The sequence below is a fragment of the Leucoraja erinacea genome, unplaced genomic scaffold (assembly GCF_028641065.1).
Source record: "Leucoraja erinacea ecotype New England unplaced genomic scaffold, Leri_hhj_1 Leri_69S, whole genome shotgun sequence".
NCBI lineage: Eukaryota > Metazoa > Chordata > Chondrichthyes > Rajiformes > Rajidae > Leucoraja > Leucoraja erinaceus.
This window is the reverse complement of record NW_026576619.1, coordinates 457257-529345: the sequence shown is the minus strand read 5'-3', so window position 1 is coordinate 529345 and position 72089 is coordinate 457257. Positions and strand designations below refer to the sequence as shown.

The window sequence follows — 72089 nt, the reverse complement described above, 5'->3', positions numbered from 1 at the left end:
TAGGAGAGAGATGGGTGGAAGGGATAGAGGGAATATGGAATTCCTGTTTGAAAGATGAGCATACAAGGACTAGTTAGTTATTACTTAGTTATTCCTATTTGGTGGTATTTAGTTATGGTTAGTTAGTTAGTTAGTTATTTAGTTATGGTTAGTTAGTTAGTTAGTTAGTTAGTTAGTTAGTTAGTTAATGAGGGGAAGTATGCTCATCTCTCAAATTCTTGTCCATATTTCCCTTTTACCTTCCAACCCCACCTCACCCTAGTTTTACATTTTAGTTCTTGTCCTTATCCAACATGTTTGATCACTTTCACCTTCAGCCTTTGGCACTTACTCCATCCATTTGCCCATCACCCACTCACCTGTAATCCACCCATCACTTGTCAGGCAGTGCCCAACCCCCACCTCATTTCCAGCTCTCCCCCGTATTTCAGACTGAGAGCTCCTGACCCGATTAGTCATCTGTCCAACCCTTCAGGGGTTGTCAAACCCACCAAGTTCCTCCAGCACTGTATATATACACACTCACGATTCAAACATGGGGTGGCTCGTGTAAAAAAAAAAAGTATGTTTGCACACGAGGAATTTCATTTACCAGACACTCATACCAATAAAAAGCAACAGAACACAAAGTTCAAACTCTTCCCTTCTTTGGCCTCCTGCGGTCTGGGGCCTCGGGCCTTCCGTTGACGGTACGATCTTGACTCCCGTAGCCGGCGGTCGGGCCGTCCGTGTCGGGGGTCCTGCATCGGGGGGTTGAATCCCAGCTCACTCGGGGTCTAGTCGAACCTTTTGCGTTCTTTGGAGCTTCCCGACATCGGTCTCTACCAGAGACTGCGAGCTCCTCGATGTTGAAGAAACAAATTTGGAAAAGCCATCAATAATTGAACGCATTTATCCCATTAAACTGAAGAGGGTTAGAAATACGTACCTTATCTCCGATGACATCCATAAAGACCAAATCCATGAAGACTTGATGCTGAAAAATCAAATTAACATAACATTTTAATGTTTGAAATGTTCCAACGTCCTTCTCTACAATTAGACAAAGTGCTGGAGTAACTCAGTGGGTCGGACAGTCCCGGGTGAGAAGATTCTAATCCTGAAGGTAAAAACACTTGGACATGTCGACAATGCCTGGAGATGCATCTCCAACCAGAACCATTGTGTCTCTGCAGTCAGGACTCCTGCAGGTTGGACCAATATTAAGGTAGTCCAATATATTTAGACTACTTTAAGAGTTTAAGGTCTGAAGAGTCCCAACCCAGAATTACCAATCCATGTTCTCCAGCGATGTTGCTGCACCCATTGAGTTACTCCAGCACTGACACAATCTACAAGCACAGCAACACCCCAGTTACATCAAATACCCATTATATTTCACAAGTGTTCTCCCAACCTTGTTGCCCGATGCCTCCTCTCCACGTGGACATTTAAACATTAGATATAAACAAACATTCAGTGGTGTCCAGATGGTTTAAAAAAAAACCTGGAATAACCCAACCCCCCCCCCAGAGCTTCAGTCAAAAATATTAAACTCTACTTTCCCTGTAACAGGAGCCAACTACAACCGGGGAACATGGCTCTGTTCAAAGACAAAGTGCTGGAGGCATTCAGCAGTTCAGGTACAATCTGCCTGACTGCAAGTGGAATGGACAGATGACACCTCAGGTCAGCAACCTTCCTCAGACTGATGAAAGAGAGTGAAAAGAGGCAGAGGCATGCAGGACAAAGCAAGCAAGGAAATAGGTGGTACATGTGAGGCATGATGACCATATGGATGGAGTGAGTGCCAAAGGCTCAAGGTGAAAGGGACAAAATGCCAAATAAGGAGAGAACGGAAATATGAAACTAGGAGAGAGATGGGTGGAAGGGATAGAGGGAATATGGAACTCCTGTTTGAAAGATGAGCATACAAGGACTAGTTAGTTATTACTTAGTTATTCCTATTTAGTGGTATTTAGTTATTCCTATTTGGTGGTATTTAGTTATTATTTAGTTATTGTTATTTAGTTTAGTTAGTTATTGTTATTTAGTTATTAGTTAGTTAGTTAATGAGGGGAAGTATGCTCATCTCTCAAATCCTTGTCCATATTTCCCTTTTACCTTCCAACCCCACCTCACCCTAGTTTTACATTTTAGTTCTTGTCCTTATCCAACATGTTTGATCACTTTCACCTTCAGCCTTTGGCACTTACTCCATCCATTTGCCCATCACCCACTCACCTGTAATCCACCCATCACTTGTCAGGCAGTGCCCAACCCCCACCTCATTTCCAGCTCTCCCCCGTATTTCAGACTGAGAGCTCCTGACCCGATTAGTCATCTGTCCAATCCTTCAGGGGTTGTCAAACCCACCAAGTTCCTCCAGCACTGTATATATACACTCACGATTCAAACATGGGGTGGCTCGTGTAAAAAAAGTATGTTTGCACACGAGGAATTTCATTTACCAGACACTCATACCAATAAAAAGCAACAGAACACAAAGTTCAAACTCTTCCCTTCTTTGGCCTCCTGCGGTCTGGGGCCTCGGGCCTTCCGTTGACGGGACGATCTTGACTCCCGTAGCCGGCGGTCGGGCCGTCCGTGTCGGGGGTCCTGCATCGGGGGGTTGAATCCCAGCTCACTCGGGGTCTAGTCGAACCTTTTGCGGTCTTTGGAGCTTCCCGACATCGGTCTCTACCAGAGACTGCGAGCTCCTCGATGTTGAAGAAACAAATTTGGAAAAGCCATCAATAATTGAACACATTTATCCCATTAAACTGAAGAGGGTTAGAAATACGTACCTTATCTCCGATGACATCCATAAAGACCAAATCCATGAAGACTTGATGCTGAAAAATCAAATTAACATAACATTTTAATGTTTGAAATGTTCCAACGTCCTTCTCTACAATTAGACAAAGTGCTGGAGTAACTCAGTGGGTCGGACAGTCCCGGGTGAGAAGATTCTAATCCTGAAGGTAAAAACACTTGGACATGTCGACAATGCCTGGAGATGCATCTCCAACCAGAACCATTGTGTCTCTGCAGTCAGGACTCCTGCAGGTTGGACCAATATTAAGGTAGTCCAATATATTTAGACTACTTTAAGAGTTTAAGGTCTGAAGAGTCCCAACCCAGAATTACCAATCCATGTTCTCCAGCGATGTTGCTGCACCCATTGAGTTACTCCAGCACTGACACAATCTACAAGCACAGCAACACCCCAGTTACATCAAATACCCATTATATTTCACAAGAGTTCTCCCAACCTTGTTGCCCGATGCCTCACTCTCCACGTGGACATTTAAACATTAGATATAAACAAACATTCAGTGGTGTCCAGATGGTTTAAAAAAATACCTGGAATAACCCAACCCCCCAGAGCTTCAGTCAAAAATATTAAACTCTACTTTCCCTGTAACAGGAGCCAACTACAACCGGGGAACATGGCTCTGTTCAAAGACAAAGTGCTGGAGGCATTCAGCAGTTCAGGTACAATCTGCCTGACTGCAAGTGGAATGGACAGATGACACCTCAGGTCAGCAACCTTCCTCAGACTGATGAAAGAGAGTGAAAAGAGGCAGAGGCATGCAGGACAAAGCAAGCAAGGAAATAGGTGGTACATGTGAGCAGGGATGAACATATGGATGGAGTGAGTGCCAAAGGCTCAAGGTGAAAGGGACAAAATGCCAAATAAGGAGAGAACGGAAAGATGAAACTAGGAGAGAGATGGGTGGAAGGGATAGAGGGAATATGGAATTCCTGTTTGAAAGATGAGCATACAAGGACTAGTTAGTTATTACTTAGTTATTCCTATTTAGAGGTAGTTATTACGTTAGTTAGTTAGTTAGTTATTACGTTAGTTAGTTAGTTAGTTATTACGTTAGTTAGTTAGTTATTACGTTAGTTAGTTAGTTATTACGTTAGTTAGTTAGTTATTACGTTAGTTAGTTAGTTAGTTATTACGGTTAGTTAGTTAATGAGGGGAAGTATGCTCATCTCTCAAATCCTTGTCCATATTTCCCTTTTACCTTCCAACCCCACCTCACCCTAGTTTTACATTTTAGTTCTTGTCCTTATCCAACATGTTTGATCACTTTCACCTTCAGCCTTTGGCACTTACTCCATCCATTTGCCCATCACCCACTCACCTGTAATCCACCCATCACTTGTCAGGCAGTGCCCAACCCCCACCTCATTTCCAGCTCTCCCCCGTATTTCAGACTGAGAGCTCCTGACCCGATTAGTCATCTGTCCAATCCTTCAGGGGTTGTCAAACCCACCAAGTTCCTCCAGCACTGTATATATACACTCACGATTCAAACATGGGGTGGCTCGTGTAAAAAAAAGTATGTTTGCAACACGAGGAATTTCATTTACCAGACACTCATACCAATAAAAAGCAACAGAACACAAAGTTCAAACTCTTCCCTTCTTTGGCCTCCTGCGGTCTGGGGCCTTCCGTTGACGGTACGATCTTGACTCCCGTAGCCGGCGGTCGGGCCGTCCGTGTCGGGGGTCCTGCATCGGGGGGTTGAATCCCAGCTCACTCGGGGTCTAGTCGAACCTTTTGCGGTCTTTGGAGCTTCCCGACATCGGTCTCTACCAGAGACTGCGAGCTCCTCGATGTTGAAGAACCAAATTTGGAAAAGCCATCAATAATTGAACGCATTTATCCCATTAAACTGAAGAGGGTTAGATATACGTACCTTATCTCCGATGACATCCATAAAGACCAAATCCATGAAGACTTGATGCTGAAAAATCAAATTAACATAACATTTTAATGTTTGAAATGTTCCAACGTCCTTCTCTACAATTAGACAAAGTGCTGGAGTAACTCAGTGGGTCGGACAGTCCCGGGTGAGAAGATTCTAATCCTGAAGGTAAAAACACTTGGACATGTCGACAATGCCTGGAGATGTATCTCCAACCAGAACCATTGTGTCTCTGCAGTCAGGACTCCTGCAGGTTGGACCAATATTAAGGTAGTCCAATATATTTAGACTACTTTAAGAGTTTAAGGTCTGAAGAGTCCCAACCCAGAATTACCAATCCATGTTCTCCAGCGATGTTGCTGCACCCATTGAGTTACTCCAGCACTGACACAATCTACAAGCACAGCAACACCCCAGTTACATCAAATACCCATTATATTTCACAAGAGTTCTCCCAACCTTGTTGCCCGATGCCTCACTCTCCACGTGGACATTTAAACATTAGATATAAACAAACATTCAGTGGTGTCCAGATGGTTTAAAAAAATACCTGGAATAACCCAACCCCCCAGAGCTTCAGTCAAAAATATTAAACTCTACTTTCCCTGTAACAGGAGCCAACTACAACCGGGGAACATGGCTCTGTTCAAAGACAAAGTGCTGGAGGCATTCAGCAGTTCAGGTACAATCTGCCTGACTGCAAGTGGAATGGACAGATGACACCTCAGGTCAGCAACCTTCCTCAGACTGATGAAAGAGAGTGAAAAGAGGCAGAGGCATGCAGGACAAAGCAAGCAAGGAAATAGGTGGTACATGTGAGGCATGATGACCATATGGATGGAGTGAGTGCCAAAGGCTCAAGGTGAAAGGGACAAAATGCCAAATAAGGAGAGAACGGAAATATGAAACTAGGAGAGAAATGGGTGGAAGGGATAGAGGGAATATGGAATTCCTGTTTGAAAGATGAGCATACAAGGACTAGTTAGTTATTACTTAGTTATTCCTATTTGGTGGTATTTCGTTATTCCTATTTAGTTATTCCTATTTAGTTATTCCTATTTGGTGGTATTTCGTTATTCCTATTTGGTTATTCCTATTTGGTGGTATTTAGTTATGGTTAGTTAGTTATGGTTAGTTAGTTATGGTTGGTTAGTTAGTTAGGGTTAGTTAGTTATGGTTAGTTAGTTAATGAGGGGAAGTATGCTCATCTCTCAAATCCTTGTCCATATTTCCCTTTTACCTTCCAACCCCACCTCACCCTAGTTTTACATTTTAGTTCTTGTCCTTATCCAACATGTTTGATCACTTTCACCTTCAGCCTTTGGCACTTACTCCATCCATTTGCCCATCACCCACTCACCTGTAATCCACCCATCACTTGTCAGGCAGTGCCCAACCCCCACCTCATTTCCAGCTCTCCCCCGTATTTCAGACTGAGAGCTCCTGACCCGATTAGTCATCTGTCCAATCCTTCAGGGGGTTGTCAAACCCACCAAGTTCCTCCAGCACTGTATATATACACTCACGATTCAAACATGGGGTGGCTCGTGTAAAAAAAGTATGTTTGCACACGAGGAATTTCATTTACCAGACACTCATACCAATAAAAAGCAACAGAACACAAAGTTCAAACTCTTCCCTTCTTTGGCCTCCTGCGGTCTGGGGCCTCGGGCCTTCCGTTGACGGTACGATCTTGACTCCCGTAGCCGGCGGTCGGGCCGTCCGTGTCGGGGGTCCTGCATCGGGGGGTTGAATCCCAGCTCACTCGGGGTCTAGTCGAACCTTTTGCGTTCTTTGGAGCTTCCCGACATCGGTCTCTACCAGAGACTGCGAGCTCCTCGATGTTGAAGAAACAAATTTGGAAAAGCCATCAATAATTGAACACATTTATCCCATTAAACTGAAGAGGGTTAGAAATACGTACCTTATCTCCGATGACATCCATAAAGACCAAATCCATGAAGACTTGATGCTGAAAAATCAAATTAACATAACATTTTAATGTTTGAAATGTTCCAACGTCCTTCTCTACAATTAGACAAAGTGCTGGAGTAACTCAGTGGGTCGGACAGTCCCGGGTGAGAAGATTCTAGTCCTGAAGGTAAAAACACTTGGACATGTCGACAATGCCTGGAGATGCATCTCCAACCAGAACCATTGTGTCTCTGCAGTCAGGACTCCTGCAGGTTGGACCAATATTAAGGTAGTCCAATATATTTAGACTACTTTAAGAGTTTAAGGTCTGAAGAGTCCCAACCCAGAATTACCAATCCATGTTCTCCAGCGATGTTGCTGCACCCATTGAGTTACTCCAGCACTGACACAATCTACAAGCACAGCAACACCCCCAGTTACATCAAATACCCATTATATTTCACAAGAGTTCTCCCAACCTTGTTGCCCGATGCCTCACTCTCCACGTGGACATTTAAACATTAGATATAAACAAACATTCAGTGGTGTCCAGATGGTTTAAAAAATACCTGGAATAACCCAACCCCCCAGAGCTTCAGTCAAAAATATTAAACTCTACTTTCCCTGTAACAGGAGCCAACTACAACCGGGGAACATGGCTCTGTTCAAAGACAAAGTGCTGGAGGCATTCAGCAGTTCAGGTACAATCTGCCTGACTGCAAGTGGAATGGACAGATGACACCTCAGGTCAGCAACCTTCCTCAGACTGATGAAAGAGAGTGAAAAGAGGCAGAGGCATGCAGGACAAAGCAAGCAAGGAAATAGGTGGTACATGTGAGGCATGATGACCATATGGATGGAGTGAGTGCCAAAGGCTCAAGGTGAAAGGGACAAAATGCCAAATAAGGAGAGAACGGAAATATGAAACTAGGAGAGAGATGGGTGGAAGGGATAGAGGGAATATGGAATTCCTGTTTGAAAGATGAGCATACAAGGACTAGTTAGTTATTACTTAGTTATTCCTATTTAGTGGTATTTAGTTATTCCTATTTGGTGGTATTTAGTTATTCCTATTTGGTGGTATTTAGTTATGGTTATTTAGTTATGGTTAGTTATGGTTAGTTAGTTAGTTATGGTTAGTTAGTTAATGAGGGGAAGTATGCTCATCTCTCAAATCCTTGTCCATATTTCCCTTTTACCTTCCAACCCCACCTCACCCTAGTTTTACATTTTAGTTCTTGTCCTTATCCAACATGTTTGATCACTTTCACCTTCAGCCTTTGGCACTTACTCCATCCATTTGCCCATCACCCACTCACCTGTAATCCACCCATCACTTGTCAGGCAGTGCCCAACCCCCACCTCATTTCCAGCTCTCCCCCGTATTTCAGACTGAGAGCTCCTGACCCGATTAGTCATCTGTCCAATCCTTCAGGGGTTGTCAAACCCACCAAGTTCCTCCAGCACTGTATATATACACTCACGATTCAAACATGGGGTGGCTCGTGTAAAAAAAGTATGTTTGCACACGAGGAATTTCATTTACCAGACACTCATACCAATAAAAAGCAACAGAACACAAAGTTCAAACTCTTCCCTTCTTTGGCCTCCTGTGGTCTGGGGCCTTCTGTTGACGGCACGATCTTGACTCCCGTAGCCGGCGGTCGGGCCGTCCGTGTCGGGGGTCCTGCATCGGGGGGTTGAATCCCAGCTCACTCGGGGTCTAGTCGAACCTTTTGCGGTCTTTGGAGCTTCCCGACATCGCTCTCTACCAGAGACTGCGAGCTCCTCGATGTTGAAGAAACAAATTTGGAAAAGCAATCAATAATTGAACACATTTATCCCATTAAACGGAAGAGGGTTAGAAATACCTACCTTATCTCCGATCACATCCATAGGTCAGCAACCTTCCTCAGACTGATGAAAGAGAGTGAAAAGAGGCAGAGGCACGCAGGACAAAGCCAACAAGTAAATAGGTGGTACACATGAGGAGTGATGAGCATATGGATGGAGTGAGTGCCAAAGGCTCAAGGTGAAAGGGACAAAATATGGCCTCAAAGAATGGCCTCAAAGAAGCAAACACAATTCATAGAAACATAGACAATAGGTGCAGGAGTAGAGGCCATTCGGTCCTTCGAGCCTGCACCCCCATTCAACGTGATCATGGCTGATCATCCAACTCAGTATCCCGTACCTGCCTTCTCTCCATACCTTCTGATCCTTCTAGTCACAAGGGCCACATCGAACTCCCTCTTAAATATAGCCAATGAACTGGCCTCAACTACCTTCTGTGACAGAATTCCAGAGATTCACCACTCTCTGTATGAAAAAATGTTTTCCTCATCTCAGTCCTAAAATATTTCACCCTTATCCTTAAATACAATACAATACAGTTTATTTGTCACATTGCACATAAGTGCAAGTGAAATGAATATGTCAGCAGCGGTACAATTATAAAGAACACACACAAAAACACAATAAAAATGTAACATAAACATCCACCACAGCATTCATCACTGTGTTGGAAGGCACACAGTTTGGCCAGTCCTCCTCCATTTTCCCCCGTCCAGATGGTAAAAGGACAAGGTACCCCTTGTTCTGGACTTCCCCAACATCAGGAACAATCTTCCTGCATCTAGCCTGTCCAACCTCTTAAGAATTTTGTAAGTTTCTATAAGATCCCCACTCAATCTTCAATTCAGTAGAGAGCAATAGTGCTCTCACCAACCTCATGCCCTGGAGATGTTGATCCACAACAGACACAAGGGGAGACTCCCTGTCTCTACCCTGAGCACAAAGACAGACTCCCTGTCTCTACCCTGAGCACAAAGACAGACTCCCTGTCTCTACCCTGAGCACAAAGACAGACTCCCTGTCTCTACACTGACCACTGCTCCCGACGACAGCCCAGGACAACTGCACTCAGACACTCCCATAACTCAGCCTTTTATACACAGCAGTTGACAATTTTCTAACCAGCTTCAATCAAGCCAATGACCACATTAACCCTTCGCCCACCAGTGGCCAATCAATGTTTGTTGCACACATCATGACATCCACCTGGGGCAGTAGATGTCTGCGGGACAATAATTGCCCTCCGACTTGTTGCTCTTTGCATAAAGTGGCTGCTTGAATTTCCCTGTCAGAGACTTAAATATATCTTAATTCCTTAAGCCGGAGCGCCCAGAGAAAGCCCACGCAGGTCATGGGGAGAACGTGCAAACTCTGTACTGACAGCACCCGTAATCAGGATGGAACCCGGGTCTCTGGCGCTGTGAGGCAGCAACTCTACCGCTGCACCACTGTGCCAACCCATTTTTCTATCCATGATTCCATTTTTTATTCCACACCAGCTTCGCTGGTTCACAAATTGTTCTCATTGAGAATGTCAACCTGAGGGGAAACTTTTCCACACGGAGGGTGGTGGGTGTATAGAACGAGTTGCCAGAGGGGGAAGTTGAGGCTGGGACTCTCACATTTGGACAGGTACATGGAAAGGACAGGTTTGGAGGGACGTGGGCCAAACACGGGCAGGTGGGACTAATGTAAATAGGGCATGTTGGCCGGTGTGGGCAAGATGGGCTGAAGGGCCTGTTTCCGTGAATCTGGGACTAGTGTAGATGGGGCATGTTGGTAGGTGTGGGCAAGGTGGGCTGAAGGAAGGGCCTGTTTCCATGACTCTGGGACTAGTGTAGATGGGGCATGTTGGCCGGTGTGGGCAAGTTGGGCAGGAGGAAGGACCTGTTTGCATGACTCAGTGACTGGTGTAGATGGGGCATGTTGGCCGGTGTGGGCAAGTTGGGCTGAAGGGTCTGTTTCCGTGACTAGTGTAGATGGGGCATGTTGGCCATGAGGGTAAGTTCGGCTGAATGAAGGGCCTGTTTCTGCGCTGGGTGACTAGTGTAGATGGGGCACATTGGCCGTTGTGGGAAAGTTGGGCTGAAGGGTCTGTTTCCGTGACTAGTGTAGATGGGGCATGTTGGCCATGAGGGTAAGTTCGGCTGAAGGAATGGCCTGTTTCCGCGCTGGGTGACAAGTGTAGATAGAGCATGTCGGTCGGTGTAGGCAAGTTGAGCTGGAGCCAGTTTCCATGACTCTGGGAATAGTGTAGATGGGGCATGTTGGTCGGTGTGGGCAAGTTGGGCTGAAGGGCCTGTTTCCGTGACTCTGGGACTGGTGGAAATGGGGCATGTTATAGACGGATACAGCTGCTGGAGTAACTCAGCGGGTCAGGCAGCATCTCTGGAGAACATGGATAGGTGACGTTTCACAGAGTGCTGGAGTAACTCAGCGGGTCAGGCAGCATCTGTGGAGAACATGGATAGGTGACGTTTCACAGAGTGCTGGAGTAACTCAGCGGGACGGGCAGCATCTGTGGAGAGAACGAATGGGTGACGTTTCAGGTTGAGACCCCTCTTCAGACTGAGCGAGTCTGTGAGAAGTCAGAACTTTACATTCGATTGCTCTGTAAATACATCTTATTCCCCTCTCGTGTTTAAATTAACAAATTCTCCAAATCCACTCTATCCAGGCCATTCATTATTATGTCCCCCCTCATTCTTCTAAACTCCAGTGATACAGGCCCAGAGTCTTTGTACGCTCCTCATACATTAATTTGCTGGCTCTGGAGAGGGTCCAGAGGAGGTTTACAAGAAAGATCCCAGGAATGATTAGGTTAACCTATGATGAGCGTTTGTCAGCACTGGACCTGTACTCGCTGGAGGTTAGAAGAACGAGGGGGGGACCTCTTTGAAACGTACAGAATAATTGAAGGCCTGGATAGAGTAGATATGGAGAGGATGTTTCCACTAGTGGGAGTCTTGAATCAGAGGTCACAGCCTCAGAATTAAAGGACATTCTTTTAGGAAGGAGACAAGAAGACATTTATTTAGTCAGAGAGTGGTGAATTTGTGGGATTAATTGCCACAGAAGGCTGTGGAGGCCACGTCGGTTGATATTTTTAAGGCAGAGATAGATAGAATCTTGATTAGTACGGGTGTCAGAGGTTATGGGGAGAAGGCAGGAAAATGGGGTTAGGAGGGAGATATAGATCAGCTGTGATTAAATGGCGGAGTAGATAGGCCAAATGGCCTAATTCTGCTCCTATTCCTTTTGACCTTATGAACCCAATCATCTCCAGAATCATTCTTGTAAACCTCCTCTTGACCCTCTCCAGAGCCAGCACATCCCTCCTCAGATATGGGGCCCAAAACTCCTCACAATACTCCTTGTGGCCTCACCAGCACCAGTAAAGCCTCAGCATTACTCCGCATCTCTAAACTTCTTCTGAGTCATGGAGTCACCCTGCACGGAAACAGGCCCTTCAGCCCACATCAACCAACATGCCCCATCTATACTAGTCCTAGAGTCACAGAAACAGGCCCTTCAGCCCAACTTGCCCACACTGGCCAACATGCCCCATTTGTACTAGTCCCAGAGTCACAGAAACAGGCCCTTCAGCCCAACTTGCCCACACTGGCCAACATGCCCCATCTATACCTGGGGCAGTAGTTGTCTGCAGGACAACAATTGCCCTCTGTTGACTCATTGCTCTTTGTACAAAGTGGCTGCTTAAAGCTATTTCCTTAAGTGAGAGACGACCATAACACACAGAATCGGGCCATTCAGCCCATCGGGTCTATTCCACCATTCAATCATCTCTCCATCCTAACCCCATTCTCCTGCCTTCTTCCCATAACTCTGATACCCAGACTAATCAAGCATCTGTCTATTTCTGCCTTTTGAAATCCGACCATTCAGTAGTACTGCTTCTTCCTGCATGTTTAATGTTTTATGTATCATTCTTAACTGTCATTGTATATCATGTTGTCACTTGTGAGCGGAGCACCAAGGCAAATTCCTTGTATGTGAATACTTGGCCAATAAACTTATTCATTCATTCATACAGGCAGTGACTGTTTGCCTAATATTTGCACTTGATTGCATGCAATTTCCCCTCTGGCTCTGGACCTAATGTGATGAGCAAGATACCCATCCAGTCAATGGAAGTTGTAACTCCAATTATGCCATGTTTCCTATAAACAAGAGCAGCATCACCATAGAAACCTGCATTACACATCAGTCACATGAAAATGGATATCTCTATCCTGCTACCTGGTGGTGCATGTTACTTTAATTCTGCATAAAAATAACTGACTTTAATTTGAGCCACAGGGTGGCAATATAATTACACAAGGTTTTTGCTGCTTCAATGGAAAATCTGTACCTCAGCAGCACCAACTACAAATACAAAATGAGAGCACTGACTGGAACCCTCATGCCACAAATGGAACAGCGGGAATGTTCTTATAATGAGTTGTGAAACGAAACGGGATAAAATTATGTGGTTTATATGGATAACATCTTTAATAATCGACTCGAGCATCTCCCCCACTACCGATGTCAGGCTAACTGGTCTATAATTCCCGATTTTTTCTCTCTCTTATTTCGTAAAAAGTGGAGTTACATTTGCTATCCTCCTGTCCACTGATCCAGAGTCAAGAACATTCCAAAATGATCACCAATGCATCCACGGTTTCTATGGCCACCTCCTTGAGTACTCTGGGATACAGACCATCTGGTTCTGGAGATTTATCTGCCTTCAGTCCCAACTGTTTTTTTTTACATTAAACTTTATTTCAGACTCAAGGTCCAGAGAAGAGACGACCTTACATAAAATACATATAAAAGTCTGTGGCCCCGTCCCAGTCACGTGCGACCCCGTCCCAGTCACGTGTGGCCCTGTCGATGTCACGTGTGGCCCTGACCCCGGTCACGTGTGGCCCTGACCCTGGTCACATGTGGCCCTGTCGATGTCACGTGTGGCCCTGACCCTGGTCACGTGTGGCCCTGTCCATGTCACGTGTGGCCCTACTCCATGTCACGTGTGGCCCTGACCCCGGTCACATGTGGCCCTGTCCATGTCACGTGTGGCCCCCCTGACCCACGTGGGCCCTGACCTGTCACATGTGGCCCTGTCGATGTCACGTGTGGCCCTGACCCTGTCACGTGTGGCCCTGTCCATGTCACGTGTGGCCCTGCTCCATGTCACGTGTGGCCCTGACCCCGGTCACGTGTGGCCCTGTCCATGTCACGTGTGGCCCTGTCCATGTCACGTGTGGCCCTGCTCCATGTCATCGTGTGGCCCTGACCCTGGTCACATGTGGCCCTGTCGATGTCACGTGTGGCCCTGACCCTGGTCACGTGTGGCCCTGTCCATGTCACGTGTGGCCCTGACTCCATGCCATCGTGTGGCCCTGACCCTGGTCACGTGTGGCCCTGTCCATGTCACGTGTGGCCCTGTCCATGTCACGTGTGGCCCTGCTCCATGCCATCGTGTGGCCCGGACCCTGGTCACGTGTGGCCCTGTCCATGTCCATGTTACGTGTGGCCCTGCTCCATGTCATCGTGTGGCCCTGACCCTGGTCACATGTGGCCCTGTCGATGTCACGTGTGGCCCTGTCCATGTCACATGTGGCCCTGTCCATGTCACGTGTGGCCCTGCTCCATGCCATCGTGTGGCCCCTGACCCCGGTCACATGTGGCCCTGTCCCTGGTCACATGTGGCCCTGTCCATGTCACGTGTGGCCGTGTCCATGTCACGTGTGGCCCTGCTCCATGTCATCGTGTGGCCCTGACCCTGGTCACGTGTGGTCCCTGTCCATGTCACATGTGGCCCTGACCTCGGTCATGTGTGGTCCCTGTCCATGTCACATGTGGTCCTGTCCATGTCACGTGTGGTCCTGTCCATGTCACGTGTGGTCCTGTCCATGTCACGTGTGGTCCTGTCCATGTCACGTGTGGTCCTGTCCATGTCACGTGTGGTCCTGTCCATGTCACGTGTGGCCCTGTCCATGTCACGTGTGGTCCTGTCCATGTCACGTGTGGTCCTGTCCATGTCACGTGTGGTCCTGTCCATGTCACATGTGGCCCTGTCCATGTCACATGTGGCCCTGTCCATGTCATGTGTGGCCCTGTCCATGTCCTGTCCATGTCACGTGTGGCCCTGTCCATGTCACGTCACGTGTGGCCCTGACCCCGGTCACGTGGGCATTGTCCGCTGTTCCACGTGACCTGGTTCGTTACGCATGCGTACTCCTGGCCCGCCGCGCCGGCGCAGTGGGCGCTCAACTGGAGCATGCGCGCTGGCGCGATGGCGGCGTCGGGGAGACACGGCTGAAGAAAAGGCGGTTCCTGTGCTCCTCGCTCCCTCGCTCCGGCCCCGCGGTTCCATTACACCCTCGCCCCGCTCCTCGCTCCCTCCCTCCGGCCCCGCGGCTCCACTACCCTCACCCCGCTCCTCGCTCCCTCGCTCCGGCCCCGCGGCTCCACTACCTCCTCGCCCCCGCTCCTCGCTCCGGCCCCGCGGCTCCACTACACTCTCGCCCCCGCTCCTCGCTCCCTCCCTCCGGCCCCGCTCCTCCCTCCGGCCCCGCTCCTCCCTCCGGCCCCGCGGCTCCACCACTCGCTCCTCGCTCCCTCCCTCCGGCCCCGCGGCTCCACTACCCTCGCCCCCGCTCCTCGCTCCCTCCGGCCCCACTACACCCCATCCGTGCGGCCCCACTGCACCCACCCCCCGCCCCCGGTACCTCCTGCTCCTCCTGCTGGCGGGTGGGCGCCGTCAATGTAGAGCGTCCAGTCTGAGGCCGAGGCTGCAGCTGGGCCTGGCGCAAGATGGCGGCGGAGGGGAGCGGCGCATCGACCGGTCAGTGGGACGGGGAGTGGGTGGGGGGAGAAAAGGGGTAGAGAAGAGGGGGTGGTGGAGAGAGGAGGGAGGGAGGAGAAGGAGGTACCGGGGGAGAGGGAGGGTGATGGGGGAGAGATGTGAGGGGGAGAGATGGGGGAGGGGGAGAGGGTGGGGGGGAGAGGAGAGGGTGGGGGGGGAGAGAGAAGGGGGGGGGGGGGGAGAGAGAGAGAGGAGGGGGGGGGGGGGGGGGGGGGGGGGGAGAGAAAGAGGAGGAGGGGGGTGGGGGAGAAAGGAGGGGTGGGGGAGGAGAGGGGGTGGGGGGGGGGGACAGGAGTGGGGAAATGTGGGTGAGGGGGTGCAAGTGTCGGAATGGGAGAGGGCAAGAGAAGGGATTTTCATCAGCCTTTTGGAGTACATCACAATTTGGTTTGGCAATTGTGCTGCCTAAGATAATGAGAAATTGTAAAGTTATGGATGCAGCCGAGCCATCACACAAACCATTTTGCCTGCCCATCGACTCCATCTGCACTTCCACATCAGCATTTCATGATGCTTCAGGAAAGCAGTCAATAGATCTCACAATTTATCTTCAATTTATCTTAATCTGTAATGCTGTAGTATATTCTATGCTTGTTGTTTTTCTCTTTGCACTACCTGTTGGCTTTGTGTATGCTTAGATTGTCCTCGAATGGGTCTGTTTCTGGATTATCAGGGTCGTACTGTAAACTAAGGAGTTGTGTACTTCCTGCAGCTGACTGCTCCATTTTTGCATTTTGCATTTTTGTTAGAACAGTGGTAGGGTTTCTAAGGAAATTTGATGATGAAGTCCTCCACAGAGGGCATGCAGACCTGGCAGCAACCATTGGGGTCGACGCTGGTGGCAAGGTGGCGTAGCAGTAGAGTTGCTGCGTCACAGCGCCAGAGACCCGGGTTTAATTCTGGTTATGGGTGCTGTGTGTATGGAGTTTATACACTCTCCCCTTGACATGTAGGTTTTCTCTGGTTTCTCCGCTCACTCCAAAGATGTACAGGTTTGTTGGCTAATTGGCTTGGTTACAATTTCCTTAATGGGATAATGTTGATCAGTGTGGATTGCTGGTCAGGGCAGACTAGGTGGACTGAAGGGCCTGTTTCCACGCTGTATCTCCAAATTAAGACACTGGAGTGGGAAAATATACCAATTGTTAATAAGAAAATCTAATTATTAGATGCAGGTTTATGTGGCACCCTGTTGAGTTGGTCTGCCATGTCACTCTGCTGTGAAAATAAAACCCATCACATTGAGAGAAGAGAATGGCTACACTTCCCAATATTTATCCCATAATCATGTGACATGTCAGAATGTTTTTCTATGTTCCATTTTGCAATGAATTACTTTCAGTGCTTGCATCAGAAAGTTTCTTCCTTGGCTTTGTGATGGTTTATTTCCTGCTAATTACTATAAGCTAACCAATCCCTGGACGTGCTATAGCTAGCTGGTTGGGTGTGTGCTCGCAAGTGAACCATAAGACTACTTGATTGTATTGTGACCTATCTATCTGTTCCAGGTACATCTATCCTTGACAATATGGATAGAAGTGACCAGTGCTCAGTCCTTGTGGAAACAAAATCCCATTTTTACATGCGGCGCTACATTATCCCAAATGGAAAATTATTCAGAACAGATCTGGCAGCTGAAGAGCGGGTATCAGTGATTGTAGTAAATCAGCAGCAGCAGTAGGAATGTATACCCCTGCGATCAAACAACATGGTGTGGCATTACAATCAACCCACAGATCATGTCTGGTTCAATGAGGACTGCAAAAGGTTATGCAAGGGACAGCACTTTCACATTGTGTGGGCTATAGATGAGGTGGGATGCTTAAAGTGGACATGAGAGGCAACTGTTTCCACAGTAGGTGGTGGGTATATGGAAGGAGCTAGCAGTGGAAGGAGAGCCAGGCTCAATTACAACGGCCATGCCCCAAAGTGTGTAATGGAGTTGGGATGCCTGCAGTCCAGTAGACCATGAGCTTTGTACCGGGTTTGAGATCTTGATCACACATACTAGCTGACCTTATAAAATTATTTTCTGGGGGTTGTTTCAGAATTTCAGTATGTGCAGTATTTTGCTTACAATACTTCAGATCATCACAGAAGTGCTGTTTGCATGAACAACATTGTTCTCAAGAGGGCACTGAAGAAAATTGAAAGGATGTTGCCGGATTGTCAAATGAGAAAAGATTAAATAATCTGTGATTTTCTCTGGAGCAAGGCCTAAATAGAATATATAAACAGGGTATGTTTCCCCTTACAGAAGGGTCAAAGTTCAGGCAATATAATTTAAAACAACTCGTCAAAGGGTTAAAGAGATGCTGAGGAAAGTGGAACTCAATGCTGAATAGATGGAGAAATAAAAGCATTATCACGTTTAGAAAGAAATGCTGTTGTGTACTTCAGAATGATGAACCTTGGCCAAGTGATTCGTTTGGGTGCCTCTTTCCTGAGGCCATGAGCTGGATTAATTTGTGTCTTCAATTTTCTTTGATGTCTGACAGGACCTTGGTTTAAAAGGTACCTTTGGAATAACTCTGTGAGTCAGGCAGCTACTTTGGAGAACATGAATTGGCAATGTTACGGGTTTGCCTTTCGTGTTCTCCAGAGAAGTTGCCTGACCCACTGAGTTACTGCAGGACATTGGGTTTTTATGGGGAACCATCTAAAGTTCCTTGTATCTGCAGGACCTTTATTTAACATTAATTCTGAAAGACCATGCAACACTTTGTATGTTAAAAAAGATAGCCATTCTTCAGAACCTTGGTGATAAAGTACAAGATGTTGATTGTTCAGAACATTCCAGAAGAGTTGTTTGCAACTGTTGAGTTGGAAAGTGCTCTAATCTGGTGGAGAGGAGAGCAAAAAGGTGAGAATTTTCGGATGTCTTGTGCGGTCTTTAACCTTTCTTATTACAGCTGTCTCCTGTTTAATGTGCGGCCTTTCATTGGGTCTTTCTTTTCTGGCGTAGAGCTGCGCCTTTGGTATTGGCAGCTTCTGGAACGAGTACGAGGTAATGTTTGAGATGCTACTGCTGTGGTGTGGTAGTGCATAGAGCATGTTGCAGCCAGTATGTGATGCAGAACCCATTGCTTTCCGAGACTGCTTTGTTCATGACTGTGGTGTGGGTTAGTGGCTCTGAGTGCTTTTGATCTGTAGAGTAGTTGCTTGCCAAATAGACCAGTATTTGTGAAATGTGACATAGTGGATGTATATTATTATTTAGTGACATTGCAGTAACTCGTATAAGATTTCTGTTACTGAAACACCTCGATCATCCCAAGTAATCTGTTTCTTCTGCAAAAAAAGTGCCCTATTTTGTCATCTCACCTTGCCATTGGTGTTCTTCCTTTCACCTCCGTGCAGTTGCCCATCTCATCCAAGTTGTATCTGTTCCTCCACTCCAAATCTTTCCCAATGGGAGCAAGCTTGAAATCGACAACACCCATATTCATGCCATAGCAACGACAACAACTTTTTTCAGCGTATTCCACCTTTCTGGCCATTCCCTCTTCTATCTTCTTGATAATTAAAAGAATATAAAAGATAACAATAAAAATCCATTGAAGAAAGACTTTCAGGCATGTCCAACCAGTGTATAAGATCATGGGGGTCGTATCCTTAAATTCCACTTTGTTTACTGTTTCTCATAAGTGATAGGAGTAGAATTAGGCCATTCGGCCCATTGAGTCCACTGCCATTCAATCAGGGCTGATTTATCTCTCCTTCCTAACCCCATAAGGAGCGATATCCATCAGTATCCAGATATTGATCTTGGTTTTCTATATGTTTAGCAGTTGCCCATTTGTTGCTCTCTGATGTAGACAAATCGAAAGATTTACAACCATCGGCGTGGAGATGTTTTCTTCATCTTGGACAAATCCCCCATCCTACTTTATGATGCATGGTATAGGCTTCTCCATTTGGGGGGATCTTAATCTCAATTCTGGTGTTTATGTGGTAACTATTATGCAAACTGGAACTGCATAACGGGCACTTGATACTTAAAACATAACTTTTTCAGGCCAGATTCAGAAGAAAATATTATTTTGCAGAAAATAAATGCGATTGCAATCTGATGCTTCCTGCATCATCCTCTCTTGTTGCTCTGGATATTTGTGTCGGAGCCCGTTGTGACACCGAGTGTTTTTTCAACTATTAAAGTTTGTATCTATAGGGAAAAATGTCAATCCCACAAGAATGTTTGTCCCTTGAAACTGTTTTTCAGTGTTTAGTTTGAACTGAGTTGTTAACATAACAGACCTGGATTGAAGATGTAAAATTTTATATGGTTTTGCACTGGCTGCTGGCCTTGTTTGTGACAAGCAATCAAACTGCAAACTAAGCCTGTTCTATCATTGGATGGATGTTTAAAAAAAATCCCCAGGCTGTTATTTGGCTGTAATTGTGTTGACCTTTGTGGGAATTGTGTGCACCACAACAACATCGACTACTCTAATGGTGGCTATAAAGTAAATGTTTCATTTCTGAATTCTGATTCTGATGGGCTAAATCTTCCCCCTAGAAGTTATGAATCGCCCGTTACCAAATTGCATGGTGTCACATGCTGTGGCAGATGGAGGATGGTGTTGGTTGGTGAGATTGGGCTGAAAAGCTATTGTTTCTCTACTATGCCTACCAACACCTGCAGCAAAATAATCCCACCATTCCCATCAATGTTCTCAACATCCTGTGGGTTACCCTATTCCTGAAAATAACACATGAAATGGAAGCCCCTTGGTCCTGGAACCTTCAACCAGAGGCTTTTTTGGTTCAGCACTATCCTGCCAAAGGAAACAATCTCCCAGCATCACCGTCTTGATCATTTTGGGAATTTCAGATATCTCATGTGTTCACCCCTTAATCTTCTAATCTCCAATGAGTAAAGGCAAATTTTAAATTTATCCAGGCCCTCGTATAAACATTGAACACTCGGAAAGGCATCCAATCCAACTCCAATCCAACTTTATTTGTTAAGCACTTTAAGACAACCAATGTTGACCAAAGTGCTGTACAGAAGAATAAACAAGACAACATAACAGAACATAACATAACAGCTCACATAAAGCGCAAAAATTATATATGAAATACAACAATAAATTAAAAGACATAAAACATGAGTAAAAATAATAACCACGCAATAAAGCAATCAAAATAAGAAATTAAATCAAGTCAATAAAGTCGACATCTTACTGGGTATCAAAGGCCACGGAGAAGAGATGGGTTTTAAGAAGTGATTTAAAAACAGACAGAGAAGAGGCCTGTTTAATGTGGAGAGGCAGATCGTTCCATAATTTGGGTGCCGACACAGCAAAGGCACGGTCCCCTCTGAGCACGGTGCTCGCTTCCCAGTTACAAAAAAAACCTTTGCGTCATTTACAATGAAGCCTCAAGTCCAATGAAATCTTTCCACTTGCCTGAGGAATGTGCAACACTTCAAGCTTGGCCAACAACAGCCCACTTGATTGGCAACCCATCTAAAAATATGAGGCATGAAAAGTCATTGGCAGGTCAAATTAAAGAAAATCTCAAGGCTTTTTATAGAAAATGTTAAAACAAAAGACTAACCAAGAAGGTGGTAGGACTGCTCAAGGAAAAAGAAGGGGATTTATGCTTGGAATGAGATGACGTAGGGAAGTATTAAATTAGTACATTGCATCTGTATTCACCAGGAGAAGGATGGAGCACAGTGAGATCTCTGGGGAATGCTAATATGCTCGGGCAATTTAAGACCTGGACGGTGATGGTGGGGTCTTAAAGAACATTAAGGTTACTAAGAGAGGAGATTGCCAATGTTGTTCCATTTTTTTAAGAAGGGAAGTAAAGACAATCTAGAAAGGTATAGGTCAGTGATCCTCCCGCCATTGGTAGTTATTGCAGAGGATTCTTCGGGATGGGATCAATTCCCATTTGGAAGAAAATAGGCTAATTACAGATAGACAGATTGTAACAGGCCATGTCATACTAACTTGATTGAGCTTTTTGGGGAGGTGATGAAAGTGATCGATGTGGGTAGAAACAGTGGATGTTGCTTACGTGGATTTGAGTAATGCATTTGATAAAATCACTCACGGTGGGCTAATCCAGAAGATTAAGATGCATGGGGAATCATGGTGATTTGGTTGTTTGGATTCATAACCGGCATACTCATAGGGGACAAAGGATTGTGGTGGAAGGGTTGATTCTGGCTGGAGGTCTGTGATCAATGGAGTTCCTTTGGGATCTGTACTGGGACCTCTGTTGTTTGTGATGCATATAAACGCTTTGGATGGGTTGGTTAGTAAGTTTGCAGATAATGAGGAAGACTATCAAGGTTTACCACAGGATATTAAAAATACAGTGTTGGAGTAACTCAGAGGGCCAGGCAGCATCTCTGCAGAACATTGTTTAGCAATGTTTTGGAATCGGACACTTCTTCAGACTGATTGTAGTAGGGTGAAGAAAGCTGGAAGAGAGGTGGGGCAGGACAAAAGCTGGCAAATGATAGGTGAATACAGATATCACCGAGATATCTAGAAGTTTATACTTGAAACTTTTGTGATTTTAATGAACTCCTGTTTGTAGTTATGTGGTGCTGGCAACCAATGTGTCTCTCCCACTATGGAATAGTTGGTTTCCTTGCGCATGCCAAAACAATGAGCAGTCAATCGAATCTTTGTGCTACCATCTTAGTTTTAACACTGAATTGTGGGTTGGGATGTACAAGGATGTTAAATGAGATTGCAGTGATCTATAAATTATTCCTTTAGGTCATGTGTGTGCTGACTTGTTTTCTCCTCTGTAGGATTGTCTTCCAGAAGGGCACCATCCAATGAGGTACGTGAAATCTGATAGTAGTGGAATGATGTGAGCATTTGTGATTTAATATAATCTACTGTTTAATTACTGTTATGTTGATAAGCCAAGTCATAGCTCTGTCTTAGAGCCATAGTGACACAGGGTGGAAACAGGCCCTTCGGCCCAACTCGCCCATACCGGCCAACAATGTCCCAGTTATTCTAATCTCACTTGTCCATGCCCCTCCAAACCTGTCCTATCCATGTACCTGTCTAACTGTTGCTTAAACGATGGGATAGTCCCAGCCTCAACTACCTCCTCTGGAAGCTTGTTCCATACACCCACCACCCTTTGTGTGAAAAGGTTACCCCTTGGATTCCTATTAAATCTTTTCCCCTTCACCTTGAACCTATGTCCTCTGGCCCTCGATTCTCCTACGCTGGCAAACAACTGCATCTACCCGATCTATTCCTCTCATGATTTTGTACACCTCTATAAAATCTCCCCTCATCCTCCTGCGCTCCATGGAATAGAGACCCAGCCTACTCAACCTTACCCTATAGCTTATACCCTCTAGTCCTGGCAACATCCTCGTAAATCTTTTCTGAACCCTTTCAAGCTTGGCAATATATTTCCTATAACATTGCCAAGAACTGAACACAATATTTTAAATGCGGTCTCACCAACGTCTTATACAACTGCAGCATGACCTCCCAACTTCTATACTCAATGCTCTGACTGATGAAGGCCAAAGCGGCAAAAGCCTTTTTGACCACCTTATCGACCTGCGACTCCAACTTCATGAAACCATGCGCCTGTACTCCTAGATCCCTCTGCTCTACAACACTACCCAGAGGTCTACCATTCACAGTGTAATTCCTGCCCTTGTTCGATGTCCCAAAATGCAACACCTCACACTTCTATGTATTAAATTCCACCAACCATTCCTCCGCCCACCTGGTCAATCGATCCAGATCCTGCTGCAATCGTTCACAACCATCTTCACTATCTGCAAAACCACTAACTTTTGTTTCATCAGCAAACTTGCCCTGCATGTTCTCATCTAAATCATTGATGTAGATGACAAACAGTAATGGGCCCAGCACTGAATCCTGAGGCACACCACTAGTCACAGGCCACCAGTCTGAGAAGCAACCTTCCACCATTGCCCTCTGCTTCCTTCCATGGAGCCAATTTGCTATCCATTCAGCTATCTCTCCTTGGAACCCACGCTATCTAACCTTCCAGAGCAGCCTTACTGAAGTCTGTCATCTACAGCTCTGCCCTCATCAACCTTTTTGGTCATGTCTTCAAAAAAAAAAATTGTTGTAAAACATCAGACTGGGAATTATCCAACGTTATTAGAAGAACACATATGCCTGGGGATTGCAGATATCTGCAACACTAATTGGGTTGTTACAGGGTCATAAAGATTGGGACAGCCATAGCACCATAAACCTAGATGGGATGGAATTTGTTAAATATGTTCAGAAAAGTTTCCTTGGGCAATATGTAGAGGACCTTACAAGGGAGAGATCAAATTTTGATCTGTTCTTTGAAAATTGGGAAGGGCAGTGACTGAAGTGTCAGTGGATGAGCCTTTTAGGACAAGCGGCCAGCTTTACAATAGTTATTGGTAGAGAGGACGGGTCCACAGGGTAAAAATCTGAACTTGGGCAACGCCAACTTCAGAGGTATAAGACGGGAACTTGCTAATGTCGATTGGGATAGGTTGTTTGCAGGCAAAGGATAGTTGGAAAGGGGGATGCTTTTTAAAGTGTTATGGTGAGACTTCAAGGCATGGATGTTCCAGGTATCGGCAGCTGGAATCTAGTGTATGCCTGGAGGAATGTTGGGGAGTGAGAGCCAAAAAAAGGGGCGGGAGATCACTCTGGCAGATAAGATTAAGGAGAATACAAAGAGAGTATTTAAGTATATTAAGGGAAAGAGGGTAAATATAGAGAATAGGCCCCTCAGAAACCAAAGCAGTTATCTATACGTGGTTGCAGGACACAGCCAAGGTCATTCCTCAATGAGGATTTCTCCTATTTTTAACATGGAGAAAGACATGAAGGCTGGGGAATGGTGATGCCGAGAACAGTCCGTATAATGTTCGAGGAGATGCTGGACATCCTAAGGGGTATGGAGAGAAAACTCCTGTGCTGATCAGATATATCCAAGGACACTGTGGGAAGCTAGAGAAGAAATTGCAGGAGCCCTGGTAGGGGTATACAAATCATGTATAAGATAAGGGCATGGTGTGGGAAAGTCTGAGAGCTATAAATAAACGAGCCTAACATCTGTGATAGGCAATTTACAGGAGAGGATTCTGAGTGATAAAATGCACGATAGACAGGAGCTGAGAAGGATAGTCGGCATGCTTTTGTACGTGGGAGATCATGAATTTCACTTTTGAAGTAACCAAGAGGGTTGGCAATGGCAAGGCCATGAACATATTTGTGGACTTCAGAAAGGCCTTTGATAAGGTTGCGCATGGTAGGCTGCTCTGGAGGTTGGATCGCATGGAAGCCAGGGAGAGCTAGCCAACTGAATAGAGAATTGGTTTCAAGAACAGGTGGACTGGGGGGCCTGTAAGTGGCGATGTGCCTCGGAGATCAGTGCTGGGATTGCAGTTTATATAGTGTCCTTTAAAAGGACATCTCTACAGGCGGACTTCCTGCAGGACAGAAGATAAAAACATTAAGGTGCATGTGAGAGGTTTTGTGAAATACAATACATTTATATAGCCGGCTTCGTGCATGGAATATCCTGTGGGATGACGTGGAGCATTTACAAACAGAAATTAAACAGTACCTCAGGACAGACAGGTTATACCAGTATTAAGGAGGGCAACATTGTAGGGAGTTCCGCAGTTGTAGAACTTCCACAGTTTGACACATTGTACTGAAAGAGATAACTTTTAATGTCATGCCTTTTAAAATGTTAGAACACCTCATAGATAAGATCCCAGTTCGCAGTATGGTGGCTATAATGACTTGTTTAAGGATGCAGGTTCGCAACACTCTACTGTTTAAGGATGCATCTGTGAAAAGTGATTTAGAACCTATTGGTAGCTTTATATTATGTGAAATAAATATGCACTGAGTTCTGGGCGTAACCTTCAGTTGCTTGCTCCTGTTTGCAGGTGGCTGGTTCTTCTCACAGCATGCAGTTGAAAAAGATAGGTCACAGAAGAGTAGACTCGACTGGTGAAACTACGTACAAAAAGGTGAGTGGTTGACCTGCCGCGGAAACGTTTTTGTGACAACTTAGCTAATGGCGGTAAGAGCAGAAGAGGCCTTCAGAAGATCTTTCTGGATTGTACCATTATCTGTTAACATAATTTCCAGTATCCATGCTTCCTTAAATCAACTCAGCAGTCACTTTATTCCCTCCATGTGACTTTCTAATATTTTTAAGAATATTTTCCTCTCTTCCCTCACCTGTGGCACCCTACCATAAATCAAGTTCAAGTGAGTTTATTGTCATGTGTCCCTGTATAGGACAATGAAATTCTTGCTTTGCTTAAGCACACAGAAAATAGTGGGCATTTACTACAAAACAGATAAATGTGTCCATATACCATGATATAAATATACACACACATGAATAAATAAACTGATAAAGTGCAAATAGCAGAAAGTGGTTATTAATAATCAGTTTTGTCCGAGCCAGGTTTAATAGCCTGATGGCTGTGGGGAAGTAGCTATTCCTGAACCTGGTTGTTGCAATCTTCAGGCTCCTGTACCTTCTACCTGAAGGTAGCAGGGATGTGAGTGTGTGGCCAGGATGGTGTGGGTCTTTGATGATACTGCCAGCCTTTTTGAGGCAGCGACTGTGATAAATCCCCTCGATGGAAGGAACGTCAGAGCCGATGATTGGATCGTGTTGGGTGTTTTAAGTTTAGCTTTTTATTCATGTTTGGGTTCTGGGCATCAGTGACAGAGCCAACTTCTATTGTCCAGCTTGAATATCTGCAGTCCTTCTGGTGAACATTCCCCCAAGCTGATGCTTGGATTTAGACCCTGTGACAATGACAGGCCAGCAGTATATTTCCAAGACATGGGTATGCAACCTGAGCCAATGTCACAGATGATGTTCCTTTATCTGTGTTCTCACTATGTACCTGCCTTCGTTTGTAACTCTCAGGAACAAAGGAGCATGTTCTCTCCAGACTTGGCTCACTTTGACCCCAACATCGAATTTCCCAAAGAAGTAGAATTTGCTGCATAATCTGGATGATTGCAAAATGTTATTTGGAAGATGAGGTGCTATTCTTCAAGTTGTTGGTGCATGGGCTCATAGAGGAGTCAGAGTGGGACATAGAATTAAAGTGGCCGACAACAAGAAGCTCTGTTGCCACTCTGTACTGATTGCAGATGCCCTGCAAAGCAGCCGCGTAATCTGTTTTGGCTCCTCCATTGTAGGGGTGACACATTCTGAACACTGAATGCAAGGCACTGGATTGGAAGGTCTCCACGGAAATCATTGTTTCATCTAGAAAACCTGTTGGCTCTTCAGAGGGTGGGAAGGGAGGAAATAAAATGACAGATGTTGCATGAGAGGGACAGAAGAACAGGCCAGGTAGTCACAAACAGAGTAGTGCTGAAAGTGATGGGGAGAGGTAGAATTGCTGCATTATTGCTAGAGACCGAGGTTCGACCACGGGTGCTGACTGTATGGAGTTTGTACGTTCTCCCAATTACTTCTTTTGTGTGCTCCTGGTTTCCTCACACATGCAGATGTACAGGTTTATGGGTTCAATGGCTTCGGTAAATTGTAAATTGTCCTTAGGATAGAGCTCGGGGTGATCATTGGTCAGCGCGGACTTGCTGGGACGAAGGGCCTGTTTCCATGCTGTATCTCTAAACTAAACTAAAATTAAACATAGAATCTTGAAGATAGTCTTGTGTGAAGATGGGCTGATGTGAATAGAAAATATTGTACTTACTGGCAAACATTTCCACTTTTGACCATTTTGCAGAAGTGAGATTCAGATGTGATGGAATAGTAGCTTTTAAATTGAACGGAGCAGGGACAAGAAAATGTAAAGCTTTCAGAAAGGTGCAGGAGAGTTGAACAACTTGGTGATGGCGATCCAGTTATTCTATGGCAAAGGCCATCACATGTAACCTGATCTATCCTTAACTCGTTTCTACTTTTGGACAACCACATGTTGTATCTGTTTTCACACTTATATAACCCCTCTTTCCTCTTGCAACCTGAAGTGCTGAGGTTCTCTGCAGCGTATTTGCCAGTAGCCCCAACTCTTAACTAACAGTCATAGAGGTAGGCACAATCATGACTTTCAAAATTTTTTTTAGGATTATTTAATGAATCTGCTGTGATCTGGAGGTGGTCAGATAAAACTAATTGAACCAGCTTAGGTTGATTGACCCACTGAGTTGCATTTTACCTTTTGTAACCAGTATCTACAGTGCCTTGCGTCTATATTTTACTGCTATGTTGCTGAATCTTTGAATTAAACCAAACAGCTGCTTGTGATGATTGTGCTTTGTATGTGTAAGGTGATGTTCCGAGCAGCTTCTCTCTGCTATGGCCATGTTGTATTGATACATTTAGGTTTCAATCACTTGGTGGAGAGCTATGTTTCAGAGCACATGCTGAATTTCTGCCTTGTTTTGTGATCTTGCACTTGCATCTGTTTGCACCTTGTCTAGACAACATCCTCAGCCCTCAGAGGCGCCATTCAGTTGGGGATCACACACACCGTGGGAAGCCTCAGCACCAAGCCCGAGCGAGATGTTCTAATGCAGGACTTCTACGTGGTGGAGAGCATCTTCTTCCCCAGGTAACACTTTATCATTTTTGGATTCAGTTCTCCTGGTTTACCGATGCTTATCGAAAACAACCACATGTAATACATTGAATGCACTCAATTTTGTTGGGTTGTTGACATCCTAATAGTCTCCCCTTGTCACTGAAGCTGAGCCTTCTGCTTTAAAGGAGGAAATAACAATTGATAGGATGATTAGGTCATTCCCACTTCCCCATATATTGTGGGCTGGCAATCTTTTGAATGATTTAAGGGTTTATCTACTCTGGGGGAAAAACTCAAATGGAAAATGATTGGGATCCTGTTGCCAGGTGCTCCTTCATCTCGTTCTTTGCCTTCCACTGCTCCATTTCCCCCTTCATATATTCTGTTCCACGTTCCAGCTATTTATCCAGCTTCCTCAAAAATCTTTTACAGCTACTCATTCAACTACTTCCTCATTCTCCACACTTGAATTTCTTTCAATGCTTGCCTTATTGATGGCCTTGAGACTTTTATCTTCCTCCTCTTAACAATCTTTCTTTATCAACGTTCTTTGAAATGCTGCCGTCTTTCAGCTCATCTTAGTACCTTTCATTGTATGTGCTTTTTCAATTGACACAAACTTGTACATATTGTCAATATTGCAGGATGCATTTGCTATACTGTGGATAAAACAACTGGATAATGCTGTTCATACAACTGGAAATACTAGCATCTTAAGCAACTTTTGCAGACACAAACTGAAGTGATGCTTTCGGAAGGCAGATGGTATTCTGGCCTGCGGGGTTAGCTAATCAGGACTGAGATGTGTAAACAACAGGAGCACAAGTAGCCCACTCAAACTCATAAGCTTTCTCTGTCGTTAATAAGTTGATGGTTGATGACTGTAACCTCAACTCCACATTCCCAGCTGCTCCCCAACCACAGTATCCTTTAGTCCTATTATCAAGAATTTAACTTTGCATTGAAAATATTCTGAGACTTTGCTCCCATTGCCTTTTGAGGAATGAAGCTCTAAAGAGACTCGACCTTCAGAGTAAAGATTTCAGATATTCTTTATTAAGATCGGTGGCACAGCTGGTAGAGCTGCTACCTACCAGGATAAAAGTTCAATCCTGACCTTGGGTACCGCCTGTGTGGGCTTTCACTTTCTTCAGGGTGCTCTGCTTTCCTCTCACGATAATCGCTGTCTCTTTAAAAGTGGGGTGACATATCTAGTGTGAGAGGGGGACCAATGGTTGGCATGGACCCAGTCAGCCATAGAGCATTTGCCCGTGCAGTATCTTTCTATCAATCTTTCAGATCAAGTGGATATTCCCTTATTTTAAACATAAATCTCCCAGTTCTAGATTCTCAACCAAGCATTTCTTTTCATGAGAAGTTTCTTTGTCCAGAGAACAGTGAATCTTTGGAGTTATCTACCCACGAGACAGTGGATGCCCAGCAGCAACATTGAAGTCTGAGGTGAACAGACTTCTGTTGAGTAAGAGAAGTAAAATGTATTGAAAGATCAGCAATGATAATCTGTGGTGCAGCCTATTTGAGGGACTGACTGTCCGCCTCCAATTTCCTATGTTGTTGTGTAAAACTGGTTTATGTTTGTGGGTCTTGGCCAAAGATAGGAAGTAAAGTTTTAGGTTAGGGAACAAGAGCCAAGTGCTGTTTTACCTTTCAAGAAGTTGATTTCTTGCAGAGTTCTGATTACTTTCTTCAAATCCTTGCCTTTCCCCAGGCCTATTTCCTACAAAATCAGTCTTATTTGTTGTTTGTTTCTCAGAGAAGGGAGTAACTTGACACCAGCGCATCACTACTCAGATTTCCGGTTCAAGACCTACGCTCCTGTGGCATTCCGTTATTTTCGGGAGCTCTTCGGTATTCGACCAGATGACTATTTGGTAAGATGCTTGGCTTTTTTGTAAACAAAGTAAAGCTGGATGAATGAATGAATGATGCTTTAACCCTAACCCATCATAGAAACATGTAAATAGGTGCAGGAGTAGGCCATTCGGCCCTTCGAGCCAGCACCACCATTCAATGATCATGGCTGAAATGAGTTATAGAAAGGATGTCATTAAGCCTGAAAGGGTCCAAAAAAGATTCACAAGATGTTATCAGGACTGCAGGGTTTGAATTGTAAAAGGAGACTGAAGAAGCTGGGTAGATTTGTTCCCTGGAGCATAGAAGCTGAGCAGTGACCTTACAGAGAGATACGCAATTGGGTGAATGGTCACAGTCTTTTTACCAGGGTAGGGGAATCTTAAACTAGAGGGCATGGATTAAGGGTGGAGGGGGGAACTGACAAGTGATTTTTCCACACACAAAGTAGTGGGTATGTATGGAGTGAGCTACCAGATAGAACATGAGTAGGAAAGGTTTACATTAACACAGGCCAATGGGACTGGCTCAGGTTGGTCAGCATCAACGAGTTGAGCCACAGTGCTGTAATACTCTTGATTCTGTGGATGAGTGTCTTGCCGATTAAAGTATCAGTGGTGATCCAGAGCGGATCAAACTTACTGCAGGATTGGAATAGATAATGAATCACTATATAACTTGGTATTTACAAAAGAGACATTTTCATTTCAAATGGGACGGGTTCATTGAATCAACTGGCTCAAAGTATAAACGGGAGTGGCTGCAGAGATGATGTTTACTGGTTGTAATCCATCAAAACTTTGTAGATTCTGAAGAGGCCCGAAAGGATTTAACATAGAACAGTATAGCACAGGAACAGGCCCTTCGGCCCACAATGTCTGTGCTGAACATTATGCCTAGTCCAACTCTTACCTGGGTAAACATAGCCCATATCACTCAATTCCCTGCATATCCATATGCCCATCAAAAAGTCTCTTAAATGCCGCAATCTTATCCCTTATGCCTCAACCACCATCCCTGGCTTTCCAGGCACTCGTGACCCTCGGTGCAAACAAAAATGTATCTCGCGCTTCCTTTAAACCTTGCCCTACTCTCCTTAAAGCTGTGCCCTATAGTATTTGATTTCTCCATCCAAGGAGCAATGTTCTGACTGCCCTATCTTTGGCTGTAAGAAGTCAGAAATGTATATGGGCCAATACCCATGCAAAATTGCTAGCGCAAATTAAACAGGCGGTAGCAAGGCAATGAGAAAATCAGGAGGCATTTGGAGTCAAGATGGCCTTCATTGCAAGGGATATGGATAAAAATGAATTCAATTTTATAGGGACATTGTATCTGAAGAACTACATTGTGGTTTAGTCTCCCTATCTAAGAAAGGACAGCTCTTGTTAAAGACTGCAGAGAAAGTTTATTAGCTGATTCATACAATTAACGCATTGACGTGTGAAGGCAGTGCTGGCTCGAAGGGCCGAATGGCCTCCTGCACCTATTGCCTATTGAAAGGTTAAACAGGTTGTGCCTGTATTTGAGCATAAATTCAAGGAGCAGAATTAGGCCATTTGGCCCATCAAGGCTATTCAGCCATTCAATAATGGCTGATCTATCTTTCCCTCTCAACCCCATTCTCCTGCCTTCGCCCCATAACCCCTATCACCCATAGCAGAGAGAAATAAGGTGAACTTTCTGAAGATAGACACAAAGTTGGAGTAACTCAGCGGGACAGGCAGCATCTCTGGAGAGAAGGAATGAATGGGTGACGTTTCGGGTCGAGACACAACTTGCTGAAATGGAATTCGAGTCGTAGAGTGATATAGTGTGGGAACTTGCCCACATTGGCCAACATTTCCCAGCTACACCAGATCACAATAGACAATAGGTGTAGGAGTAGGCCATTCGGCCCTTCGAGCCAGCACCGCCAGCTTAAGGGAGATTGATATGGATGAGTGCTGAGCGCATGTGTCTCTGTCGGGGGATTCTAAAACCTAGGGGGTGTGAAAGTGGTCACTGAATATGTGCAAGGTAGACATTTAAACATGGAAATTCGTGAGATATGTAAAGAGCAAGGAAGTAGTATAGAGGCCACGACCAGAACGTCCATGAACTTACTGCATCAAGGGGCAGATTTGGTCTTTTGTGGTTTGCTAGGAAAGGTTTAGGGGGATATGAGCCAAACAGGCAAACACAAGCTGATATCAGGAGGAATCTTAGTTAGTATGGACGTGTTGGGCTGAAGAGTCATACAGTGTAGGAACTATCCAGAGTTATACAGCTCAGAAACAGGTCCTGTCACTCTAAAGTGTTGTGTGCATTGTCCACAATGATTCAAAGACCATGTTTGGTTTAAATACTCTTTGTCACTCTTAATTGTTTGTTGAGATAAGCTTCTCACTGGCATGTGGAAAAGAGATGGTGAATGGCAGTCTTCAGGTGAACATTTTCTCATGGTTCTGTTGGGGAGGGAATTCCAAGAATGAGGCCCAGTGCTATCATAAGGTTGGTGATGTAGGTTATCTAGGTGTAATGATTGTTATGCTTTCCAAAAATTGTAATATGTAAATTGTGAAATTTCAAAAATCTGAATATGTGTTGTTAAATTTATCTTTCACTGCCCACCCCTTCCCCCCCCCCCCCCTCTTTCTCTCCCTCCTCCTCTGTCTGCAGTATTCCCTGTGTAACGAACCACTGTTTGAGCTGAGTAACCCAGGTGCTAGTGGTTCTGTTTTCTATGTGTCTGCTGATGATGAGTTTATCATTAAAACGGTTCAGCACAAGGAAGCAGAGTTCTTGCAGAAACTACTCCCTGGGTATTACATGGTGAGTCTTTAATTCACATAGTTTTATATCAGACTGCGGGTCCTTTTCCACATATTCATTTATTTTAAAGGACGCAAAGTGCTGGAGGCAGTATCTCTGGAGAACATGAATAGGTGACATTTCGACTCGACCTGAATCATCACCTATCCATGTTCTCCAGAGATGCTGCCTGACCCCCTAAATTAATTCAGCACTTTGTGTAAGCCTGCATCTGCAGTTCCTTGTGTCTGCTATTGTTTATTTTCTAATGTTGATAGTTAATTTAGTACTTGAGTATCCTATGACATCACTCTGCATCAGATGTGCCAGCCTCAGTTGGATGTAATTTCATGGTACCAAATTATTTATCAAGGGATCCAGCAGCTTTAGCTTCCTGGATATTTTATTCAAATGCCATCAAGGTCTGTGAAGTTTACGCCCTTTTCATTATGGCATGGTGCCGACTTTACACACTTGGAATGCAACCCTTCTGCTGAATATTGGGTGGAGATACAAGGAACTGCAGATGCAGATTCTTGAGCAAAACACAAAGTGCTGGAGTGACACTGGGTCAGGCAGCATCTGTGGAGAGAATAGACTCGGTCTATTTGAAGAAGGGTCCCGATCGAAAAGGTCACCTATCTGTTCCCTCCACAGATGTTGCCTGACCCGCTGAGTTCCTCCAACATTTTGAGTAAATTCCTTGTCTGTGGGAAGCTTTTTTTTTTTTAATTGGGTTTTTGTGGGGAAATCCTAAATGTTAGATTATTTTTATAATTGTCTTTTCTCTCTGTCCTTCCATCAGAACTTGAACCAGAATCCTCGCACATTGTTGCCAAAGTTCTTTGGGCTCTATTGCATCCAATCAGAGGGGAACAATATTCGACTGGTTGTCATGAACAACCTGCTGCCTCGAGTGATGAAAATGCACCTGAAATATGACATGAAAGGATCTACTTACAAGCGCAGAGCATCCCAGAAAGAGCGTGACAAGTCACGGCCAACGTTCAAAGACTTAGACTTCCTGCATGATATTCCAGATGGTCTTTATCTGGATACTGACATGCATAGTGCCTTATGTAAAACAATTCAAAGGGACTGTTTGGTAAGTATCTTTCCTAATTTTTAATGAAAAGGCAGTCAATTTGGGCCATACATTTAGCTGGGTTCCTCCTCCTCTCCCATGATAGATTTCAGACAGCTACAGGGTGGTGAGTCGCTGGTAAGGCCTTTAACTGCACCTTTGCCGTTGGTTGGAATATCAACTGGAAATAATGGGAGCTTTGTAAAAATGGTAGTGCAATAATTGAGAGACTTGAAATTTCACAAACCAGCCATGTCAAATTGTTGATGAAATTCATTTTTTCCCTGGAGCATTACATTGTGGATCCTTTAAAACAAACTACTTTTTCAATTTATTTGTGAGACATGAGCAAACCTAGCATTTATTATGTGCCTGTAATTATTTTCTTGAATATGGTGTGGTTTAATTTATAGGTACAGCATGGAAATGGGTCATTCAGCCCACCTAGTCCATGCCAACCATTGATCGCCTGTTCACTCGAGTTTCCCACTCTCATCTTTTCCCTACATATTTGAGGCAATCTTACAAAGGCCAATTAAACTGCATGTGTTTGAGATGTGGGAGGAAACCCATGTAGGTCTCGAGGCAAACATAGAATCCCCACACAAACAGCACCCGAGATCGACATCAAACACAGGCAGCAGCTCTACCAGTTGCGCCACTGTGCCACCCGGCTAGATGTTGAATCGTCTTTAACTGCTGCATTTCTCCTGATGAAAGTACTCAAAAAATATAGTGTGAGGAGTTTCATAATTTAGACGCAACATCAATGGACAGTCATGGTTGCGCTGCGGTAGAGTTGCTGCCTTACAGCAAATGCAGTGCCGGGGACCCGGGTTCGATCCTGATTACGGGTGCTGTCTGTACGGAGTTTGTACGTTCTTCCCATGACCAGGTGATTCCTTATCCTAGATTAGAAATTCTATTGTGATGTGCTTTTACATTTTGTCAAGCGAGGAGCTCTTCAGTGCATTTGTCGTTCAGTAAGGTACTTGATGATCCTCTCCCTCTTCACTTCCCACTCAACACTAGAAATATTTCCTATTTTAGACAACTAGAAAATAAGATTGTGGAGAGATCAATAGAAAGAGCCATGTGACTTTGCAGCCCAAGTCTCTGCAAAGTCACAGAGCAATCTCATTCCCCTGAAACCATTCACATGCTACTACCATTCACCTACACCAGAAGCAGTTTATAATGCCAGCCAACTTGTCTTTGGATTGTGGGAGGAAAGCCACACAGTCTGAGGGAGAACTTTCTTTCCATGAACATGCTCCCTGAACTGAATGTGCTTGAGCATTTATTTTTGCACTCCCAGCCTGCCTGGTGTCTTGAATGCAGCTGCTATCTGAGTTCCAAGTTGATTCTCTTTATATTCGCTGCATAGGTATTACAGAGCTTTAAAATCATGGACTACAGTTTGCTGGTCGGGGTTCATAACATGGATATCGCCAGACGGGAACGGGAGACTGAGAGACAGCAAGGTAGCTCCGATGTCGGGCACTCGGACTTACGGAGACCGGTGGGTCAACGATCCCTTTACTCCACAGCATACGAAGCCATCCAAGGTGAATCGCGACTGGGAGACACCAGTGAAACGGATGAACAGTAAGTTTCTGGCTTGGCTGTGTGACTCGGGGTGCGTACTGTCATTAGATAATTTGTTGGCTTTAGCTCAATAGACAGCACTTGCACTCCCGAGTCAGGCTCGGGTTAATTTCTGATCATGGTGGTTAAGATGCAAGACAACATTCTGAATCCCAGCACAGCAACATGAGTGTTAAATCCAATTCAGTCATTTTATTATAGTAAGTTTGCAAGCAATGAGATTTCATTACTTTAAGTAATAATGACAGTGAAACTGCTAGAGTGAAGTGAAACCTTGTGGCCCGAGCTTGGTCTAACATTATGACTCCAAACCCACTAGTGTGGTTGACATTTAACTGCCCCCTAAAAGGCAGATCGCCATGACAGGGCAGTTGTGGATGGGAACTGCTCGTGTCGGCAACACCCAACTCGGGTGAACAAATAAGTAAAAGATTTAAATCTCTGGATGTGTCCAGAAATCTAGTACAATTGTATTCTGAAAAGAATCATGCAACCATGTCTGTACTGGAGTGGGAAAGTCTCTTTTGTGTTTTAGACAATATTTATCTATCAATCTGAAATAATATTACCAACAAGCCATCAGCAAAAATGCGTTGTTAGTTTAGCACATTGAGCGGTTGTGAAAGGAAGCTCGGGCTTAAAATATGGGCAAAGTCTTTTGTCTATACAGATTTGTTCTTCCCTATTGCTGCTTTAGCAATGGTAGCACTGCCATGTATTTAGTCCAGTGTTCTGCCTCTGCTTGCCTGCCAGCAGCAGTACCTCAGGATAGGGCCATTTTAATATTAGGCTGGATAAGTAATGCTGTTTACTGTGTTCACATTTAGAATGGGAGGTATTCCTGCTCGGAACTCCAAAGGGGAGAGCCTCATGCTGTACATAGGCATCATAGATATCTTGCAATCCTACAGGTAAAATACTGCTTGTTCATCAATACTAACGTATCATATTTCTGCTTCTCAGAACTTGCATTGCTTACGGATTGTTTCTATGCCTATCATTTAAAATTCTTACCCTTGTGATCAAATTTCTTGTGACTTTGGCCAACCTTGACCCTGTAACCCCCATTGGCCAGACTGGCCTTGTTTTCCTGTTCCTGTCTCGGTTACATGCTTCAACCCCAGGCTCTGGCATTCCCTCCGTAAACCGCTTAACCTTTCACTGAAGATACCCCATAAATGTTGCCCTTTTGACTTGGCTTCTGATTCCTGCCCCAATATTGCTTATTTGACTTGGTGGCAAATTTTAATCTGTTAATTTTCAGTGAAGCCCTTTCAGGAATGTTACTACATGAAGTAGATTAATCTGTTGTGGTGAATCCATTGCACAATATTAACCACTGCTTATGTGACACATGATATGCTTGTGTAACCTATATTTTCCTTCTGTGGCCAAACCCCTCCATATTGTTGTTAACCCCTTTCCTGCCTGTAGTACACCTCAGATCTACAAACTCTCACTATCCCCTTAAGCATTCCAACTCACTTGCTTTTAAAGACATCTCTAGACCGATCTCTTTGGCTAATCATTTGGTTTTCTGCCCTTGTAGCTCCTTGTATGGGCTGGTGCCAAATTTAATTTGATGCTCCATGCAGCAGTTCGTACTGTGAATCTTGATTGCTTAGGTGATGTGTCTAAATGCCTTGTGCCGATCTCATTTTCATGTGAATTTAATGTATCTTCATTGCTCTTTTAGATTTATTAAAAAGTTGGAACATTCTTGGAAAGCCCTTGTGCATGATGGAGTAAGTAGAAAAACAGCTCATGTCCACATAGACTCACAGAGCTATACAGCACGGAAACTCGTCCAAACCAACCAGGTTGCCTTCCCGAGCCAGTTCCATGTGACTGCGTTTGGCCTGTATGCCTTTTCTATCCGTGTACCTGTCTAAGTGTCTTTTAAACATTGTAATTGTATCTGACTCCACAGCTACTTATCAACTTGTTCCATATACCTTCAGCTCTGTGTGGGAAAAGTTTTTCCCTCTCTACCCCCTCTCCATTCTTTGCACATCCCCAATCCTGCACTTTCCACTTGTCACTATAATTTAATGTATCTTGTTATTTTATTTTGTTGCCAGACCAATTTCCCTCCTGGGATAAATAAAGTTCTTTTGTAGCGAATGAGGTTAGAGAAATGTGGCCCGAAAGCTCTGTTCCATGCTGTGTCTCTAAAAGTTTTTTAAAAAGGGAGAGTATACAGTTAATGGCAAGATCCTTAACTTCATTAATATTCAGAGGGAAATTGATGTCCAAGTCTATAGCTTCCTGAAAGTGACAAATCGGGTATATTGTGGTCAAGAAGGCATATAGTATACTTGACTTTATTGGCCAGGGCATTGGGTACAACTCTGGAAGCAGCATTATGGGACTATGATTAGGCCGCATTTGGACTTCTGCATTCAGTACTGGATAGATGTGGAGAAGGTGCAGAAGAGGTTTAATGGAATACTGTCGACACTGAGGGATATCAGCTATAATGGAGGTTTGACAGATTCAGATTGTTTTCTCTGGAATGCTAGAGGTCAAGAGGAAAATCATGAGAAACATAAATACGTAAACGTTTTGAAACTTTATCCCAGAGTGGAAATATTAAAGACTAGGTGGCAATGCTTTAAGGTAAAAAGGGAAATGTTGAAATGCGGGGCAAGTTTTGTTTTACAAGAGAGGTAAATGCCAGGGGCATGCAGCCAGGGTTGGTGGTGGAAGCGGGTACATCAGTGACATTTAAGAGTTTCAATGTGGGCAAATATGCAGGGATTTGCCTTGAACTGACATATTTTTTGTTTTTATCAGCTGTTGAAAGTGCCATTTTGAGTTTTTTTTGTGGGAGTGTCGCGAACTAGGGAACATGTGGCAAGATATGAGGCTGGTCATTAAACTGAGGTGCACAGAAATTTGTTCTCCAAGGATGATGACTCTTTGGTATCCTAGATGTTTCCCCAGAGGTGATAGACTGATCGTTAGAAATATTAAAGGTAGAAATTGATAAATTTGGAATTGAAGGCTATCAGGAAATGACAAGGGCAATCAGCCATGATTAAATTGAATAGTAGGGAGGGTTTGGGCCGAGTGGCCTTTATTGTTTTGTGTTTATCAGGATAACGTTTGATGAATACTCTTAATGCTGTGGGTTTTCCTGAGTTTTTGCTGTTCCCCATTGTAAATTGGAGTCCATTTTTTCTGCCCCTTCAGGATACAGTGTCTGTGCACAGACCTGGTTTCTATGCAGAGCGGTTTCAACGATTCATGTGCAGCACAGTTTTCAAGAAAATACCACGTAAGTATCCAGTTGAAAGAACTTGTTTTGTTTCTTTCTAATTTCTGAATTCCTTAGAATGACTCACCCAGGGCGTATTCCACTGTTGCATTCGCAGGGCAGGTTGGGTGGGATTCAATCGACAATAGGTGCAGAAGTAGTCCACTCTACTTGATAGTCTCTAACGTGCAACCATTGAATATTCTGGACTCCTATAAAAGAAAAATAGGATTTTGAAAATAAAGAAGCAGTTTGATAGCACGGGGGACCAGACTTGGGGATAGAAACATAAGCCAGTACTTGCTGGATTTATTACTAACTTCCCAAACGGCACTGACAACGTGGTGTTTGCTCTGGGGCTGTTAAGTCAAAGAACAGAGGTGTCCTTGTTCTGGTCGCCGCTGAATTTTCACAAATTGAAAATTTTCGCCGGCCTGCAACGACCTATGATGGGTGCTGGCATTTGCTGAAAAAGTCGCTTTAATGGGACAGGCCCTTAACAAGGGTTGTCATCAACACTGCAAATGCCATTTGTAATGGAACAGAGAAAGATTGCTAAATGCTTTCTGAAATATATCAATGCATTCTGATCAAATTGACCTCTGCCTTTCAATACAGCCTCAACTGAAGGCTACACAGTGGCCATTGTAGGTTAACTTAAAACCTTTTCGATACTTCAATGTTGCCTAGTTACTCTGCCTTCATCCCACCTCCTAATCTTCATGTACGAGGTAGCCCTAATAAACTATATTCAACATGTCGCCGTTTTTTTTGGGACTAATTCCGAGTCAGCATGAAATTAGGTGTGCTAGCCTTGGCTCATTCAATATCGAAAAAGTTTAGCTGATGCCCCAGTGTAGTGCTAAGGGACCATCTTATTGTGGGAGAGACTGTGCTGAGGGAGCACTGTGTCGACAGGAGGGTAGCATTGAGCAGATATAGAGGGAGTAACGGAATAAATAAACTTGTGGGCCAGTATTTGTCCTTTAATCAACATTACTAAAACAAATTAACTATGTTTCCTACATTTCAAAAATGACTGCACTTCAGAAGCATTTTATTTATGTTCAGCATGAGATGTAAAAGGTGCAAGTCTTCCTTTGTTTCCTCTTTTTGCTAAATGTATTTTTCATTGAGTAACCTAGGTGATGGGCCCAGGCTCTTAGTACAGGACAGCCGCATTACTCAGAGAAGTGGGAGAGAACGTAAGGTAGACCAAGTAGGTGACAACAAGTTTGAGTTTTACCATCTTATAAATAATAAATATAAGTAGTAACATTATCTTGAAGATTAGGTTGTCAGTATCTTTGTGCAAGGAGGAATTTGAGCCACACAGGCACTGAAGAAAAGGATGTAATCTTTAACAGAACAAATGACTGCTTCTGCTAATCACACCCTGTCCCCTCTCCCCATCATTCCTCCACTTAAGTCTTTGAGTAGGGCTCTTTTCCAGATGCATTCACCTTTGGTGCCTGCCCTTACGCTGCCATTCACGTTTAAACTGGGAGCCATGGCAATCTGAGGTGTATAACACTTCTGTGTCCTGGAGCCAACATTGCTGATACAGATTCTCTGTATATTATATTGCCATGGGAGCTTGCTCTGCGTACAATATTTGCTGCATTCACTGCTTTACAACACTACAATACAGTTGAATGGCTTGCAGTATCATTAAGGCAGTTATTTTATTCCCAGCTCAAGTTCTCGGGCAGATTCAAGGTGTCCACTGACAGCAGGTCCAGCAAATGATTTGACATGTTAACATCAATCTGTCATTTCTTCATCCTTCCGCTAAGTCCAAGAATCTAGGGTATTAAGTTTGAAGGAGGCTGGCAAATCATGGAATTTCTTTAGTTGCAATCTGAGCTGGTGATAGAATGAATAGAACAGTGTGGAAACAGGCCCTTCGGCCCAACTCGCCCACACCAGCCAACAATGTCCCAGCTACACTAGTTCCACTTGCCTGCGCTTGGTCCATATCCCTCCAAACTTGCCATATCCATGTACCTGTCTATCTGTTTCTTAAACGATGGGATAGTCCCAGCCTCAACTACCTCCTCTGGCAGCTTGTTCCATACACCCACCACCCTTTGTGTGAAAAAGTTACCCCTCGGATTCGTATTAAATCTTTTCCCGTTCACCTGGAACCCATGTCCTCTAGGCAAGAGACTCTGTCCATCTACCCGATCTATTCCTCTCATGATTTTGTACAAGAGCTGGTCGCTTCAAAAGTAACTTTAAATTGAACCCAACTGTGTTTAGCGATGGTGTTCGGGAATATATCTGTGTTAGCCCAAGTATGATGCTCAAACCTCCCTGAATATGGTGGCCCTGCACTGCCACCTCCATTAAGGGGCATTTTGGATGATCAACATTGCCAGGTACTTCTACTTCCTGTGAATGAATGAACAAAAAAATCTCCAGTTGCCAAGGAGTGTCGTCCACTATTTTCTCTGGTGGGATTCTGCCGCTGTGCTGCAGTAACACAAAACAAAGAGGCCAAAATTGTCCCGGCAGCATTGCCGACCATGGAGTGTAGGGTGAATAAAGAATGACATGCTACCATGAGTACTAAGCACTAGTTTGTACCTCTAATGCCATTCTTTTTTATATTCCTCAGTCAAACCATCCCCATCGAAGAAAAGCAGACTCGGTATGACGTCAGTGAGGCGGCCTGCAACTGGGGGTTCTGGGCAGCCACCCTCATCCTTGACTGAGGAAAGCAAAGGCCAGGTGCCTACCAAGGAGATCACTCAGGCTGTAATAGAACCAGGTAATTGGAGTATCATTGACACACTAGCTTCCAAATTCCCTCCATGGCTTTGGCCTTCTTCACCTCGGAGTGGGAGAAAACCTTCTCTAAAACACTCATGCCTGCACTCCTCTAACTCTGGCTACTTGCGGCTTCCTGATCTCGTGTTTCCTTTATTGACCGTCATACCTTCATAATCAAAGAGAAAATACAGTGACCCCTCGCAATAATGGACCTCTATACAGCAGATTTCAGTTATAACGGGCTGACTCCCGTTGCCCAACAGCCCCCCCCCCCCGTGCAGTAACCCAATGAGCTGGCACCATGTGACGTACTTGCGATTGTGGGAGCAGAGAGAGCGAGCAGCATGAAGATGGTGTTAGTCCCGGCCCTGGCTCGCCACGTATGTGGCCGGGGACTCCGCTGCTCCCAATCCTGTGAATTCCCACTGGCTTATCCCCACACCCCCTCCCAATGACCCAGCCTTGCATCCCTTGCTCAGTTGTAGTGGACAATCGGCCCCCCCCCCCCCCCCCCCCCCCCCCCCCCCCCCCCCCCACAGACGGCAAGAACCCCCCCCCCCCCCCCCCCCCCCCCCCCCCCCCCCCCCACCCCTCCCTCCCTGTGGACTGTTATTGTGAAGGTTTAATCCTAATTATTTTGGGATGGTTACAATAACCAGGTTTCAAGAAAGCTCATCATGTTTGACAAATAAGCGTTGAATTTTTTGAGGATGACCAAGGTGACCAAGTTCCATGTAAGAGGCTGGTGAGCGCATCATCTTCCATCTAGGCACAGTGCAGCCAACTTTGATGACGTTATTTCTGATTGTGTCAGTCATCCTTCTGAGATTGGCTCAGTTTATTTGTTGTTTTTCTTTTTTTTTTTTTTTTTTTCCTCTGGGAGTGGAGGACTCACCCAGCTCAACCTGTCGGGCAAGTCTTACTGCTCTGCATTTTGCAACCCCTACTTTCTTTTGTCTGTTCTAATTCTCTAATTGCTACCATCCAATCATTGACTGAGTCTGAACATTACCCATTCCTTCTCTCCAGAGATGCTGCCTGTCCAGCTGAGTTACTCCAGCATTTTGTGTCCATCTTCAGTATAGACCAGATAATCATGTTTATAGCTTGTCCCTGTAGTCACCCAGGTTTTACTCTATCAGAGAATCCCCATCCCCCACCTTTCCTGCACTTAAAAGGCAGTTTCTCCTTCCCAATCCTGATGAAGGATCTTTGACATGAAACTGTACCTCTTAGTACAGGACAGTGGGAGAGAACGTACGGTAGACCAAGTAGGTGACACCAAGTTTGAGTTTGATGTGAAACTGAAACTATGGCTTGACCTACTGGGTGTTTCCAAGATCTTTTGTTTTTGGTTTAAATTTCTAACAGCAGTGATTTTTTTTAATTTTTGACGGGTTTCCTTCACTGCAAGACGTTAGTGAACCAGGTTGTTTAATGGTTTCATAGTCACCATCACTAACTAGTTTTTCTCAATTCCTGTTTTGCTTAGTCATCCTGTGTGTATTGCCCAACTATTTTGGTGAAGTTGGAAACCATAGCTCCCCATTCAGTACAGTAATGAATTAATGGTTTTACAAGATCAGGCTGCGAACAAGATCTGCATTTGGTGTCCACATCAAAGAGGAATGAGAAAGTGCTTGCTGTTGTATGACTCCAACTCTGACTTTTGCTCTTTCTCATCAATGACATTATTGCTGTCCTATATGTCAGGAGCATATCAGGGTCGGCCTGACATCCTACCCAGGACTCCGCCGCTGGATGAGGCTGCCAGCAACTCAGCAGCCACAACCTTGTCCAGTTCTTCCCTTGCCGAGCCTGGAGCGTTGGACAGCACCGCAGCAAACTCCCCGGTTACAAGGTAATTTACACGCTATAAACTCTGCCGTCTGGCCCATCGTTCCACATTTCTCTGTCCTTTCCCAATAACCCTATAAATGCTTCCATGGTGATTATATATTGCAGTATTATCCTGAGGTAACTATTTAATGCTTCAACATCTGATGGGGGTAATTCCGGGCCTGCCTGCTGCCTCCTGTCTTGCATGACGATGCTGTCTGTAGCTCAGTCGGCATCCTCACTCGCATCAATCCATCGTCACAAACGTTCATCGACTGACCACACTTTCTGGTGACCTTTTGTAGTAGTAACCAAGAAAGCCATCAAGGGCAGGGCCATAGACATGGGCTATGCGGATATCAGCAAGGCCTTTAAAGTTCTGCATGGTCGGCTGCTCTAGGTTAGATTGCTTGGGGCTCTGGAGAGCTGGCTAACTGGGCGCAGTATTAGCTTTGTATTAGGAAGCACAGGGATACAGTGGATGTTTGTTTTCCAGACTGGAGGCCTGTGACTCCTAGCAGACTCTCCCTTGAGCTAAATTTGACCTAATTTTCTAATGTGGTTTGGTGTAAAATGTTGTTTGCCCCACTCTGCAAAGCACCGTGCATGTTTTTGCCATGTTAACAATTGATATAAATACAAATGTTTACATATTTGAATTTCATGTTTGGACATGATCTTGTTTGCAGGCCTCCAGGACTGGACACTCACGCCACTGATGAGACTGAACAGTATCCAAATGCACTAGCTATCAGCAGTGTAGAGAGGTGAGAACAAGGCTACAATCAATTTGGTGCCATGTTGGTCTGTAGGGCAGGCTGTGTCTCAAACTCAGTCTCGCATGTGGCAAGTTGTGTAGGATTGGAGAGGTGATATTCAGCAACTGTTGCTGGGGCCATGGCACCTGTCTTGTGGTGGTGTCTGCCTATTAATTAACTATTTACTGCTGGATCTTGGTGAGGTAGCAGTGTCCTGACTCCATCTTTGTCTGGATTTTGAGGGTTTGGCTGTTTTTAGATCTTTTAGAATTGCTCTCTCAATACTGAGATGCTGCCCAATCTCCACTATTGATGTCTTCATTTGCCTGAAAATCCTTCCCTTTCATATCATTATTTGTTGCCAGGTTTAGTTGCTATAAAATGGCAGTTGTTGCTGGTTAGCTCTGTCTTGTTCAAGATTATAACTGAAGTGGGAGACATCTGGATTTGAGTGTGGTTAAAAACTGACCTGTAAAAGATTAGGAGATTATTAGGAGACTATCGGGTAAAACATGTAGAGGGCTTGACACAGAAGATGCTCTGAAGATTTCCCCTGACCAGTCAAGTTTAAACACTGGGCAGTCTCAGGATAAGGAGTGAGCCAGAGGCCAGAGATGAGAAATTTCTTCCAAGTACAGTAAATATTTCTCTCCCTCAGGAGTGGTGTTGCTCACGTAGTATATTTGAATCTGGGAGATTCTTGAAAAAGGAAGAGGTGATATAGTCAGAAAGGGAAGTGGAATTGAGTTACAGGATTGGAGTAAATGTCATGTTGAGTTCTTGTGGCCAAACTCTGGATTGGTGAGAGTCTGGCTCTTGAATCTCCAGAGTGACTTCAAATCCACTCTGCAAAGGGCTCTGAAGGTAAAGACCAAGCAATGGCCTTGCCAGTAACCCTTTCCGCAGATTCATACAGTTCCTCAACGCCCACCAGCCAGAAATTGATGATCCAGGTTCTATTTCACAGCCTTCAGCAGTTGCTAATCTCAGCCCTTAAAAAAGCCATGTTATTCCAACCTTCATGCAGAAGCACCTGATTCTTGAAGGAATTTAATGCCTGTACTTTCTTCAACTTCCCACCTTTCTTCACCTTTCCCCGCTCTTCTGCAGTATGCCTCCAATTATATCAGAGCCTGCCTCGGGAACCCCTCTTTCAGAGCTGTCTGTTGCGTCAAAGTCAGTGGAAGGCATACGGTGCCATGACACGCTGTTAGAAACTGAAATCTGCTTTGTAAGTACCATGTTTGTGTCTGGGTATGGGTGATGACAGGCTGTGGCAATGGAGGAGCTGCTTTCCGTTCTTTCATGTAGCTAAGCAAATTTATTGGCAGATAAAATAATTGTTTGCACTTAAGTGGTTGTGCACTGCAAATGACAGATCACTTTGGGCAAGGATCCAATAATTATCCTTGGTGGTATCCCTCATCAAAAGATGGTTCATTCCTGCAATGCATTTTCACTTCTAGTTAAATGTATGTAAAGTTTTTCATCAGGTGGTCTCAAAGTTGGGCATAGCTTCCCATTCTTTACCTCCACCAAGGCCCTGTCCTACTGATATCCTCACAGGTGATCTTGCTGCCTGCCGTTCACCTCGGAGGTTGTGCTGTAGTTATGTTCTGTTCGTCAAAATCTGTTTTCAAAATGTGCCATTTTTGCTGACAGCTACATGCACAGCAGCAGCAGGTATCATCCACTCAGTCCCGTGAACCTGCTTCGCCAGTCTGTGTTCACTGCTGATCCAACTGTAAGCTCCGTCTTGCTTCCTGTCCTCCACCGCAATAATTTCTCTACTTTAAAATATACAAAGCCACTTCTTTCTCCAGTTCCTCCTTTGTGGAAGAGAGTTCCAAAGACACTCAATCTTCTGAAATAAAGAAACATTTCTTCTGTCTTAGCTTTAAAAAAATCACTCTCCCACCTCGCCACCCCTCCAGTTCTAGGTTCTCCCACAGAGAAATATTCTCTCTGTATCCACTCAGTCAAGATCCCGGAGAATATTGTGTTTCAGTCGTCCCTCCTCATTCTTCCAAATTACAGACGATAGAAACCTAGTGTTTCCAATCTTTCCTTATCAGACAAGCCGCACTTCCAGATATTCATACAGTAATCTTCAAAAATTATTTGTTTTTTAATGAAACTTCCTTCGTTAAATTGTGGTACAAATATGCAGGCAGATAATGGAAAGGTGTAAAAATAACAGGGTTATCATACTGGGTGACTAACATTTTCCAATGCTGATTGGGACAGCTATATATAATCTTCTTCCGACATATTTGTTCCTCTAATTCCTGCGGATTTTTAGTATGATGTTCTTCCTAATTAAAGACACAACACTTCTCTTCTGCTTGGGTAGTTTATAGCCCAATGGTATGAACATTGAATTATCCAATTTTAGGCGACAAACCCACAACAGCCCCCATTCCCCTCCCCTTTCCCCTCCCTTGCACCATGGCTGACCTGACTCACTCTTCTCCCCCTCCCCCTGTATCACTTCCAATGGGTACACAATTCACAATTTTTCTATCCCCAAGTTTAACAATTCGTAATTTGTTAGCTGTCTTTTCATCTCTAGCCTTTGTCCAGTAATCTGCTTATCAACAAAAAGCCTTTGCCTGTGTTCACCCATTGCCGGTCTATCCTGCCTGTCCTCTTTTCCAGGTTTCCAGCATCTATAGTCCCTTGTTATTCCTCCTTCCATTATCATCATGCTTATTGTATATGTATCCTGGAACATTGAACTGCTAGTCCTGCTCCTCCAACAACCATAGGTATAATATTCTAGTTCCATCTACCACTCCTGTCATGCTCGCTTCCTGGTCCTGCCTGTCCTGTCTACTCGACTTGCTTTAATATTTATATTTGCCCATCTACCATGTTCTTTCTTTAAGCCCACCTTCCTGTCAGACTAGATATCGGAATAGTTTGCCAGCCTAGGGTCATCCATTTACAGCTCTGCTCTCAGTGCCTTTTGATTGACAGATAAAAATGTTAGATCATTAGGTGAGAACAGTCCCTAACCACTGCTCTTGTGTTTATTGTTCCTTGTCAACCTTCTCTCCTCTGTTTTGTCCCTAACCTGACATTAGCCTATCTCCCTCTTACCATCCAATCTGATTGCATCCCTGTCATTACACAATGCATTTTGACTGATGATTGTGCAGGCATGTAACAAAAGTCTTACTTCTCTAATAAAACAAATAATGATGAAATGATAACCCTTTGATTCTGCTGTTGCATGCATGCTGTGTGTGGTATCATCTACAGAAACTGACTTCCTCAACATTGAATTAAAAGATAACTTCCTAATTGTAACCTTTCTGATGCGTATAAATTGCCTTAACATTTACCTCTCCTCCTCTCTGCTGCTTTCCATGTTGCACTTTCTTTTTGGTGGTTTGCCTCGCTGTGCTAAATCTTCAACAGTTCTTGGAGGGAAGGTATTGGATTTGCTCATCGCCTGTACTTCCCAGGCCCCCATGTCTTCCAAAGCCCCCAGAGGCTAATAGCAAGGATGTCAAAGTAAGTTATCTCCTGCAAAATTGCATCCTGATGTAGAGTCGGCACCATTTGGACTTGCCCCTTCCATTTCCCATCCTACTTCTCCCAACATCCATTATTAGAGAATTGCTTGATTGCTGGCGACGTGCTATACTGAAGACTTTGAGCAAGGCTTCTGCACGCTGAGGAGATGCCACCTCCTTGAGCAGACATTACACAGCCCCAATCTGCCCTTTTAAACTAGACATTAAAAATCCCATGGCCATCATTTTGCAGTTTTGCAGGGAGTTCTCCAATGTCCTAACCATCATTGGTGAAAAGCATTAAAGCAAAGTCGAATACACTGTTTACTCATCTTCATTCAAACTGCATTTCTACATGGCATGATTCCATAGCACCTGCAGCTTCCAATTGTATCCTTTTATAAGTTCCAAGGTATTTCTTGCAGATTTGCAGAGCCATGCATGGAGATAGGACAGGTGACCAAAAGCTTGTACAGGGAAGGAGCTTTGCAGAGCATTGTGAAAGCAGAGAGAGATTCAAGAGAGAAATCCCAGAGCTGTTAGCAAAGCTGGCAGTGGAGATCAAAGGGGTTTTCGGGGTGATCCGGGGGCCAGAGCTCCAACTATTCCTCAATAATCAGTTGTGAAGGAGGCTGGAGATCAGTAGATGTGTGGGGACTGGTGGAAGGCAGGTGGTGAAGGGCAGAGTGCTTGGAGTTTTGTTCCATTCACCAGCCTTGGTACTAGGAATTAGTGAAGTGTGGAGACATGTAATTCAGGGATGGGTCAACAGTTCCTGACCTGTGCTTCCAGCCTACCTATTGCTGGTGTTGACAGGCTGGTACCAGACAAACATGGATTGTGTTGCTAGCCCCAGTGTCGTAGATTTGCAGGGAAGCCATCTTCATCTGGGGTTTGTATTTATTTTGGTCCCTATCTGAGATACTAATTGTGTCTGTTCTTTTTCAGTGACCTGGATGGGATGTGACCTGCATCCACTCATTCGCATCTGCCTACATGTTCTGCATGGGTCAGTTCTTGTCTATCCCTGCAACTGCCCAGGAACTACAGAAATAAGCAAGGCTTTGATGAGCAGCTTATTTTAAAGGATGCATAACGGGGGAGGTGAGATTGGACGCAGCACCCCTTGCCTTGCTGACCTTGACACCAATCAAGCGGCCTTGGTACTATCCACTGTTGTTGCTGAACCAGGCGGCTCAGCATTAGGGATGGGGACAGTAGTGTGTCAGAATTATTTGATAAGCAGTGTAATTCCTTTTTCCAGAGCCTGGTGAAGGACCTTTTGCTCCTCAGAAATTGAACAAAGAAAGGTGCCAGGTTTTATTACTCTTCTGGGTACCCCTGCCAAAACCCTCTTCCTGTTGAAATGTCTATATTAGACACTTTTTAACCCCGCAATCCCCAAGGCCTTACTTTACAGACTGTTACCTGTATATTCGTGCATTTTCCTGAAATAATATTTATGGACATATTTAAACAAAAGGTGTTTTTCAGTTGTTAAGCCGGGAAGATTTTTGCCTTTAGCAGACTTTTTTAAATGGAGAAGGGAAAGTGGGTGTTTGAAAAGCAGAGAATGGACATTGTGGAATCCAATGTATTTCTCCACTGCAGTGTACATTGACATGCTGCAGTATTCTCCATTATATATGCAAAAGCTGTAACCTGGTTTGTGTTGGTGCCAATTTGTCTTGTGAAGGAATTATCCTATTGCCTCTATCAAGTTAGTTTCATGCCTGCCAGCTATTTGCCACAAATGAATCGGGCATTAAGTAGACGATCTCTCGAGCGTGCTTAATATCTGTTACATACAGAACTGGTTGTTCATGGATTAGCATCGTGATCTTCTCTGAAGAAACACAGAGCTACTGGAGGTGCTGTTACTGGGCATGAGGTTTTAAACCAAAGCCTTGTTGCATCTGATAAGGGCAGAGTGGGGGGGCTGGTGAATCGACCAAAGTCAAGGCCTTCCTATTCCGTGGATGCAGTAAACTCTGTCTAAGCTGTCACACCTGTGTTTCAACACGGTTGATCATCATTGCATTGGGTGGATGTTGGTAAAGAGAACATGTACAAACTATTCCCCACTCAAACACCTGAAACCCTCTCCTTTACTGTACACTTGGTCCATATTTTTAGCCTGACTGCCTGTTGCTGCTGTGTGACTTTTGTCTACATAATCCCAGTTTAATCTCAGGATTGTTGAAGTTTGGGTGTGGGGTTTTCATGTCTGAACTGATTTAGCAAAAAAGTCCTTTTGCCATGCACCAGTCCAGTGGGGTCGGGCGGCACATCTGGAACGCCTGGATTTATTGGCTGACATTTCCCCGAGAGTTGCTGGAGTTCAGGCCAGGCCTGTTCACTGGCTGTAGGGTCTCCACCAACTGATATGTGTCCTCAAGGTGGTGATTTGCCCTTGACCTGAAAGCTTTGAATTTTGGTTTTAGTCTTGGGGAACTTGCGTTTTCAAACAACTTTGAGTTCTACTTGTCTGCCACATTGAATGCCTGTCCAGTGATGATGACTGTGCATATAGAGTTGCTGGGAGACTCTGTTTTTTCCACAACCATGCTGTATCTACAGGAGAGATTCTGATGGTGGCAGAGAGAACCACTTTGTGGGAATGAACCGTTTGTCCTTCGCCTCCCCTCTAACATTTGAAGGAAATATGTGCATTGTTGCACCTGGCAGTTAACAAGATTCAGGGGTAGACTCGGCTTTGATGCCGTGCATGGTGCCCAATGCAGAGCCTCTCGAGCAACCCTAACGCCAACCCTAATCCTCTCCAGCCCTGCCTAGAGAGACAATGCTTCATTGCCATACTGTGGTAGTGTTCCTATAAAGCTGCTCTTGTTTTAATCATGGACTATTGTAACCCCACTGATTATTACATATTAATGTATTTTAAGTTTTCAAATGTTTATATTTAACATAAGGGGGTTCAGTACACAAGGTCGGAGCCAGGACTCAAACAAGTTGTGTAATGTAACATTCTTCATGGCGTTAATCTGACTTTATGCACAGTGAATCCCGCATTTTTTTTTTGCCACTTGAGTTTGTCAGTGCCCTTCACACCTACTCAGTGATAATGCCACCTTTGAAAACAGTAACCATGTCAGCTGGTACACAAAATTGCTGGAGAAACTCAGCGGGTGCAGCAGCATCTATGGAGCAAAGGAAATAGGCGACGTTTCGGGCCGAAAACCCTTCTTCAGACTGATCTGGGGTGGGGGGGAGGAGGAGGAGCCCGAGGGCGGGGGGATTCCTAATTCCTCCCCCTCCCTTTTTCCTTCCTTCTCCCCCCCCCCCCCCCATCAGTCTGAAGAAGGGTTTCGGCCTGAAACGTCGCCTATTTCCTTCGCTCCATAGATGCTGCTGCACCCGCTGAGTTTCTCCAGCAATTTTGTGTACCTTTGATCTTCCAGCATCTGCAGTTCCTTCTTGAACACAACCATGTCAGTTGTGTGTTTTGCAAAGTGTTTTAAGTCAAAGTGGGGGTTTCAGCCATGGTTAGTCAGGTCAGCAGTAGTTGCTGTTACGAGAATCTTAAGTGTGGTGGTGCTTCGGCACACATTCTAGTTCTCTTCACTCCCACTGGGATCTGGGCTGGAGTGAGAAACCCAACCCAGACCCCTGTGTCTAGAGAAGTCTGCAGTTTTAAAAACATAGAAATTAGGTGCAGGAGTAGAACCAGCACCGCCATTCAATATGATCATGGCTGATCATCCCTGTCAAAATCTGTACCCTGTTCCAGCCAATGCTGTAGACTGCAAAGTGGCTGGCACCATTTACCCTCGTCACACTTCAGCCCCCTACCACCACCACAGCACTGATTAGCAGCGGCCTCTATTCTGTAATCTGAGCAAGAGAAGGGAGATCCCAGGAACTGCTGTCTGTTATTTTATGAAAGACCACTGCACATTTGGCACATTTGCAGAGCACACATGCCGGGGTTTTCCTGTATCTCCCCATGTTTGCATCTCCTCGCGCAAGCACTTTGTAGTGGCACAATGTTGATATTCTGGGTCAGTAGGCATATAAGAAGCAGGCAGCTCCAGGCCTGACATTTCTCTCTCAATCAAATATCTTGAGCACAAATGTTGACTCGAGGGAATGTTGGTTTGGGGTTATTTATATTCAATCACGTTGCTGATTTTTGGGATCTTGCCATGTAAAAATAGCCTATCACAATTCTATGTAATATCAGTGATTCACTGCCCTGCCTGTGAAGTGCTTTGTGAAATCCTGAGGGGGCAAGAAGTTGAGACAGCATTTCACTGCCCAGTGCCTTGGGTGACTGGCCTGTTTGCCAGTGTTGCATTGTCCAGATGCTCTGTCAGTATTTATTGTAGTGCTGGTGCGGGCACGATGGGCCAAATGGCTCACTGTGATGCAGCAGTGTATAAACTCTGATCTCTGCCTGGTCTGGACATGCAGCACTCAATTTCCACCTCTGAACTGGTTCAATTAACCACTAATATACCAATGGTGCAGTGCCATTCAGATTTAATTGCAGATAAAGTCATGTTGCCTCCCTGGCTCTGGAATGGAGGTATGGTTATGCATTAAAGCAACTTTAATACAAAATACTGTATCCAGTTACTGTGTGAATGCAACAAGCTCTAATGTTGGTCTTGGTATTAATGATGAAACATTTGTCTGCTTCTGACAGAAGTGTGGGACATTTTACAGCTGGTGTGACATTTGAGTAAAGGAAGGGGAGGGTTGTGTCTCCAGTTCATATTAACTTGGGCACTCGTCTTTTGGGGAATAACACCATATTTTATTGCAGCTGTACAAATTCTACACCCTTGGTTTTGAAATTCTACATAGGACGTTGTGGGTAAAGGGTTTGATACTGTTACTAATGTAGGGGTGGGAAGGATGTACTGCCACGTTGGGTACAGTGATTCGCTTTCCCTCTCACCACCCTGAAGGGAAATATCCCTTTTGTAGCTTTGGTTGTAAAATTTAAATAATGTAAAAGTCAGTGGGAGATTTTGGATTATTCTTCAGAGCAAGAGTCCGAAATGAACAACCCTGCTGGATGGGGTGGAGGGGTGGGTGGAACCCTGGAATAAGCTCTGGAGGATTGATTCTTCCTTTCCCCTTATTGTCATTGCCAGCCATGGCTTTTGTTGGTGCTGCCCTTGTGAGAGGAAATAATCAGGATGTCTATTAGAAGGGCTCTGTACGGTGTCCAATGTCTAACCTATCTGGGGCAGCTGGGGATGTGGATGGTTAGGGTGGTGCCACTGTGGCTCAAGGAGCAGTGCCTCTGAATGAAACGTGTCTTCTGTCTTGGGCCTGTGTGGCTGCTTTCATTATGCTCATTGCCAATTGCTCAACACTGAGGTAACAGTAACGCATATTTAATTTGTACTGTCTAGATTTTTGTGAACATTGAAATATTTAACTTTTCATCAACTTTGTATCTGTATATAAATGGAAAGTTTACCAAATGTTTGTCTGCATGGTTTTAATTGGGATATATCAATGTTGGGAAAGTGCCAGCTGATCCAGGGGTGAAGTTTCCAAAGCAGGCATTTGACTTCAGTAAATGTTAATTATTTTGCAGTTGGTGTTCAGGTTAGAAACTGGCCAACATTTTTGGTCTGTGGACATAAGGAAGTGCAGGTGCTGGATTCTACGCATCTTTGCTCTGGACTGGCGTTGCTGTTCCATGTCGTCACCTCCATGCCTGTTGCTTAATTCCATTTCTTTAATTCCATCACCAATCAACTGGCAACTATTGGTTGTCATCATCATCCTCTAACTTCAACTGATTACTGTCCCTACCTGCTTCACGGAAATTTCCATCATTCCAGCCCCCAAGTAAAGTAAAGTTATCGGTCTTAATGACTACTGCCCAGTAGCTCTATCACGGACCATAATGAAGTGTTTTGAAAGATTGATATGGGGCCCATATCACACCAACCCTGGGCAATCTCGACCCTGTGAAATCTGCATAAAGGAAAAAATAGATACACGGAGGCTGCCATCGGCTTTGGATTACCTGACAATACGAGCACTTATGCCAGGATGCCATTCCTTGACGACAGCTCAGCTTTCAGCATCACAATACTGAATAGGCTCATCTTTAAACTCATGGAAGTTCTGGTCTAGTTCCATCAATATTTGTCTTACTCTAATTTAGTGTTTTAATTTGAGCCAGTTCCTTTATTATACCTCTGTCGTCTTGATTATGTCATCAGTGTGCACCACAGCCTCTCGCTGCTCTCCTTTCTCAGAATGTCTTGAGGTCGTTTGCTCAGTGACTTCCATGACCCAAGTACCAGGGAGGCAAAAAAAGCTATTTTATGGTCACTAAAATGTCTGTCTGCTCTGAACCAAACAGTTCCCTATCTCTATATAACTAACCTAAAGTCTTTGTCTTGCTTGTGCCCACGGTGTGTCTCTGTGTCTGTCAATCTGGTTAATTCCTATTATCTTCCAAACGCTAGGCCACAGCCTTCTTATTTTCACACACCCTACTCACATTTTTCCCGTGGTGCCGATAAACATCTTCCCGTCGCATTTCCGCAGTTATTAATCATTGAAATTTTTAAAAATCGCCCCAATTTCTTCAAACTCGCCTATTTTGTGAGGAAAAAGTCCTGATGACGTCACAATGCACTCGCAAGGCAGGATGGGCCACTCCAGGAGGGAGGGACACTCCACCCCAACCCCCTCCATCCTTTACACCCGACTCCCATCTCCCACACCCCTCCCCCTCCAGTGCACCGATTCATGATTAGAGTTTCAAAATAGGTTGACCCACCCCAATGTATCCATAGAAACATATAAAATAGGTGCAGGAGTAGGCCACTGGGCCCTTCGAGTCAGCACCACCATTCAATGTGATCATGGCTGATCATCCAAAAGCAGTAACCCGTTCCTGCCTTCTCCCCATATCCCCAGACTCCGCTATCTTTAAGAGCCCTTTGCTCTCTCTTGAAAGTAGCAACTGTGTGAAAGTGGTTCCTCGTCTCCTTTCTAAATGGCCGTCCCCTTATTCTTAAACTTCGGCCTCTGGTTCTGGACTCTACCAAAATTGGGAACATGTTTCCTGCCTCTAGCGTGGCCAAACCCTTAATAATCTTAATGCTTCAATAAGATCCCTTCTCATCTTTCTAAACTCCAGAGTATAGTATCCCAGCTGCTCCATTCTTTCATCATGCATCAGTCCTGCCATCCTAGGAATTAATCTGGTGATCCAATGCTGCACTCCCTCAATAGCAATAATGTTCTTATCAAATTAAGAGACCATTATTGCACACAATAATCTAGGTGCGATCTCACCAGGGCCCTGTCCAACTCCTTTGCTCCAAAACTCAAATCCTCTTCACAATGAATGCCAGCATGCCACTGGCTTTCTTCACCTCCTGCTGTACCTGATGCTTACTTTCAGTGACTGATGTACAAGCACACCCAGGTCTCGTTGCACCTCCATTTCTCCTAATCTGACACCAGATAATAATCTGCCTTCTTGGTCTTGCCACCAAAGTGGATTACCTCACATTTATCCACATTATACTGTATCTGTCATGCTTCTGCCCACTCACTCAACCTAATAGACAATAGGTGCAGGAGTAGGCCATTTGGCTCTTGGAACCAGCACCGGCATTCAGTGTGACCATGGCTGATCATCCCCAATCAGTACCTCGTTCCTGCCTTCTCCCCATATCCCCTGACTCCGCTATCTTTGTCAAGTCAATTTTATTTCTATAGCACATTTAAAAACAACTCTCATTGACCAACATCAGTGCAGGTACTAATGTGCTACATACAATGGTACGTAGATCTAACAATGCATACATACAGCGCTCCCTCAGAGGACCTCAAGAAACGCTTGTGAGTAGAAATAGGTTTTAAGTCTAGACTTAAAGGAGTCGATGGAGAGGGCATTCCGATGAGAAGCGATTCTTCAACTTAAAAAAAAATAGTATGTTTTAAAGTATGTTTTTGATGTTTCTCGGTGTGTTTTGTGTGGGGGGGTAAGGGGAAACCGTTTTGGCCGCCTCTTCCATGGAGAGCCGACTTTTTCCAGGTCGCCTCCCCCGTAGCCTAACAGCAAGTATCGGCGCGGCCTTTCCCAGAGACGCGCCCGGGGCTTCAGCGGCGGGCGCAGCGTGGAGCGGGTGAGCCCCCGCTGGAGGGGAGCGCTCCGTTTCGCTGGCCCGGGGCAGCCGGCAGCCTGAAGCCGAGGTCTGCACAGCTCCAGCTGGCGCGGCGTCTACAGCCCGGGATCCCTCGTGGGGGACCCGGAGGAAGAAGAAGCAATCACTGCCGGCCCGCGGCCAACTACTACCGATCCTGGACTTACCTTGCATTTGACTTTGCCCCTTACCATCTGGACGCCCGCAGCAACGGCTGCGGAGGGTGGAGGTCCCGACCACGGGGGAAAATGGAGGAGGTCTGGCCAAGTTCTGTGCATTCCACCACAGTGATGAATGCTGTGGTAGATGTTTGTGTTATATTTTTTATTGTGGTTGTGTGTTCTTTATTATTGTACCGCTGTTGACAACCCAAAATTCCACCGACCCTGGTTGTGTGGCAATAAATTCTATCAATCATTTAAGAGCCCTATCTAGCTATCTTGAAAATATCCAGAGAACAAGGCTCCAGTGCCCTCAGACAGAATTCCACAGACTCACAACTCTGAAAAAGTGTTTCCTCAGCTCCATTCTACACCGCCCAACAAGGACTTCCATCTGTATATATGTATGTAGCGCCGCAGAATTTGTGCACCTATTTCCCCCCCCCCCCACGTTTTTTGTTTTTTCTGTTTCTTGTTTTTTGTGCTAAATTGTATGTATGCACTGAGTACGAGCAGCTTTCAGTTTCACTGTACATGTATAGTGACAATAAATGGCATATCTATCTATCTCTAAATGATTTACCCCTTATTCTTAAACTATGGCCACTGTTTTTGGACACCCACAACATCGGGAACATGCCACCAAGTCCACCGAAAACGGTGTCTGCGACGGGCCGGGAAGATCATTAAAGACCCCTCCCACCCTAACCATGGACTGTTTGCCCTCCTCCCATCAGGGAGGCAGTACAGGAGCCTCAGGTCTCGTACCAGTAGGATGAGGAACAGCTTCTACAATAATACCATCACATTGCTGAACTCGGAGTCCCGCCGATAGACTTTTCCAGTCTCTCCGTCCACATTGTTTGATTATTCTGTATTTTTATTTCTATATTGCACTATACTATGGACTGACGCTAAACTGCATTTCGTTGTACCCATACTCGTATTTGTGCAATGACATTAAAGTTGAATTGAAGTCAACCATGCAGCCTCATAGCATCCTCCTCGCAGCTCACACTGCCACCCAATGTATAGGAAAGAACTGCAGATGTTGGTTTAGTTCAGTTAACACAGGGTCAACCGTAAAATGAAATGTTTTTGACAAGACAACGGGTCACCTCAGCAATGATATTACAAGGATAAAATTAAGGTTAAAAAAAGATAAAAGTGACATTGGTCGGTAAAAGACAATAATAAATTAAATCGAAGGTAGACACAAAATGCTGGAGTAACTCCGCGGATGCTGCCTCCAGCATTTTGTGTTTCCCTTTGATTTTACCCGCTACTACTTGTCTGCGTCTCCCTGTGACTAGCCGACCTGAAAGAACCCTTGTTGTGGCCATCTCCCTGAAACTCGTCCACAAACCTCCCTCCCTGCCAGCCAGCCAGCCAGCCTGCCAGCCTGTCTCCCTCCCTGCCAGCCAGCCAGCCAGCCAGCCAGCCATGCTCCTCAATGGGAGCAGCGTCACCCCCTTGACTCTCACCGCTGTTGGCAACATCGTCTCGCGCTGTGGGAGGGGCCTCGCGGCCACGCAGTAAAACAGCCGCTGATTGGTGACAACTCCGACCAATGGGCGGCGCGCTCACGGCGGGCAAAGGCAAAGATCTTTGGGCAGAGGATCGGTGGAGAAGCTTCGAGATGGTTCTGGAGAGTACGATGGTCTGGTGAGGCCCGGTACCCGGTCCCCCCCCTCAGTCAGTACCCGGTCCCCCCCGCCCCCCCCCCCCCCCCTCAGTACCCGGTCCCCCGGGCACCCGACCCTGCGCTCCGGCCGCTCCGTGACTCAGCGCCCAGGATGAGGCCTGTGACTGGGCCACGGCATCAGCTGCTCGGCCCGGCTCCCCCACCCCCTGCCCCCCGCCCCCCCCCCCCCCCCTTTACCCCCGGCTCCCTCACCCCCACCCCACCCCCCGGCCCCCCCACCCCCACCCCACCCCCGGCTCCCTCACCCCACCCCCACACCCCGGCTCGCCCCCCTGCCCCCACCCCCACCCCCGGCCCCGGCTCCCCCAACCCCCCCTGCCCGCTCCCTCGCCCTCACCCCCGGCCCATGGCCCAGCTCCCCCACCCCCGGCCCGGCTCCCCCACCCCCGGCCCGGCTCCCCCACCCCGACCTCGTCCCTCTAACCCTGTCCCGTCCAAGTGGAATTTAATACAGAGAAAGAAGCGTGAGGTGTTACATATGGGGACGTCTAACAAGGGCAGGGCAGGGCAGGACAGGACGGTCGGCCTCTGGCTAGTGGAGTGGAGCAGAGGGATGTAGGAGCGCAGGTTCATTGTAGATCGGGAGTATTGAGTATACAAGCTGGGAGGTCATGTTGCAGTTGTACAGTGCCCTCCACAATGTTTGGGACAAAGACCCATCATTTATTTATTTGCCTCTACTCCACAATTTGAGATTTGTAATAGAAAAAATCACATGTGGTTAAACATGGGGGGGGGGGGGGGGGGGGCAGCAGCAGGGGAGACTATATCTATGTTCCTCTTTGATTTTTCTTTTAGTTTTGGAGATACAGCATGGAAGCAGGCCCACTGAGACCACGCTGACCAATTAGCATCTGTTCACTAGACACTGGGGCAATTTTATATATACCTAGAAATCTGCAATTTGGAGTTTAGAGATACAGCGTGGGAACTGGCCCTTCGGCCCACCTGTCCACGTCGACCAGCGATCCCCGCACATTAACGCTATCCTACACTCACTAGGGACAATTTTTACATTTACCAAGCCAATTAACCTACAAATCTGTTCGTCTTTGGTGTGTGGGAGGAAACCAGAGATCTTGGAGGAAACTCGCAGGTCATGGGGAGAACGTACAAACTCCATACAGACAGCCCCCCCTTATCAGGATCGAACCCGGGTCTCCGGCACTGTATTTGCTGTAAGGCAGCAACTCTACCATTGCACCACCATGAATGTGGGAGGAAAACGGAGATCCCAGAGAAAACCAGCGGTCACAGGGAAAACGTGCAAATTCTGTACAGACAGCAACTGTAGTTAGGATCAAACCGGGTCTCTGGTGCTGTGAGGCAGCAGCTCCAGCACTATGCCACTGTATCTCAATACATCTATAACACAAAATTGTTTGGCTGATTGCTTGGATATAGATGGGTCAGAGAGGTACACTGAATATTTTGGGTTGGTGGACGACCTTCCCTCTGAGCTTGATGCCATACTAGTCTCTGCTCCTTTCTAACAGCCACCTCTGCTGGTTTGTTACAGTGTTGACAACAGTGAATATATGAGGAATGGAGACTTCCTGCCAACCAGACTGCAGGCACAGCAGGATGCTGTCAACATCGTTTGCCATTCCAAAACACGGAGCAATCCTGAGAACAACGTTGGGCTCATTACACTCGCCAAGTAAGTCACCAATCTTTAATGTATCTCTTGGGTGGATGATTTAGTCACATGACCTTACATCTTCTGCTATGCCATTTCACTTGGCCTTGGGGTTTCTCACTGCTTTATGTTCCTTGGTGTTCCCAAATTGAGGAAACCATTGTGGAACTGATGAAGCCATCAGTGGAATGGGGCCTGTTGAAAGAAGTATAGCTGTAACAAACCTCTGCAAAGATTGCGGGTGTAGGACCTGCTGCGGGTGGAGGGGTGCTACCCGTGTAGAACCTGCTGTGGGTGGAGGGGTGCTACCCGTGTAGAACCTGCTGTGGGTGGAAGGGTGCTACCCGTGTAGAACCTGCTGTGGGTCGAGGGGTGCTACCCGTGTAGGACCTGCTGTGGGTGGAGGGGTGCTACCCGTGTAGTACCCGTGTAGGGGTGCTACCCGTGTGTGGGTGGGTGGAGGGGTGCTACCCGTGTAGAACCTGCTGCGGGTGGAGGGGTGCTACCCGTGTAGAACCTGCTGCGGGTGGAGGGGTGCTACCCGTGTAGTACCCGCTGTGGGTGGAGGGGTGCTACCCGTGTAGAACCTGCTGCGGGTGGAGGGGTGCTACCCGTGTAGTACCCGCTGTGGGTGGAGGGGTGATACCCGTGTAGGACCTGCTGCGGGTGGAGGGGTGATACCCGTGTAGGACCTGTTGCCCGTGTCGGACTTGCTGTGAAGAATGTGACAGCCCAGCTCCATGTAATAAGCAGCCACCACTTCCACTGTTGTGAAAATCATTATATCCAGCAACTTGGACATACATGCAGATGGGTTGGTTGGTAAGTTTGCAGATAACCCCACGATTGCTGGGTTTTGGGCTGTAAGGCTGTCAATGTATACAGCGTGATATCCCAGTTCTTGGAAGGATATCGTTTAGCTGGAAACACTAAAGGTCTCTTGCCCTCTCCCTTGTCGAGCCCTCTACATATTGCCTGAGGAACCTTTCCTGAACACATTTGACAAATTCCACCCCGTCTCAGCCCTTGGCACTATGACAATTCCAGTCTATATTGGGAATGTTAAAATCCCTTACTGTGACAATCCTATTAGTCTTGTAGCTATGTGTAATCTCCTGGTATATTTGTTCTTCTAATTTCTGTTGACTATTTGGGAGCCTGTGGCACATCCCAACAATGTGATCATCTAATTTCTCATTTCTCTCGTCTGTTTGCAGTAACTGTGAGGTGCTCACCACCTTAACGCCTGACACAGGTCGGATTCTCTCCAAGCTTCATGCTGTGCAGCCCACTGGGAAAATCAGCTTCTGCACTGGTATCCGAGTTGCCCACGTAAGTGAGACCTTTGTTGAGCAAACTTCAGCACTCTACAGGTTCCATTCGAACTCTGCTCACTCTCACTTTAGGAACTCCCACAATGAGCAAGACGGTGTGTCCACGTCATTTCAGGAGAGGAGAAGCCAAGAACGTAATTCATTTATTTCCCCTCCCCCCAACACACTAAGCCTGTTATACCATTCAACAATCATAGCTACTGTTTTTTTTCTCCAGCACCGTGTTCCGTATCCATCTTATCTCAAATGACTCAACTTTGTCTCAGTTTGATATCCTTAGTTGACTCGGTGTCAGCAGCTTTTTGCAGAGGCCTTGCAAAATGTAGGGACCTTCAGAAAAATCTTTGTGTCTTCTCTTGACACAGGCAAAATCCCAGAGGGCTGGATAGTATCCTTTGTTGTGCTTTTGATCAAGATGGGAAGTAGGAATAATCCTGGAAATCATAGGCTGGCAAACGTTGTGTTAGTGGCAGAGATTCTTTGGGACATTTGGGAGAGAATAGACATAAAGGGACAGTCAGCATGGCTTCATCCGTGGCAGGTTATGTCTTGCGAACCTGTGAGTATTTTGAGGTTCCAAAGTTAATTGAAGTGGGTAGGGCAATGATGGTTTATTAAGGCACGATAAAGTTCCTTATGGTAGGCACATCAGTATGGGGAATGGAGGGATATGGACCACATGGAGGGTAAAGGAGATTAGTTTTATGGCATCATGCTCGGCAAGGGCATTGTAGGCTAAAAGGCCCGTTTCTGTGCTCTATGGAGCTATTCTATGTTCTATGGAGAACTAATCCAAGAGATTGAGATGCATGGAATCCAGCGAGGTTTGGACTTTTGGATTCAGAACAGGCTTGCTCGTAGAAGAGTTGTGGTTGAAGGATGTTATTCTGGCTGGCAGGCTAACCAGTGACATTGCACAGGGATCGTTGATGGGATGTCTGCTACTTGTGCAATCTGCGAATTGGATGTAGATGGGTTGGTTGCAGACAAATACCAAAATTATAGAGTTTCCGTCAGTGAGGTAGATGTCAAAATATGCTGCAGGATATCAATAGTCAATAGTCTATTTAATTGTCATTTGGACCCCTGGAGGTCCAAATGAAATGCCGTTTCTGCAGCCATACATTACACACAAATAGACCCCAGACACAACATAATTACATTTTACATAAACATCCATCACATAGCTGTGATGGAAGGCCAAAAAAAACTTATCTCTCCACTGCACTCTCCCCCCCCCCCCCCCCCCGATGTCACAGTCAAAGTCAAAGCCCCCGGCTGGCGATGGCGATTGTCCCGCGGCCATTAAAGCCACGCCGGGTGGTGCGAGGTCGCACACCGGGTCTTGGTGTTGGAGCCCCCGGTGTGCGCTCGCAGAGTCCCGCGGCCATTCCAGCCGCGCGGGGCAGTGGTGTTAGGCCCCGCTCCAGGAGCTCTTCAACCCCGCAACTCGGGCGGGAGAAGTCGCCGTTGCAGGAGCCCCGAAAAGCGGTCTCCCTCCAGGGATCCGTGGGCTCCCGGTGCCGCCGTCCGCAGACCCGCAGTAGCAGCCTGCCTTCGCATCAGCAGCAGCAGCGGCATCGGCAGCAGCGGCAGCGGCAGCGGCAGCGGCAGCGGCAGCGCTCCTCCACCGCTCCAACCGCTCCGGTCTCGGCCAGCTCCGCGATGGCGACGGTGAGTCGGCACCAGAGTCCCCGGCTTCTTCCCGTTGGAGGCCGCTCCTCGTTGCGGCCCCAACGACAACTGAGACCCGACGAGAAAAGGTCGGGTCTCCAGTGCAGGGAGAGGTTCAAAAGTTTCCCCCCCCCCCCGCCCCCCCACACACACACCCCAACATAAAATAACAAAAACTACATAAAAACACAGACAAAAAATAATAAAAACGCGGACAGGCTGCAGAGGCCGCTGCTGACCAGAGTCGCGCCGCCTACTACGTAGAAGATATAGATCATCTACAGAAATGGGTGGAAATGCAGGTGGAGTTAATCCAAATAAATGTGAGTATTTGCACTTTGAGGTCCGTCCATAACTCTGAGAGGTAACACAGGTAGATAGAGTGGTAAACGCATATGGTATGTGTACCTTTATTGGTTGAGACGTAGAAGATAGAACAGTGCAGGAAGAGGCCCTTTGGCCCACAATGCTTGTGCTGAGCTGATCTCATCTGCCCTATTGTGCTGAACTGATCTAATCTCCTCCATTCCCTGCTAATCCATGAGCCTATTAAACGCCACCTTTGTATCTGCCTCCACAACCACACTTGGCAATGTGTTCCAGACCCCCACTATGTTAATTCAAAACCTGTCGTGCACATCTCCATTTTATTTTCCCCTCTCACCTTATGACTATACTCTCTAGTCTTGGGAGAAAATGGGTTCTGACTGTGTATCCTATTTGATACACTTCTTCCAGTCCGAGTGTCTCCACTGAGGTAGGGAGCAGCTCAGAACTGCTTTCTAATTGTTGATAGGATGGTTCCATTTTCTTGGCACTATCTCACAAACGGGAGGTCCTCCCGAATTCCTGACTTAATTTATCAATAATTATCATCTCTTTAGCAAGAGTAAGGAACGGGACAATGGTACATGGTATGGTGCCTTATTTGTCACATGTACCGAGGTACAGTGAAATTCTTTTTTGTATACAGTTCTGTCCAAATTATCACTATACTCAAGAACAGATACATATTAAATAAGCATCTCACATACAGTACAAGTGAATTGCAGTAGTACACTGAGACAGTATACAGAGTCACCAGTTTGCTGCCATTTTCAAGTCCTACCTGTTGTAAGTGCAGGGATCTTGATCTGATCATGAAGGTCTGTTTTCCTAGCGGCGTTGCAAGCCACACGTAACCGTCCGTGGTGATGTTCGCTTCTGCTCCACTGCTGTACACTGCACAAGTGCTCGGCATCTTAGAGTAGCGCCAGGATGTTGCATGGCCTCCAGCGGTCCACTCCACTGTCGAAGCACTGCACTACATGATGAGATGTGCGTGGTGCATGAGGGGCCAAGCAAACTCTATCTGTACTCTGATTCTTAAACTCTCTTCCAGTTGGCTCTTAAACATCGTCAGGGGAAGAACCACAAAACACGGATCATTGTGTTTGTTGGAAGCCCTGTGGAAGACAATGAGAAGGACGTAAGTAACTGCATGGTTATTTCCCCAGGTGGTCATTCCTTTGAGTTTGACTTCTCCCGCATTAGGCAAGGCAAGGCAAGTTTATTTATATAGCACCTTTGTGCAAACAGCAATTCAAGGTGCTTTACAGGAAAGAAAAAATAAAATAGTCAATAATTAAAAATTGCAAAATAAGCAATACGACAAATGTATGAATAATAAAACAACGTCAATGAAACAATAAAACGATTTTAAGAAGCACATAAAGGGGGTTAAAATTAGACGGTTAAGATTACCTGCATGTCGGGTTATGGACAAGCTATAGTAAACAACAGTGTTTTTAGGCCTGATTTAAATGCGCTTACAGTCTGTGCACACCTCAGGTGTTCAGGGAGCTTGTTCCACAGGTGTGGAGCATAAAAACAGAATGCTGCTTCAGCCTTTTTAGTTCTGACCCTGGGAACACAGAGTAAACCTGTCCCTGAAGACCTGAGGAGTCTAGGCGCCTCATATACAACAAGTAGGTCAGAGATGTATTTTGGACCTAGACCATTCAGTGCCTTGTAGGTCAGTAACAGAATTTTAAAATCTATCCTCTTACACACAGGGAGCCAGTGCAAAGATTTAAGGACAGGTGTAATATGGTCCATTTTCTTGGCATTAGTTCAGTACTGCTAGATTGTGTGATTGTTCCTGAATCCTGCTGATTCTGATGCTCTGTAAATACTCATAAATTGATTAATAAACCTCTGGCCATCCTTAGCGCACTCTTGTCTCAGTCAGGTGGTTGTGAGTTTGAAGGGACCGTGTCCAACTTCACTCCAGTCGGCGATGACAGATTGTCGAGTGCCATGACACCAATGCCGGTTTGTTTCCCGTGGCAGATCTCACTGTGGCTGTGACAACAGCCACCCTGAGTGTTCCCCTTCTGACCTGATTAATGCTGGATAATGCAGACGCTGTTGCCCTAACCAGCCAGCCAGTGAATCTGCAGAATGATGCCAAGCTTGTGTGTGAGGCTGTTATTGAGGCAGGAATCCCCTGTACTGTACTGTACTAGACTAGATCTCCGCGTCTAGATAGCGATTCCTCAGCCTGCCACAACGTGCTGGTAGAATTCAACAGGTCAGGCAGCATCTGGGAAGGGAATGGATTCTATTCCTTTGTAAGGAGCCCACCCAGGTGTTCTGTATTGCACCATGGTCAAGTGGACACTTGAATTGGACATCAAAAGGCAGTAGTGCCAGTGTCTGGCCACTGCATGGGACTGGACTGAGATGGGGTGGGAGGCGAGCACGCCAGGCCTGTGTATTCAATCGTTTGCTGTGCTCTGCTCCTTGCAGTTGATCAAACTGGCCAAGAGGCTGAAGAAGGAGAAGGTGAATGTGGATATTGTGAACTTTGGAGAGGAGGTGAGTCATGGCAGAGTGCGGAAGAGGGATTGGGTGGGATGGTGGTCTTGTGAACCAGGGAAGCAGAGTGTACATTAGAGGTGGTGGAATGTAACAAAACCCGTCACACATTTGATGTGATTCTGGTCCCTTGATGGGAACTCAAAACCTAGGATAATAGCAGTTGATGCAAATGTTTTTTTTTAAAAAAGAGCATGACAAAACTTAAAAGAGGCCCTTTGGCTCACCATATCTGCTCCAACGACAATCCGGAACTGAACACATTCCATATCCCTATACATGATCTGTATTCCTCTATTCCTACCTATTTAAATGTTTCTCAGACAGTGGGATCATATCTGCTTCACACTTCCCCTAGCAGCAAATTCCGCCAACTTTCTATGACAATCAAATATTTGCCCCACACACCTTCTTTAAACTTTCCCCCTCTCACGTTAAACCAATGCCTCTAGTATTTGACATTTACAGTCAGACGAAACACTCTAAACTATAAACTATATACCCTATCTACGCATCTCATAATTTTATAAACTATCAGGTCTCCCCTCAATCGCCAATGCTCCAGAGAAAATAATTTAACTTTGTCTGGCCTCTCTTTATAGCTAAAAGCTCTAATGGAGGCAGCATCTTGTGAATCTCTTCAGCACCTTCTCCAAAGTCTCCACCACACTGCACACAATACTCCAAAAGTGGTCTCTGTAATGTTTTATACAACTGTAATATGACTTCCTAACCTTTATATCCAATACATGGACCGATAACGGCAAGTCTACTACCTTTCTTTACCATCCTCTCTACTTGTACTGCCACTTGCCTAAAAGGCAGCACTGGAGGTTGTTTGGGCAGACAGCTTTGAGCTGCTCATTTCTTTACCCTCTTGTCCCATCTGCCCTTCTCTTTGTAACTTGAATATAACAGCACTCTCGCCTTCAGGAAGCGAACACGGACAAGTTAACAGCTTTCATCAACGCCCTGAATGGAAAGGATGGAACGGGCTCCCATCTGGTGACAGTGCCCCCAGGCCCAAGCCTTGCAGATGCTCTCATCAGCTCCCCCATTCTAGCTGGAGAAGGAGGCACCATGCTGGGACTTGGAGCCAGTGACTTTGAGTTTGGTGTGGACCCCAGTGCCGACCCGGAGCTGGCCCTGGTAAGCAGATGTTGTTTTCCTTCTCATGAAAGCTGGAAAAGTTGGAGCTGGGCTGAGGCATTAAGGCCTTCGAGCCTGTTCCACCATTCAACACAATCCCAGCTGATCTTGCCCCTCTGCCCGTATTTTTGTCTTCTCCCCATTCCCCTTGGTACCTCTTAGAAAGCTGTCTATCTCCTTGGATATATTCAGGACACCCTCCACTGCTTCTGGAGGGAATTCCACAGCTTCACCATCCGCAGAGTAGAGTGATTTCTTCTCCTCTCAGAACTAAATTACTTGCCTCATCTTCTGAGCCTGACCAGCAAGTTGTCAGAAGCTCACATATTTCAGTGGCAAGTATACCCTTGATAAGAAAATGAAAGCTGCAAGCAGTCTTCAGCAATACCACAGTGAACATTGACAGAGAGATGCAGTGACTCAGTGCCTTGCTTCCAGTGCATGCAGTGAAATCATTTTTGCTGCATGACATCAGATCAAAACTGCTGCCCTGTCAGTTGTATATAAAATAACATGTAGTCAGTGATAGAAGAGTTGAACTACAGTCTCCCTGGCTATTTCTCCCTTGTTTTGGTTTTCGTGTCAATGTCAGATGTTAAACTATTTTATCTTGCTTCAGTTTGGTCGCTGTATTTACCCTTATTACCTGACTGACCTCAAATTAATTCTAATTGGCTTTAAACTGGTGTGGGAGAGTCTGTTGGGGCATTTCTCCACTGTGGCAGGGGTGATGCTGTTTATTTGTAGGCGGTTGAAGACATGAAGTCGTCTCCATCCATGTTGTGTTGAACTTCCCGCAGGCTTTGCGTGTGTCGATGGAGGAACAGCGGCAGCGACAGGAAGAGGAGGCCAGGCGAGCGGCTGCTGTGTCGGCCGTGGAGGCGGGAATTGTGACTCCAACTGGTGACGGTGGGGCCTTTGCTGAGAGGGGGAGGGGGTCTGTGTCTTGTGTGCAGCTGCTGAAACTAGTGGGCAGTAGACCCCATGAGGAGCAGCAGTGTTGTGGTGGGCTAGCTGTAGGAGGGAACCATCTCTTGATCATGCTGGCCGTGACTACACTGTGGTGACTGAGTCCATGGTTCCTTCCTCCTAAGGCAGATCAACTATTAAAGCTAGCCTTGACCTCTAAGGCCATGGAGGGATGCTCTTACTCCAGATCATCAGATTGGTGAACTTTACAGTGCAGTGGAGGCATGCTGACCATTTGAAAGAGCAATAACAATTAGTTCATTCACTCCCCCTGCTTTGTGTCCGTTCTTGTGATCAAAACTGTTCAATTCACACTTGGAATAATTCTGAAAGTCGTCTCCAGCACTTCTGTTCGGGAATCTTAGTGCTGGGCTCTATGGTCTCAGTTGTTTGTTGATGCGGTGACACGCTCCATGTCCCTATCTCTGGCCAGCTGGAGTCTGTCTGGATGAGGGTGGGGGGGGGGGGCAGCTGGAGTGGAATGTGGGCGACGGGGTGAGGGGGGGAGCAGCTGGAGTGGGGAGGGGGGATGTGGGTAAGTGATTGCAGCAGTAGGGGGTCTGGGTGAATGAGGGAGGCTGGGGAATGTGTGCGAGCAGCTCGTCTGGATACATAGTGATAAACTTCTTATTTCCTTTCAGAACCGGATGATGCCCTTCTGAAGATGTCAATAAACCAACAGGAATCCCCGGAGACTGGGCTGCCAGATATCAGCAGCATGACAGAGGAGGAGCAGATTGCCTACGCCATGCAGATGTCCCTCCAGGCTGCCGGTACACACATGGAGAATGTCTTCCGAGTCCCTTTGATCCAAATGCCTCAACCCCTCAGTCTTTCCTAATGCGTCTATATTGTGACCCGTAAACATGCGTGCCCTGCATGGTGTGATCCAACTCTTCCTCTCTAACAGACCCTGAACGTTCTCACTCTTTCAAGCAGCCACCTTTCCTCTTGTCCTGGTGGTTATAAAAATTGCATTACTCCAACACATTGCACGGCCTCAGGTCATCCCCAAGTGTTTCCCTGACAAGGAAGCACGCTGAATGTGTCCATAGTGTAGATGATGCATCCAGCTTGCCTGCAGAAAGACTCCCAACGCCTCTGAAGATGTCAGTAAATGGCTTATACAGTCATTTTCTTTGAATACTGGCTCATGGATGAATTTTGTCCAGAGATACCAGTTAGAGCTCTCCACTTCAGAGAGGACATTGCACTCTGAGAGTGTACTTCTAACCCCACCATTCTTCCTGACCACGACACGCTCCTGCCACTGCCCCTTCCTCAGTGCCTTGATCAGCTAGTGTGCTGGGCTTATTGAATTCCAACCAGGAACATTTTGTTGAAGGAAATCAGGAAAATGTTTAACTTTTGTTCTTCCTTAGAATTCGGGAGTGCTGCAGATTTATCCAGCATGGATGCTGGGACTGCCATGGATACATCAGAAGCTACAGCCAAGGTATAACCAACTCCTCAAGGTGCATCCGACACCTCAACCTCCCGCCCTGCCCCTCCCCACCCTTCTCAGCATCACTTGGGCTCCAATCACCCCACCGTCAACCCCCAACTCTCAACTGCAGAATTAGGCCATTCTTCCCATCGTGTCTGCTCCACCATTCAATCATGGCTGATCTCTTTTCCCCTCTCAACCCCATTCTCTTGCCTTCTCACTGTAACCGTTGAATCCTTTACTAATCAAGAACCTATCAATCTGTTTTAAAAATACCCAATGACTTGGCCTCCACAGCTGTCTAGCAATGGATTTCACAAACTGACCACCCAAAGAGCCAGCAGCTTTTGTTCCTGAGAAGCCCACCACAGATGCTGCTTCTGTGTAGCAGAAACAATGGGTATCTCTGACAACTGCAGCTGCTGCTGTGATCACAGTTACTTGTCCAGTTTCATTGCTTTTGTTGCTCATCCATTCCTTCCCCATCTGTACTTGTTCTGTCCTGTTCTCCTTCACTCCACACCATACATGTCACGTTTTCCATCCCAGGACCCTGGGAAACAACACAGAACATATACCCGTTTAGCTGGTACTCAAAAGGCATCCAGTCCGATGCCTGTCGCTCCAGCATCTGGCCTCAGCAGAATTTCAAAAGTGATCTTGAAGCTCCATAAACCTGCAGAATCAGACTGAGCATTGGACCAAATGTAAGGGTCTTTACTCATGGTTTTCCTATCCCTTCTCTTGTCCTATCCTCAATAGGAAGAAGATAACTATGATGTCATGGAGGACCCCGAGTTTTTGCAAAGTGTGTTGGAAAACCTACCTGGAGTTGACCCAAACAACGAAGCTATTCGCAACGCCATGGGCTCCTTGCAATCACAGACTTCAAAAGACGGCAAAAAGGACAAGGAGGAAGAGAAAAAATGAGTGCCAGCCTGTGTTAGAGAGCCTCATAAATTGCTGCCTGATATAAACTGGTGCAACAACAGTCCAGATTGCTTTATTTTGCAGTAGTTACTGCAAATGGTAGAAGTGCTCCAATATCTTTTTATTTCTCGTCTGTGATGTTCTGTGAAATGCACATGACCTACAGTGAAATGTTAATAAAATATTCCTGACTTCATGCATTTATGGAGCTGGCCTGTGGGACTGACAGAGTGTGCGCATGTCCAAGGTTATGAAGCCATGATGATGTACAGTTTAGAGTGTTTACTCGCCTTTGTATGAACGAGGAGAAAGTACATGAACTAGGTAAGGGAGGGAAAAAGGATTCATGTAATAATAATAATACAGGTTCACAATCTTTTATCCGAAATTCTGAAAACCGAACATTTTTAACTGCCGGGATCGAGGCGCAAACTTGCGACCACGAGCCGAGCACTCTACCACTGAGCCACCCGTTAAACGTTAAAATCTACGCTAAAAATCTTCCAATCCGAAAAGTGTCTGGTCCCAAGGTTTTCGGATAAGAGATTGTGAACCTGTAATAATAATATATTTTATTGTCATTGCACATCAGTGCAACGAGATTTAGTATGCAGCTTCCAACCGATGTAAAGAAAAGTAAAATAAATAAATAAGCTGTGTGACATGACAGTCCAAGGGTAATGGGGGGCCGGTTCAGAGCCGCTGTAGCTCTGGGAATAAAGCTGTTTCTGAGTCTGGAGGTTCGGGCATAGAAGGCCTTGTAACGTCTGCCGAAGGGAAGTAGTTCAAACAGTCCGTTACAAGGGTGTGAAGAGTCTTTATGGATGCTGACGGCCTTCCTGAGGCACCGTGTGTGGTAGATTCCCTCCAAGGCTGGTAGCTGTGTCCCAATAATCCTCTGCGCTCTGTGGACGACGCGCTGAAGAGCTCTCCTCCGCCTCCGTGCAGTCAGATACCACACAGATGCCATACGTTAATATGCTCTGGTGCAGCGGTAGAGGTTGTTGGCAGCTGCTGGGGCAGACCAGTCTTTTTTAATGTCCTCAGGAAGAACAGTCGTTGCTGTGCCTTCTTGACCAGCGCAGCAATGTTGGTGGACCATGTGAGGTCCTCTGAAATGTGAGTGCCCGGAAACTTAAAGCTGGACACTCTCCACACTGTCCCCGTAAATGGAGATTGGGGCGTATTCTCCATTATGGGACCTCATGAAGTCAATAATCAGCTCCTTGGTCTTGGAGGTGTTTAGTGACAAGTTGTTACATGCGTACCAGTCCGCCAGGTTCTGCACCTCCACTCTATTTTGTTTCATCACCGTTGGTGATCAGCCCAATCACTTGTGTTGTCTGCAAACTTCACTATGGTGTTGGTGTTGAATGCAGGAACACAGTTGTGAGTGAAGAGGGAGTAGAGCATGGGGCTTAGTACACAGCCCTGTGGTGTGCCGGTGCTCAGGGTGATAGTGGAGGACAGGTGCGGGCCCAGTCTCACTGCCTGCGGTCGCTCCATCAGAAAGTTCAGGATCCAATCACATATCGGCCAGCGGGCTGAGGCCTAGCTGGTGGAGTTTGGTGGGGATGACCGTATTGAATGCAGAGCTATAGTCATGAAGAGCATCCTCACGTACGCGCCCTGTCTGTCCAAGTGAGTCAGGACAGTGTGAAGAGTTTTTGTTGTCCAAGTGGTCCAGTGCGGAGTGGAGGGCCAGCGAGATCGCATCCACCGTTGATCTGTTGTGGCTTACGCGAACTGCAGTGGGTCCAGGTTTTTGTCGAGGTAGGAGTTGATTTGCTCCATGATCAACCTCTCAAAGCACTTCATCACCACCGGCGTTAGTGCCACTGGTCGATAGTCATTGAGGCATGTCACCTTACTCTTCTTGGGCACCGGTATGATTGATGCCCTTTTAAAGCAGGTGGGGACCTCAGACCTCAGAAGTGAGAGGTTGAAAATGTCCGTAAAAACGCCCGCCAGTTGGTCCGCACAGGTTTTTAGATTGAAGATTCTTGTGAATACCTCCACCAGCTGTACAGCACAGTCCTTTAGTACCCTTCCCTGGACTCCATCCAGGCCTGCAGCCTTGCGTGGATTGATCCTACACAGAGCCACTGTACCTCCTGAGTGCTCAGTGTTAAGGCCTGTCCCTCCGCCATGGCCGGGGTTATTCCACTCCTGTTGGTGTTGCCAGTTTCGAAGCAGGCAAAGAAGGTGTTTAGTTCGTTGGCTAGTGTGATATCACCGTGGGGGCAGGCTGGGCTGCTCTTGTAGTCAGTGATGTCCCTGACACCCACCCACATGCTTTTGGTGTCCGCGGTATTGAAGTGGTCTTCCACCCTTTGCCTGTGGATGTCTTTGGCCTTTTTTATGCCTTTGTTCAGGTTCCACCTGGCCGCACTGTAGGCAGAAGTGTCCCTGGATTTAAAGGCATTGTTGCGTGCCCTTAGCAGATCCTGAACCTCCTTGTTCATCCAGGGTTTCCGGTTTGGGAACATTATTTGCTTGTCCATTGTGACAGTCTCCACACAGCAGTTGATGTAAGAGAGCACAGTGGATGTGTACTCCTCCAAGTCTACCTCTGCACCACTGGTTGGTTGCCTGTTGTGCAAACAGGTCCCAGTCGGTGCAATCAAAGCAGTCCTGGAGTTGTCGGGTGGCGTCCTCGGGC

General features: G+C 45.8%; 1 protein-coding gene across 1 annotated transcript; it reads left to right on the top strand.

Moving 5' to 3' along the window:
* The first annotated feature begins 18102 nt into the window (after nucleotides 1-18102).
* Nucleotides 18103-69628, top strand: LOC129694519 (putative PIP5K1A and PSMD4-like protein). The gene is made up of 26 exons (XM_055631236.1): nucleotides 18103-18349; nucleotides 22121-22152; nucleotides 25259-25342; nucleotides 27795-27925; nucleotides 29670-29787; nucleotides 32429-32581; nucleotides 33366-33665; nucleotides 35032-35252; nucleotides 36080-36163; nucleotides 36949-36997; nucleotides 38448-38532; nucleotides 41132-41284; nucleotides 43000-43147; nucleotides 43815-43892; nucleotides 44994-45114; nucleotides 47307-47402; nucleotides 57280-57386; nucleotides 58946-59086; nucleotides 60283-60397; nucleotides 63455-63541; nucleotides 64864-64932; nucleotides 65866-66081; nucleotides 66882-66990; nucleotides 67692-67823; nucleotides 68433-68506; nucleotides 69260-69628. The coding sequence occupies exons 1-26, from the start codon at nucleotides 18118-18120 to the stop codon at nucleotides 69425-69427; spliced, it is 3303 nt and encodes a 1100-aa protein (XP_055487211.1). The 5' UTR covers nucleotides 18103-18117; the 3' UTR covers nucleotides 69428-69628.
* Nucleotides 69629-72089: the final 2461 nt, after the last annotated feature.

Excerpts from the sequence above, each read along its gene's own strand:
- LOC129694519 (XM_055631236.1), top strand. The coding sequence starts at position 18,118 with ATGTTGATTGTTCAGAACATTCCAGAAGAGTTGTTTGCAACTGTTGAG. Across the intron at positions 33,666-35,031 it reads CAATTCAAAGGGACTGTTTG|GTATTACAGAGCTTTAAAAT; the intron begins GTAAGTATCTTT and ends TTCGCTGCATAG. Across the intron at positions 66,991-67,691 it reads TGTGACTCCAACTGGTGACG|AACCGGATGATGCCCTTCTG; the intron begins GTGGGGCCTTTG and ends ATTTCCTTTCAG.